This window comes from Psammomys obesus, unplaced genomic scaffold, assembly GCF_907164565.1.
Source record: "Psammomys obesus unplaced genomic scaffold, mPsaObe1.curated_primary_1811, whole genome shotgun sequence".
In the NCBI taxonomy this organism is placed as follows: Eukaryota; Metazoa; Chordata; class Mammalia; order Rodentia; family Muridae; genus Psammomys; species Psammomys obesus.
The window spans coordinates 16,477,756-16,549,389 of record NW_026596256.1 but is presented as its reverse complement, the minus strand read 5'-3'; the positions used below and the strand labels follow the sequence as shown (position 1 = coordinate 16,549,389).

Genomic DNA, 71,634 nt, shown 5'->3' with positions numbered 1-71,634 from the left:
TGGATCATCGCTTTGCTGGCTAAGGAGATCAACATCATCCCCCTGCCCACAACCCCCAAGGCTGGGAGGCCCTTGGGCTGGATAAGCATGAGCATAGATGGCCAGGCTTCTTCCCTGTGGCCTTCCAGTTGAGGCCTTTATAATGGTCTGTAATCAGGCCTGAAAATATCCCACATAGGGTTCCCTCCCAGAGCACCTCGGCCGTGGAAGCCTTTGTGGGATACACACTTTCCTTCCTTGGCCAGCTCCCCTCCCCTGTTACAGGCCAAAGTACAAGTGATGGTCACAGATGTTCAGAGCTGCAGAATTCACTTCTCCTAGTCAGGGTTGCCATAGCAATGCCAGCATCCATAATTCTGCATCATATTAAACAAGAATGAATGGTATTCTAACATAGCAACTGTCAGCTCCAGAAGCGTGGTGTATAGGAGTGAGCTAGTTAACAACAATCTGTCTGCAGATGTGGAATCTGCAGATGTGTAGAACCCCAGTTCCCTTATTCCCTGGCCACGTATTCAGTCCATGAGCCGAAACTTTCTGTGCCTGTTTCTCATCAGTAGAATAGGCATATCAATGTCTCCACACGCAGGTGCTCTGGAGAATTAGATGAGGTAATTCATGTGAAGTGCCTGACTCAGTGTTTCACATGTGACCTGTGCCCAGTGCACGACAGGTGGAGGGTAACCAGGTGCCTGGGGGAAGGAGGCTGGCTATGAGCACCTTGGCTCCTTTGTAGCTTCAGAGATCATTCCCCAATCTAGGAGGGTATTGGAGTGACTTCAGTTCCTTGTTTCAATCTTCTTCAAAGTAAACTGTCATGCCATAGGGCTCTGGGGTTGAGGCACTAGTTCAGATCAGAGAGGGGTTGTCTGTTTGCCAGGTCTGAGAGTGGCTGATGCCAAGTGTCTTATTGGAAGAAAACCAACTGTTCGGATATTTCCCATTTGCTCCTACTCAGGATAGAAAAAGCTCAAGTGACTCAGAACTTCCTCAGGACTCCTTCTCCTGTGATCTTCCTGCCTCAGCCTCCTGAGTGCTGGGACTAGAGGCACGGGCCACCGTGCTCAGCTTTATAAATCATCTTCTAAGAAGAAAAGCATTTCCTGCCTTTTAAAGTAGTAACTGCTACTTTAAAACTCACTCATGATATTTTTATTACACTTAGTTACTTATGTGCGTATGCATATGCGTGATTATCACAGTGTGCTTGTTGAAGTCAGAGGACTTTTATGTATCTTATTATTTAACTTTAAAAATTTATTTTATATGTGTGGATGTTCTGTCTGCATATATGTTTGTGTTCTATATACATGGTGCCTACAGAGGCCAGAAGAAGGCGTTGGACTCCTTAGGACTAGAATTACAGATGTTTGTGAGCTTCCGTAAGGTGCTAGGGATTGAACCCAGGTCCTCTGGAAGAGGCGTCAAGTGCTCTTAACCACCGAGCTATCTCTTAAGCTCTGTTTTTTATTATTAAAATATAATTACATAATTTTCTCCCTTCCCTTTCCTCCTTCCAACCTCTCCCATTTATGGCCACCTTGCTTCCTCTTGAAATCATGATTTTTTTTAATTGTTGTTATATATAGATGTCTAAATATCTAACTACAACCTGCTAAGTCAGTGAATTTGTGTTAGTTCAGGGAAAACCATTTCGTACCAGATAATCTCTTAGATGGCTCATCCCTGGAAAATGAAACTATTTTCTCCCGCTCTCAGCATCCCTGGGTTGCCTGTGGTTCTTTGTCTGTGGACCCTGTCAGTTACAGCACTTCCGGGACAGCATGTCTGTTGCTGTTGTACTTCTTCAGGTCTTGTTTAGGCAGCAATACTGTAGCGGTATCATGGGTGTAGCTCTCTAGGAGACAAAAATCTCTCAGCAGATTCCCTGGTCTTCTGGCTTTTACAGTTTTTCTGTCCATTCTTCCAAGATGTTCCCCAAGCCTTAGGTGTAGGAATTGTGTTGGAAATGTATCCACTGGGGCTAGAGTACCCAACAATCAATTTTTTCTGCATTCTGACTAGTATTGGTTTTCTAAAATTGTCTCCTTCTGTTGCAAAGAAAAATATCTTTGATGAAGACTGAGGGCTTCACTTACTGTGGGTAAAAGGATAGAGATTTAAGATACAGTTAGGAATTACGCTCGTTTAATAAAATGGCAATAGTAAATTCCTCTCTAACATCCATGACCTAACAAACCCTGAAGTGTCTGACTAGGTTTCAAGGAGTAGGAATGCTTTGTGTCCGGCTGAGTGGGCCTTGTGGCCCATGAGAGAGCTGTTGGTTACAAACTTCTCAAGACATGAGTGCCACTCTTGCCCTCTGAGGGTTACTGCGGCATGCTGGCACCATTGTGGCTCACAGGAGTCACAGCCGGGTGGCACTCTTTGTTGCCTCCCTCTCTTGGAAGCTTGCATGGAGCCTTCCTGCACTAGGAGAGCTGGTCCTCAGGGAGGAGGCTTTCGAGCCAGAGCCAGCTCTGAGCCTCCAGGTCTTGTGTCTGAAGTACATGGTTCTTCAGCAATACAGACTTACTTTCCCTTCTAGGAGGCCACCAGGGCAACAGCAATAGCCTGCATTGTTTGGGGACTCCCTTAGCCTCACCTGACAACTGAAATGGGGGTGTGTCATGCTTGGTGTTGGGTTTTTGTTAGGTGATCTATAGATCTTGGGGAAAGTATTATCAGTTCAAGTGGGTCAACTTCATTTGAACTATATAGGTATACACAGAGACCTATATGCATTGTATACACAATAAATTTAGATAAATAAACACTATGATTCTGTATGGCTTTTTCAGACCTTCTTAGTGTTATTACCCGCTTCCTTCTGTATTGACCTCTTTTTTCCCCAATCAGTCTCCTAGTCTTATCTATTTCCTCCTTCAACTCACTTATACACTTCTGTTTTCTGTCGAAGACCAGCTTCAACATTCATCTTGGAGAAACTGAATCAGGGCATAGATACTGCTGCTGCTGGCTGGCTGGTGACCTGGCAGAGTTTTTCTGTGAGGGTATTTTCCAGGGCCTGAACCGGCTGTGGTCTCCAATGATAGTGGTGGACTAAGGAGCCAGAATTAAATTGCTGGCAGTGGGCCAGTGCTGATGGCTTCCTGGCGGGGGGGCGGGGGGGAGCTTGCAGCTACCATGTAAGCGGGGGCTAGGGCTGTTGGCTCCTAGTGGGGGCTTCCACTGATTGTGGCAAGCATCTAAGAAGAAAAGGAAAGAGGGAGAGAAAAAGATCACATATGCACGCACGCATACACTTAGGCTTGATAAAGTAAGACAGACTTCAGCAGGTAGGTTCCAACAAGCTTCTTTTCTTTATTTAACTTCTCTTCATTTAGCTTCTCTTACAGGCTTCTTCTACTTTACACACACACACACACACACACACACACACACACACACACACACACACATTCACATATTGTGTGGATGGAACAAACTCCAGAGAGCGATCGATCTCCAACCCAACCTTATATACATACACATACATACATGTTGGTGGATGGAACAAACCCCAGAGAGAGATTTTCAACCCAACCTTATATATATATACATATACATACATCTGGGTGGATGGTACAAACTCCGAAGAGTTAGGTCCAAACCACACTTTTACTCTTTTTCCCCACAGCTTACAAATACCAGCAATACCTTCCAAACAGTAAAAAAAAAAAAAAAAAAAATCACACTGCTGTTACATTCTATTTTCCTTAAAGTGAGTGATCACAATGAGTTATACGTAAGAAAAACATGTTCCCCAATACCTTCACATGATCAAACATTTAACATATTATGGGTAAAAAACAAGTTATTCCCCAAAACCCATATACACTTGTAACTAAACAGCTTGCTATAAATTAACAAGGTGAGCAAGCAAGGTAATTTCTCAGCCAGCGTTTCTTTACCGGCAGGCTGCAGTTTGCAGTAACAAACAAAGAATTCATTATCTTAAAAGATAATCTTATGAAAATCTTAAAAGAATCACAAATCTAAACTTATGTATAAAAAACAATCAGCCATCTTTACTTTAAATCTTTAAGGTAAACATCTGCTCATTAATAATTTTTATTAAATCATAACAGGAAGCTGAGGGCAAAAATAGGTACAAAAAATTAATCACCTTGAAGCCTAGCTTCAGTGAGAGAATCACATCAGCTAGTGCTAATTGGGGTATTATTCTTGCTCACCAACCTCAACAAGTCCCTGGATTTATTATTAAGTGTATTTCCTGAACTTCAGAAAGTTCTCTAAGATTTTCTACATCAGAACCAGTAGGAAAAAATATCCTTACCTAACCTTGCTAAACAATCTGTTTTTCCCTAAGATTTTCTATGTCAGAGTCACTAGAAAAAAAACATCTTTACCTAATTTTGCTAAACGATCTGTTTTTCCAAATTCTTGCTGAGGGTGATGGTCATTGCTAACAATCTACACCTGTAGGTTCTTTTCAAGCGTGGTGGTTAAATCATTAATCTGCTCCAGCAGCAGTGCCTGAAAGAGATCAAACGTAGTTAATTCTAAGTGCCCGGTATGCCTCCTAGTCTCGGGCTGGAAGCCCCTTGGAGTTTTCACAGAATTCATATCTTAGGAGGAAGGACTCTGAGGTCCGAAAGGATAACAAGCAGAGCTATGCTTGTTATAGCAGCATGAAGTCCTCAGGACACAAGCTGAGACACACCTTCCTGGCTCTGATAACTGGTGAGCCACATCCCCAGGAGTTCTAGAGCTGTTTTGCTGTTGCTCCTTCATGGCTCCCAACAATCTCCTCTCTGGTGTTACCCCCAACAAGGGAGTGAACTTTTTTCCTTCTACTATGTGGGTGAGAGGGGTCAAACTCAGTTGGTCAGATTTGGTGGCAGGAACCTTTACCCACTGAGCTGCCCGGTCAGCTCAACATCTTTTAATTCTGCAGTAGCACACAGAGAGCTGTCGTTCCTGTAATAACAAGGCCTTCTGGAATAATTCTGAAGGAGCAGCCCAAGGCATCTACAATTGAACGGGAGCATACGCTAAAATAATGATGCGAGTCTAACACTGTAAACATGATTTACCATCACTGGTACGGGCCAGGCTTCTCCGAAAGAAATAAATAGCACTATACTGTTCTGACAAATGTGACCTCGCTAGGCGTTAATTTTCAGCTCCAGTATGACTGCATGAGGCTATAACAGCATATGCTCGCTACCGTCGACCTAAATGCTGTTGTGTGGTGCACAATTGTATCTTTTATAGAAATACACTCCCGTGCTGCCCATTTGTTTAAATCATTACATGCGGAACTGTATCTTCCCAGGGACGATAGGATCAATACCAACCATCAATCATACACTTGGGCCGTCTTTCATCACCTGTCACATTCTGTGATGCTACCTGCCATTCTCAAGTGATATGTCTGATTGTGAAGACCACGCAGAAATCCACAACGAAGTGCAATTTTGAGTTTCATATGCGATGTAGCTCGCACAAACACTGAGTGTGGCAGTGGAGGATTGGAGGACTCACACCCAAGCATGGCAAGCAGGAGGAAGCAGTTAACAGCAAGGGAAGAGAAAGCCAGGAAGTGAGATTCGGCAGGCACGTAGGTGACTCGGTCAACAGCTCCCAGTTTTTCTCACTTGCCTCTAAATTAAAGCCTGGGACAACTGAAACCTCTTTTTCTGTTCTTCTTGCAGCTTTCTGGAAGCAGAAGGCTGGGGTTCAAGTCCAGTTTTCCCCTTTACTAGCTACGTGACCGTGAGAAGTTTACATCACACCAGCCTGCAAATATGTGAAGTGTAACTGCTTAGCACGTCATGAGAATCGAGTTATTGTATTTCCTGTTCTCACAACAGTTCTGCTGTGTATTGAGTACAGAGTCATTGTGAACGGGAGCCAAGGAAACATGATTGGCACTTGTGGATTGTATATTTTGGATGAGATGTGATTCCTGAAGTTTAAAGACCAGGCAGGCCAAAGCCTAGAGGTCCACAAGCCCTGTGCCGCCCAGTGCTTCTTGGTCAGGGAGAAGGATGTCAGTGCCTGAATCGCTGAATCGAAGGTCATTGGCACTGCCACTCAGGCAAGGCTAGTCCAGGTCCAAGAATAGTTGAGGCATTCCTTTCTTCCTCTTCCCATCCCTTACATTTTCTTATGTTGGGTTTCTCAGCTCTGGATCTACTCACACAGGGTTGTGATTCTCACTCCTATTCCCTCTGTAACGCCGATCCATAGCTGGCATGTGTAATTGTGACAGCACTTAGTTGTGTCTTGCCTTTATCAGAAGGTCTTAGCACTGGTCCAGCCATGCTTCTAAGTTTCTACTGAGAGGTTTCAGCTTTTGGGCAGGAGGAGGACCCTGAATCGGATTGTCCTTTGGGGTAAAAGGTGTATTAGTAGAGTTATTTATGTGAGACAGGCAGCAGGAAGGCTGGGCTTCTGAGGAGAGCTGAGGCCCACGTGGCAGACTCGAGGCTCCTTCTTACAGATTTCTGAGTAAGCAGGGAGGTTCAGTGCCACGTGGTTGTCACAGTAGCCCAAAGTATGTGCCTGCAGTCAGGCTGTCTCTGAATCAGCCGTGAGTGTGGCAGAGCAAGACTCTAGAAAAATAAGTCACTTTGGAAATCCTATATTTCAGGACTTGTCAGAGATCAACCAAAATGGAGGAGCTTTACAAAATGTCATGGCCCTGGCTAACACCATTTGGTTTAGTACTCAATACTCACTCTCCCTTAATTAGTCAGCAGTTAGCGATCAGTACTGCTCTAGCGGAGGACCTAGGTTTGGTTCCCAGCACTCAAACCAAATGTTTCATAGCCACAGGTAACTCAGCTTCACGGCCCCTGACACTGTGCGCTGGCCTGTGGGCACTGCTCTCAAGACCCCACGTCCACACACACAGTCACACATCTATGCACATACTTCAGGAAATACAATCTTTAAAAAAAGGTGGGGTGAGCCTTCTCGAGAAGCACCGGTGTCTTCTGGTCTGCTGACTGTGTTTCCCTAACAGGGTTTCAACTTGCCCACTCCCTCCCACAGGCTCTTCAGGGATGCACCAGGCTTTTGCTCCATGAAGGACACCCTGGCTGAAAACTGAGGTGTCTTTCAGTTGCTTTTGGTCTCTTGAGCATGGTGATGACTAATTACATCCTTGGCTAGCAAAAGCACAAAATCCCAGTGTCAAACGGGGTGGTGATTTGGTGACAGGATTCCACCCCACTTCCTGCAGTGGTTTTGCTTGGTCTGCGATAGTCTGACAAGACTGTTCAGCTTGCACTGTTTAACTGAACATTTAATCCAAACACGATTTTAATGTAAAATATTTTAAGCATGTCAGGGCAGGGTTTCCTACAGGTAAGAGGTGTGGGGGACACAGCCCAGGTTAAAAAAAAAAAAAAAAACAAAAAACTAAGGTTGTGTGTGCGGCAGCCCTGGTGGGGGCCAAAATGGAAAGATGTTTACTTGAGTCATTGTTAAGCAATGGGAAGGATCGCTGTCCACTGTAAATGCTTTCTTTCCCATAGCTCCGCACTTGCTGCGAGGTCACTGTCCCCGACCCTCTGTCTCACTGTCCTAAGCCAAGGAGAACCTATCAGTCAACTTAAACACCCGGTCTGTAAAGAACAGAAAAACTTTATTTGGAGTTAGGACTGAAGGGCCGTAAGACAGAGTCGGGGTTTATGGCGGAAAAAGAGCATAATAAGACAGGGTAATGAAGTGGCTGAAAGGGAAACCTCTATTGGAGGCGGAAGAGGATGTCAAATCTACCAGGCCGGCATGATTGGTGGCAGGTAAGAATGAGTGCGCATGTGCATAGCAGAGCATCGGGAAGGCCGGTCTGATAAAGGGCTCATGTTTGTCTTAACACAGCAGGCACAACCCAGTTATCCGATGCCGGGAGGCGAGGTGGGAAAGGCTCCCACGCCAAGCAGAGCCTGAGGTGTACATAAATCCTGCTTCTCAAGCCCAGTCTCCTGCCTCCGCGTCGTTTTATTCTGTCCTTTATCTGCTTTTGTTTATGAGGTAAGTTACCTCTGTAGCTCAGGCTGACCCTGAATGCCACGTCCTCCGGCCTGAGCTTCCCATGTGCTGGGATCACAGGTGTGCACCCCCACGCTGACCTCCAGTTTCTCTTCAGACACATTCCTTCGACTTTCCGGTTGACCTTCAGCCACATTCTGTCCTCAGGGCTGTGACTCCGGTGCATCTGAAATACTTACTGAAAGGGCAAAGACCTGGACAATCTTCAGAACAGAGCTGAAGAGGCGGCGTTGCGTGGCAGAAAGAAAAGCGGGGCCGTGTTCAGTGAGGAAACGGGTTGTGTTCAGACGGGAAACTAGCCCGGTGTGGTCCAAGTCTCTTCAGAGTGTCTTCCCTTCAGACTTTATGGAGAGGAGTGGATGAGTTTTCAGCAAAGTGACCTGACAGCTGGTCCTGCATGGTCACAAAGGAAGTCTATGTCTGATCTGAGCAAGATTTTTGTTAGGGAGAGAAAGCAGGGAACAGCTGAACTAACAATTCGTGGAACAGAAAACGGGAAGGAAGGGTCTGTGCCTGGTGCTTCCGCAGATAAACAAGGAGTCTCTCTGAATCTCCTGAAATCATATCAGGGAGGCTAGTTACCCAAGTCCTGATAACACCACAGGCTGCAGAATCTCGGAAAATGCAGGTGATTAAGTGTCCCTGTTTGTCAGAAAGACCCAATATAATTAGAGTCTAATTTATAGACCCAACTCCAGTGTGAAGAAAGGATGCCACAAATCCCGGGACACACCTGAATAAGGACACCGATGCCCCATTACCGCACTTCATGCCTGCACAGCGGGTAGGACATTACGTCCTGGCCTGCGCTGGGCACCCTGTCACTGAACAGGAGCAGTCCGTGCTAGAGTAGCCTGGAGGGCAGTGCTTCGCCCAAGGCAAGAGCTGCCCCTCAGTTTCACACTGAGTGAGGGTGTGGACCTCATGCTGAAGGGAGCTGCATATTTCCCTGAGAAAATGGAAAAGCAGACTTTTAAGTGAAACCTGAAGCATTAATTTTTAATTAGAAAATAAAGTTAACACAATTTCATCACGTAAAATCCCCTCTAAAAGTAGAGGCTGGGGCTGGGAAATGGCTCAGTGGGGGAAGGGCTTGCCTGGCTTTTTATATGGGCTCTGGGGCCTGCTTGTGAATCCTGCCTTCTGCAGAAGGGATCTCAGGGCAAGCTGGTTCAGTGAGAAACCCTTCTTCAATATATGGTGGTGGAGAGAGGTCTAGGAGGCCACTCAGCATCAGCCTCTGGTCTTTACATGCCCTGGCATGTATATGAACCCACACACACACATATGAACATGCATACACACACATATACCACATACGCATACATTTCAAAACAAAGCAGAAATACAGACAAAAGAACAACAGCAACAACAAACGCTTGAAATTCAAGCGAGTTTTAGAAAATCGTGCACAAAATTTGTGGGAGGGGCTCTCAGTTTAGACCGAGTTCCTGTTCTAGACCCATTGGCCCGATGCAATTGGTTATCCAGCCCTCTAAGAAACCAGGCTCAAGAGAAGAAGAGAGCAAGAATGTCAGAGGCTGTTAGTGTTCACCCTGAAAGGTGCGCTCTATGCTTTAACTTTTGTAAGGAAAGTAAGTTTGAAACAACCAATCCAATTTTGTTCTTTGTTTCTGCTTTCTTCAGCCCTTCATGTCAGCAAAACCAACCTTCTCCAACCATCTCAACACTCACTCCATTCTATAGAAAGCAGTATTGTCTGATGCTAGATTTACAATTAAAAATGGATGAGACTGCCAGGAAATGTGTTGTGTTCTGTTGCTGTGTGAAAAGACACCATGACCAAGGCAGCCTACAAAAGAAAACATCTAACTGGTGGCACTGCAATAGTAGCTGAGAGCTTATATCCTCAACCACAGACAGGAGGCAGACAGAAAGCGAGACTGGTCCTCGCCTGGGTATTTGAAACACACCTCCCCCAACAAGGCCACGCCTCCTAATTCTTTTTAACAGCCCCTCAACTTGGAACAAAACATTCAAATACATGAGCCTAAACTTGTTTCTGAAAAAAAGATAATAAAAAAAAATTATTCAAATATATGAGTCTGTGGGAGCCATTCTTATGCAAAGCCCCACAGACAGCCATCAAGAAAACGGCAGAGCTCCGACTTGCAAACTGCAATGTAGATATTTTCTAGGTACAGTCCACAAACAGAACTTCATTCCTGCAGCGTGAGGAGGGCCCGGCAGCAGATATGCTATGTTACAAGGGGAGATCCGTGACAGAGGGGCTAAATGAATCATGGGGGTCACCCAGCTGGTAAGTTTCAGGGCCCCAGTTGGAGCCAGCGATCTGGGACTCCAGCGACTCTTGCTGCTTACTGCGCAACCCGGGCCCAATCTCCTCTCTATGGATAGGAAAATGGGATCATCATCATTTCTTTTTCAGCTCTGGCATTCTGGGCAGCTTCTCTAATGCAATTTGCAATTCCAAGGAAGAATCTAGCAAGCTTGGGAGCCCTACCCCACATCACTCAGTTTAGAAAATGAGCTATACTCACTCTCCTGACGGCTGGCTGATTTACTTTTTAAGCTGCCTCTCCTTCTGGTGCAGAATCTAAAATGATAATTGAGACCTTAAGGGAGAAGAGATGAAAAAGAGACCAAAAGAAGGGAATTTTTTTTTTTTTTTATACTGGGTTGTTGGCCAAGGACTAAGACAAATCAATTATAAATAACAACTGCTTTTAACTCATGGAGTTACTTCTTCTCTTATTTATAACAATGATAAAAGTCAAGTTGTAAGTGACCAGAGGTAGGATAAACTTTAATTTCTACAGAAGTCTCTTTAGCAATCACAGGTTATACATTCTGTCAGTTCTCAGGACCCAACATCCCACAGAAAGGTGCCATGGCTGAGCACTTTAGACAGAGGGTATTGAAAGGCCTTAGTGAAAAGGTCCCTCTGACACGCCCTGCCCTCCTCTTATACCCCTGTCACCCTGTCCTGATATCCCCTGTCCTGCCATCGCCCTTTCCTGACATGGTCCTTTTCTGACACCCTGTCCTGTTATTCCCCTTTCATGTCATCCCCCTTTCCTGCTCCTCCCTGTCCTGACACCTCATGTCATCCCCTGTCCTGTCATCCCCCTGTCCTGACAACCCCTGTCCTGACTCCTATCCTTGTTTCTCTTACAAAAACTAGAATTTTTTTTCTTCCCTCAAAAGGGATCAAAAAACCAGACGCTCCTCTCCACCCCTGTCCCAGACAGGCATGGATACTAGGAACCACTCCCTGCCTCTGTTCCCTCCTTGAGAACCCTCATTCTAGAGATGTCTGCCCTGTGCGCAAATGCAGTCAAGTTTTTTTTTTTCAACATGTTCCCACTGTGCCTTTTCACCCAATTGCAGTCCTACACAGAAGTCTTTTTTTCATTGAGACAAGACAAAAACATAGCCCTTTTCTGACTTTAAAGGTCATTATTCTGAGGGATATTACGCTAGATGAAGTTTTACTGAATACATTTGTTATGCTTTTGTCTTGCTAACCTCTATTTTTTTGAAGAAGTGTTGTCCATGACTCCTGTGTGGGGTAGAGAGGGTACCTCCTTCAACTCTAAGCTAGTTGCCTAATTTATCTGGAGTCTCAAAAAAAAAAAAAAAAAATCAACAGTAAAATCACACTGGCTTTCGGTTTCTTTGCTTTTGCTTTTGATTTTTTTTTCCAGATAGGCACTTGTTATGTAGCCCAGGTTAGCTTTGAACCCATGACCCTGCTGCTCAGGATCAGAAACTAGCTTGTGACACTTTATGATCTATGAAATAAAAGGGTTTACTAAGCTATTGCAGATGACAGCCAACAAAGAAAGGACCAGGTTCTGGGAGAAAGTCCCACAAGTACTGGCAGCGGGCTGGGGGGCAGCTGGAAAATATTCATCAGGGTCTATGGGCAGGGGTTAGGAAGAGGTTGACACACACTGTCTTCCTCCATTGCTTTCCATGTTACTTTTTGAGACAGGATCTCTCACTGAACCAGAGCTCATGGATTTGGTCAGAGAAAATCAGTGATGTGGGTGTTAGGCCATTCAAGTAGGTGAGCCTTCTCTCCCTTTTTAGGTGAGAAACAGGTATCTAGGAGTCAATTCTCTCTTATTTGTCAGCACTTAACAAGAAGTACCTGAAAAAGCCCTTTTTGATGGGGCAGAGAGTATTATGGAGATAACTTTTTAATGAAACCACAGACTTGCTTGAGTAGAAGGGAGGGTGACAATCTTCTTGTCCCTGGAGAGAAATTATTTTACTAAAGAGTAGATTTTCCTAATCAACAAGCTCTCGACATACATATGAATCCTCTTTGGTTGCTAAACTGTCTAGAGCAACAGGGAAATACACCTGGGTCTTCCCTTCATGATTTCAAAGAGTGGAAAACCTATGTTCTCAAAGAGGGTGGCAGTGACCTGAGCCAGCGTTCGTCCTTAAGTTGTCTACAAAGCCCGGGAAGGTCTTTAACATCTCAGCAGCATCATCACCACCATCATCATCGTCGACCAAAGAGACAGCTTAGCCTGGAAATCACTTGCCTGACAACCTGAGTTCAGTTTCTGGGAGTCCTGTCAAAGGTAGACGTGGAGAACCAACTCTGTCCTCTGACTTGTACAGGGTGCTGTGACACACACACACACACCCTAAGAATAACCACTAAAAACTCAGCTGAGCGTGGTAGCACACACCTTTAATCCCAGAACTCAGGAGGCTCTGTGAGTTCAAGGCCAGCCTGGTCTACCTAGACAGTGCCAGGTCTGCCAGGACTTCAAAGCTCCAGGGAAATGCTGTCACTTGAAGCAAGGAGAATGAGGAGCTTCAGTATCGGTGTGCAATGTCTAAGAGAATCTAGAAATACTTCCATCAGCGGACCACATCAAATTCCCCCTAAGACCTGCTACTTCTTATAATCCTTTCTCAACAGTCTGTTTTAGTGACTGTTCTATTGCTGTGCAGAGGCACCATGAGCAAGGCAACTTACAACAGCAAAAAAGGGGGCTTGTTTGTAGTTTCAGAGGATGAGTCCACTGCCACCACTGGAGCCTTGTGGCAGGCAAGCAGGCAGGCATGGCCTTGAAGGAGTAGCTGATAGCTTACATCTTATCTGAAAGATGTTAATCGAGAGGGGTGAGGTTGGGAGGGGGAAGAGGAAAAAGCCTGGGTCTGGCATGGGCTTTTGGAACCTCAAAGCCTACTCCCACGACATGACCATACTTCCTAGTCCTTCCCAAACAGTTCCACCAACTAGGGACCAAGCATTCAAACATATGGGCTGGAGTGAGATAGTGGGGGGGGGGCTCCACTTTTCTGAGGAGTGGAACAGGGAGAATGGCAGAATGGGGAAAAGGGAGGGAGGGAGGAAGGGGGCATGGGATCAGGAGGAGATGAAGGAGGGGGGGTGTGATCCGGATGTAAAGTAAATAAAAAAATAAAAATACCACAATCTGAAACTAACCAGACCCAAAGTCTAGCCATCTCTTGAACTATATAGTTAGAGGAGCCATTCTGAAGCTATGGAGCTTCAGGTTGGAGTTTACCTTTTCCATTTTAATGCTCTTCCTATATCACTTTATGCATTTTAACATCCCTTCTTCTACCAAAAATTCTGACTGATTAAAAAGACGTTATTATTGCTAACTCTCAGAACCAAATATATTTACATTTTTGAAAAGTATACACAAGCGAAACAACAAAGTATATAAAACTTTTGCGTGTGTGGAACCTGCTGTGTAAACATGAGAACCTAAATCTCAGGAACTCATCTAAAGCCAGATAGGACCACACTCGCCTGTAGTCTCCGTGATGCTACAGAAACAGGAGGAGGAGGGTTCCCAGAAACGCATGGGTGTGCACACTGATAAACAACAGAAAAGCTGTCTTAAAGAGGAAGGCAAACACCAAGACTGAAGGCTGCCCTCGAACATCAACAGGCCATGGTATCGGCTCCCCCACATCATATACACGAACACACACACCATTCAAACACACATCAGACGCACTTACTAATAGACAAGTAAACTTTTGTTTAATAATTTATATTTAATATTTAAAAATTACTCCTATCCTATACAGACAAGCAACACTAAATGGAGTCGGAAGGTTGTACCTTTATATGCATATATTATGTATATTGTATCTAACATGTTATATATAATATATGTTATACATACAATTATATATATATATATAATTAAAGGAAAAAAGAGCGTGGATTTGAGAGGGAATTAGTGCAGATAGAAGAGGGGTTGGAGGGAAGAAAGGGAGGAGGGGGAATGTATGTAATTATACGTCATTAGAAAATATTTTCCCAAATTAAAAATTATTCACAAGTAATTACTCCCTTTGCTTAATTTAATATACCATCTTAATATGTCAAGTAACCGCAACAAGTGCGTCTGCGTGAGTGCATGTGTGTAGGCGTGCCTGCATGCGTCAGGGTGTGTGTGTGTGTGCAGGAGCCAGAGAAACTTACGGTGTTGTACTCTTCCCCTTAGTGTTTGAGATGGGGTCTCTCACTGGAACTACGGTTTCCTGATTTGATGAGGCTGGCGGGCCAGAGGGTTCCTGCGTCCATCTCTCCAGGCCTGGCTTTTCACTGGGAGCTGAGGCTCGAATCCTGCTCCTCCTGCTTGCAGGGCGATCAGTTTACTAGCTGAGCTACATCTCTGGCCCTGACATAGATTTTTGAACCGTGAAGTATCCATTTCCAAATGTTTATCCCATTTCACGCTCAAAAAGTTCACGTGTTTTAGCAACTGTGTCTGAATTGCCTGTACAAATTTTATGAGGCGTTGGGTAAAACTAGCCAAACATCATCTCAAGTATTTGCATTTTCATAGCATGTGGATGGTAGGCAGTCATTGCCTAAGCCAAAGCTCAAGTGTTAAATGCTTGGCGATTAGAGAACACTCAGCTGGCCACATGGTTGCTCACACCTGTAACCCAAGCAGGAAGCCCACAGTTTCCAGGCCAGGTTGGACTACATATTGAGACCTTATTTTTAAAAAAGGAAAAATTAAGTAAATGCCAAAATTGAGGTTAACATCTTTTCCTATTGTAGCAGTATACACAGAGAGAAACACAGTTACAAATGGAAATTTCCTTTATAGATATTCATTTCTTTTACAGCAAGCTTCATTGTAGTCTTGGAAGTAGAACTTGGGAGGTGGAGTCAGGAGGATTAAGAACTCAAGGTCTTCCTTGGTTCAAGAGAAGCACGGGCTACATGAGACCCTGTCTTTCTCTGAAAACCAAAACTGAAAATGCCACAAGTTCATACTTTGGAAATTGATTTAATTGCTAGGGTAAGTCTTAGATCATCCCCGAATTTGGAAGTACACATATGTGGTCTCAGGCAAGGAGGAGGACAGTCTAGACACCATAGCATGACCTCATCATGAAAGAAGAGAACAATGGAATGTGTTTACTGACTGTGGACTTTAGGAAACAGTCCTTTAACAAGCAGGACAAAGGAGCTCTACCAAAGGGCTCCCCATAATAAATGAGCACTTCACATAGCTTTCTTTTACCATTTGAATTTTGGAACAGAAGGGAGAGTTGGATAAGTGTGCTTAGGAAGGAAGATGGTTTGTGTTTGGGAAAGCCTCTTCCGAGCTTTTTAAAGTTGCAGTCATTTTAGAGAGAATCTTGCAGGAGAATAAGTATCCACAGACAAACTACTAGCTTAGCATACCAACTGGAATAATCTTCCCATGGTAATTGTTGAATACATCTAATGTTTAACTTAGGTTGCAAAAGACCTATGTTTCCAGACCCCGAGCTCTGCCAGACTCTTGGGGCACTGTTGTCCTTCTCAGTCGTTTACCTTCCTGCCTAAGGATCTTCCCTGAAGGATGGAAACTGTTACTCAGCACTCCACCCCTTCCTTCTGTTCTTACATTCTTCCCACCCTCCCTTCTGCAATGATCCCTGAGCCTTGGAAGGTGACCAGAAATGTCACAGAAACAGGCCACCAATGGCACAGTAACAATCACCTGTTCTCACGAGCATCACCAGTGGTTATGAGTCTAGGCTGATAACAGTGACCTATGGGGTTAAACACACATATTTAGAAGGCCAAGTACATCACAGCCGTCGAGAAAAACCACAGAAGTTGCTTCTCCATGGGGACCTCTGACCTCCCAGCCGCAGGTTTTGTTCTTCCTTACAGTACGAGGCTTGAAGTCCCTCTCGTGGAGTAGGTCTTATAGCCAGTGGGAAAGCTGTTGGTTTCACCCATAGTAGCCAAGCCACTACTGCATATGCAGGCACATCCTGCCTGGCATGTCAGTATTTTGGCACACAGGGTACCTAGCCAAGCAGCAAGGTTGGTGACAGTTCTCCACCAGCAGCCTGAATGTCCCCTTCTAGCACTATGAAAGCCAGCCAGCAGGTGGGAGTTTCCAGTTCAATCCCACCTTAATTTCTCCGTGTCCTCTAGATGAAGCATGGACATTCGTTGTTTTCAGCTACAGGGCCTTTCCTCTATTTCTAGCATACAACTAAGAGCAGTATAGTAGATTTCATGATTTGTGGGGCCTCAGGGCTTCCCTGGCCTACAACTCACAGGAAGGTAGTCCCCATCCAGCACTGCATTTTCATTTCATAAACTTACGTACTTTTCTCCTGATATAGGGTACCTTTTGGATATAAGCTCTCTTGGTTGCTGGTCTCTTACTGGGGGTACTCAGTGTCTTTAAAAGGACAAGGATCTTAGGACAGCCTGAATGCCATGGGTGCTGGGGCTTGAAGGTACCATAGCTCCCTGCTAGAAGTATACATGCCATAGAGTTTGATTCTGTGCTACACCAGAAAGCCGTGTGGCCAGGAGGCCTTCGATCCAGTAATAATAATAATAATAATAATAATAATAATAATAACAACAACAACAACAACAACAAAGCTGTTTCCACAGTCACGGAGATGGAACCAGTTATGGATTCCACCTCCTGCAATGCTTTATACACCTCCCACAGTTGTTGCTCTAGCGCTGCGTCCATCGCTTTCACTCCTTTCCGTGACTGAGATCAAAACCCTACAGGAATCATGTGCTCAGTCTGCTTTTGCCATTGGAGACTTCTAACAGGAAGGGACACTGGGGTAGTGGGACACACAGCTGTTCCGCCTGTCCTCCAGCTGTTAGCCTGGTCAAAAGCCTCCTGAGCCTTTTTGTCCCACATAACACTCTTTACAAAGTTATAGGGAGGACAGACAGCTTAGGCAAGACAGAGCATGAAAGTATGCCAATATCTTAAGAGTCCCCAAATGCTTTTGGCTTCTTTACAGCGCAGGCTGCTGAGGGATTTTGTCAATAACATGGTCAGGTGTCTCATGCTTATTACCAGGCCATAACACCGTAAGCCTTTTACAGCCCTCTCGGTCCTTGCACCTTGTGCAGACTGAGCTCCAGTCCTCGTTCCTTTAGCTGCACCTGTGTGTCTCTTCCGTGGATTGCTAAATCTGCAAAACACTCAGAGTCGGCATTATGTCTTTTCCAGAGGACGGGTGGGGCTAGGCACCATCCCAAACCATCATCCCATAACAAACAGTGGAGATACGAAGATGGCCTTGGTGAGACACCATCAAAGTCCCTTGTCACCTGTTCGCAACAAGTGTCAGGTGATCCCAGAAGTCCACAAGTAAAAAGATACAAAGTGGAAGGTGAGAAGCTCTAACACGGGACGCAAAGGTCCCACCTTTCTGAGACAGTTGCTTCCTCCACAGATCAAGGTCGGCTGCAAAGCATGAACGAGAGGTGTTAGCTTACTTGGCTCTCTGTAGTCCTCGCTCATTCTGTACGAGCCATTGCATTTCCTTATCTTGGAGCTCTTCCATGGGGTTTCCCTCCATTTCTCTACCCTTGATGAACTCAGGACCGTGGGAGAGCAAGGCCCTGGCCTCCCCGGCTGTGCCTGTTGGGTCCCTGGGTCAGAGAAACCCTGGGGTGGAGCTGTGGACATAGCTTCAGCCGTTGCCTCCCATGCACCATACTGGACTATTCGGGGTGTTCTGGCTGAGCACACCATCTCCACCCCTTAGCATGCATAGCCTTTTGCCAGAGGAAACTGCAACCTCCTACGTCTGAGGGGACAACTGCCCACCCCCGGGACAGGCTTGATCGCCCTTCCCTGTACTGTTCTGTCACAGATGCCTTCTGGGAACTGCTCCACAGGCTTCAAAGCCTCCAGAAGCTCCTTAGCACACACTTTGGCTTTCTAACAATTTTTAGCAACTCCAGCTCAAAACAACCTTGCCACACTTGTCACTGAGTAAGGCAGATAGACTTCTTTCCCTGCTTTATCATTTTCCCATCTCCTCTAGCTTGCTTTCTCACTTTATGGACACTCTTTACATGCAGGTCGAAGTCACTAAATATGCCAAAGCCTTTCCTGCTTTATAAAGACCTTGCCCTACCAAAGGGCTCTAATGGTCCATACTGGCCTCGAGGTCTCTACTGGATGTGTTTTTTTTTTTAACCCCTCTGTAATTCTATCTGGCCCACTGAAATGGGCTTCAAACACAGCCTCCCTTATTCCTAGCTCCCTTAATAAGGCCTTTTCCTCCTCTCCTGTTACCTCTCCCTGGATTTGCGGAACTTCAGATGGAGATAACCAAGTGTTGCTAGCGGCTCTGATGAGGCAGCCTGTCACGGACTGCCTTCCCTCACACTGCACAAGGTATGCAGCCACAGCCTTAGGAGTGTGGCGTGAGGAGGGAAGTTAGAGCACTCAGTTTTTCTGCCTCCACAGCAGCCAGACTGGCCCCATCCACTCCCATGTCCCACAGCCTCACAAGCCATGCTGTGACAGGCTCTTTTGTTGCTTGTTTAAGTCTTCCCCAATTCCAGCAGTTTGAGAGCGGAGCATTTCCTGATCATCTAAGTTTCTTGTACGGTCCATTGTTAAGGCCTCCATCTTTACATCGGAAAACAGACTTTCCCTCTTTTCCGTTACAGGTCCTAACCTCAGGGCATCTTCTGTTGCTTTTCCCGTGTTCTCCTTCCTCTCTCAAACTTCCCCTGGATTCTAGCCTAGTTCCTTGCATCCCAGGAAGGGCTTTTGAGCACAGGTCCAACTTGTCCTCTCTTTTTCCTTCTGGTTCCAAGCCCTAGGAAGTGGCAAGCCAGGGCCTCCACCTCACCCTCTCCCTCGCCAGATCCTAGGCTACTGTGGAGGATGCTGCCTCATCTCCCTTTCTTGCTATTGCTCCTTTACACAACCAAGTTCCTGTTTGACCACCATCTCAGCCTTGGACACATTTCTAACCACACACAAACAGTGGCCAGGCAACCTCTGCCACGGCTTGCCAACACCACCAACCCTTGTACACTGATCTCAAAGACTGAAAAATTTCCCCTATACCGTTAACTGTTTTCACAGCATCTTGGTGTTCACGTGGTGGAGCCCACACACCAAGCAGCCATGTCCCCCCCTACTGCACGGAAGAAGACCACCACCCTGGGATTCTCCCATAGATACTCCTAATCCTCAGACTCGGCCTTAGCTGCATGTCACTATCCGTGTCAAGAACCGTGTAACTGCTATCATAGCACAATGGTGTGCTAAGACACACAACGCAGGAAAAGGTGACTCCATCGCAATTTCCTGGGCGGATGCTCCCCCCTTGGGCTTCTCAGCCTCAGCTGCATGTCTAGAACCATTCACTTACTCCTCCCCAACTTTGGTTCTGTTGTGTCCTTGTTTGGGTGCCAATTATGTTGTGAGAAAAGTTTTCCTAGGGAAGGAGACCCTACAGATAGGAAGCCCACAACAGACCAAAGTATGGATAGCACAGAAGTCCAACCTAGTGAGCCCTGAGTTTAACTGGGATTACTTGCAGGGGTATGGTGGTTTACTTAGAGCAGCAGAAATGACTCAATGACAGCTGCATCACCAAGGCCCATCCCAACCTGGGTGACAGCTCACAAAAGCTAGAAACTTGAGCTTACTGCCCAGCTTGCAGGCATCTCCAACAGGATGGAGAGTGTCCTTTCCAGCTGGTCTAAACCCTTTCTAGGCAGCTCAGCTGGTTTATGCTTCTTCTAGTCAGTTGGTCTGGTCTTAGTCCAGCACGTCTGAGAGGGACACTCAACATTTATTGCTTACTATGGCAGAGAGGGGCCTAGTGAGTCTGGTCAGTTTCAGGTACTTCCGGAAGCTATCTTGAATTGTTTACCTTCCTGCTCAAAGAGCTTTTCTGCAGGACGGAATGTTTCAACGTTGGAGGAAACTGTTTCACAACCTGACTCAGGCCAGGGGCCTCACTCTCAAAAACCAGCCTCAATCTGCTCCAAGGTCCTGGAAGATGAAGCATGATATTGTTCTCAAAAGCTCTGTCTTCAGGAAACTCAATGGTACCAAGATTTATTAGATGAAGGGGAGGAAAGGCAGGGGTAGAGTTGGAAAGCTGCTCTTCCCAGCGTTGCAGCTAACCTGACTTCCTGGGCTAGTAACAAAAATGCTGCTTTTCTGAAGTTAAACATCACAGGAGTGTTTGGACTTTGTGTCAATCACTACAATAATTAAGTAATATGGATGGGCATTCAGTATTGGGCTGTTTCCTGAAGGTGACTGGTGGTTCTGCATTCAGTAAATCTAGAGAATATGATCTTTTCCTTAAAAATGTTGATTTTCTTTTAAAAATTCAAATTAAAAAAAATTTACATGTAAAAATGTACCATCTGCATGTGTATCTATATACCAAGTGCATTTAGCTTGTGCAGAGACCAGAGAGGACGCTGGATACCTTGGGACTGGAGTTACAGGTCGTTGCGAGATGCCCTGTGGGTGTTGGGACTCGAACCTAGGTCCTCTGAAGAAGCAGCCAATGCTAGCTGCTGAACCATCTCTCCAGGCCCAAGAAAAGGTATGTAGCAGTTAAGGGCTTAGTCGTTTACATGCATCTTGTCTTTCAGGAGTAGTAGCCTGACAGAGGGCAACTTGGAAATTGGTGCCCACGATTACAAACTTTAGAAAAGTTGCTCCATTTTGCTAAAAAATAAAAATAAGTAAATAAAAAGTTGGCCCGGCACTTCTCACATATAGCACCAGCTTGTGTTTCAGAAAGGCGGAATTGGGCACAATTTCTTTTATAACTCACCACAATTTAGAACAGTTGCTTTCAGTCCACCAAGCCCAGGAGGAGCCACAGGTGTTAAATTTTGGTTAAATCCAGTGGTGATCGCACCAAATTGCCACTAGATGTCACTATGAATCAAAACTATTTTAGACAGAACTACCCCAAACCGACCCAAAGGTGCACTATTAAACTCAAGCGACTCCCCCTCACATACAGTCAGGTTAGAGGATTCTCTTCATGTGCTTGAAGGCATCACCTCCACAGCTCCCCGGTTTTCCAGGTTGGTATATATGCCACAGAAGTCAAGGGCAGCCCCAAGAGCATGCGCAGATCTACTTCTTGGACAACCAGCTGCTAGATTCTACGACTGCCCCCAGACTGTTTAACAAAACTCCGGAGACTGGGAAAGCTCCGAGGCAGAAAGCTCCCAGGGAAAGGAGTCGCTGCTTTAGAGTGGTCCCGCGGCCGCTGCAGACAAGGGAGGACCGCAGACGATGGAAGCGGAGCTTTGGGAAGGGATGGGGCGGAAGGATATTTTGATCCTGGGGGGGGGCCTCCGGTTGTTAGCAGGGTGCTGTACATGGATGTGGAGATGAGGTTTTTCACGTGAACTGAAGAGCATGACGTCACCGGCAGTGTTGATTGTTTAACCTCCTGAACTTTCCTCCCTCCATCTTGGATCTTTCTAATCAAATTTAGGACACCTCAGAATTTTCCTTTTATCACAATAGCAATTAGAAATGTCAAAATAATGATAATAATAAAGAAACTGGCTTTTTAATCTGAGCAGTGCTCAGAACAGGGGCGTCTTCTCTTGGGCCTCCCTGAGGCTCTTGTAGTGAGCTGCGGTGGCTGGGCAAGACACCCGTGGATTCCATTTTTCTTTTGCCTTGCTGTACTACAGGAATTTTATTTTTCTGTAGTTTGTGGTTAAAAGCTCAGGAGGTTGAGGATCCGGGAAGGCAGCCAAAAAACATGTCACCTTCTGAGAAACAAAAGCCATCAGGATAAAAAGCATGGCATGAACTGATTTCTGAGGAAATAACAGACGTGGTTATTGGGAAGGGGGAAGAAGCTAGTTCAGATCAGAGCAGCGCCTCTCAAAAGGAATAGGACCCTTCTAGAAAGAAACAGTCTTAACGGAACATAGCTTCTTCAAATAGTGGGTAAGAAAGTGTGGAAATGTGCTTGCTTATTGTAGGAGTTCTCGTGTCCGTGTGTGTGTGTGTGTGTGTGTGTGCGCGCGCGCGCGCGCCGTGTGTACATGTCTGTGGGCCTGAGTGAGCTTGTGAATGTTTCTGTGTGTAGGCCAGGGGTGAAGTCCTCTATCTTTCACGCATTCCGTGGAGAGCTAGGCTGAGAGACCACTCTTTTTTTTTTTTTTTTTTCTGAGTTATTTATCTGTTTGTCGTTTGTTTGTTTGAGACAGGGTCCGTCACATCACTTAACCCAGAGCTCACCAATTCAGAAAGGCTAGCTGCTCAGTGAGCTCCTGGGACCCTCCTGCTTCTGCCTCCTGGCACTGTGATTCCAGGTGTGAACCACCACACTCAGCTTTTTAACTTCTGGAGATGACAGGTGTGGCTTCTGTGGTTCCAGGCGTGAGCTACCAGGCTCAGCTTCTTAAAATTCTTTTTGATTCTGGAGGTCTGCACTTAGATGCTCTTTCTTTCCCAGCATGCCCTTTGCCAGCTGAGCCATTCCTTAGCCCCTTGGAATTTTTGGTCCGTGAGCATACATCTCCTCTCTGACAGGAGCACCCAGCTCTCGGGTTTCCACTGGCAGAGGCTGTTGAGAATCTTCTGTTGGGGACTGGGGTGGTTAGGATGGATTATTTAGTCCTCCCAACCAACCTTCAGGGTTGTGAGTAAAACCTTTGGCTAAACCACCCTGGACCTCCTCCTGGGGTAGTGGGGTGAAAATGTCCCAATTTCTTTTCTGTTGCCCTGATAAAATAGCCCTAGAAAATCAGGGTAAGCAAGACCGTTCCAGGCGTAGTCCAGGTTCTCGTCTGTCACTGGTTCGTCACAGAGGCAGGCGCTTGAGAGGACCTGTCACATCTCACGCACAGTCGAATGAGAGCCTAGTGAGTTAGCACACACATGCTGCTGCTTAGGCCCTCTCTCCTTTTCACTTTCTAGAGGCCCACTCATGCAGGAGGGCCACCCCCACTTGCGGTGGTCATCACTCCCCAGGTGGCATTGGTGCCAGTGAGAGTGGTGTGTGAAAGTGTATACTCGAGAGGGTGTGTGTGTGAGAGAGAGTGTGTGTTTGTGAATGAGTGTGAGTATGTATATGAGTGTACGTGTGTGGGAAAGTGTGTGAGTATATGTGTCACGGTGTGTGTATGAGTGTGTATGGGTGTGTGTTTGTGAATGAGTGTGAGCATGTGTGTAATCTGTCTGTTGACACGGCTTGATTTCTAAAGGTCCTCAGCTAAATCCTTCATGTCGGCACCATCCCTTAACACGCCTTGTAGCCTGTTGCCAGAAGGCCTTTTCTGACCCGGCATGCTTTAGGTTTTCCGTTCAAAGTGCTCACGAGTTAGTAAACACCCTTGCACGAGGCACGCACTATCTAGTAGCTGTCTGCAGAAGGTTCTAGCTCCTGCAGAAGGTTCTAGCCACCTGCAGAAGGTTCTAGCCACCTGCAGGTTCTAGCTGCCTGCAGAAGGTTCTAGCTCCTGCAGAAGTTTCTAGATCCTGCAGAAGGTTCTAGCTCCTGCAGAAGGTTCTAGCTGTCTGCAGAAGGTTCTAGCTATCCCCATCTATCCTGTGCTCATTTCTTCTCCTTGGAAATAGAAATTTGGAATTATTTCGCCATTATTTTTTCCCTCAAATTTCTGCAGCCTTGTTTACAAAGGGGGAAAAGCTTTTATTTTGTGTTGTAAATTCCTCAGGGCTTACTTACATTAGCCTTGGCTGCGTTCTTGTTTAAAACCTCTTCAGGGGGTAAATAATTTATTTGAAAGCTAGTAGAGAAAAGCACTTTAAAAAATTAAACCAGGCCAGTAGATTTGAAGAAAGGGGGAGCTTTACCTATTTTCAGATCTAAAGAGTTTCTCTATTTTTTCTTTTTTTTCTTTTTTTGCTTTCTGGTTCTAACACATAAAAATGGCAACAATTTGAAAACAAGTGTGTATTTTTTCGTTCTTATTATTCCAAGTGTTTGTTCTTAAGGAAGACCGTGAGGCACGTGTTTAAGGGTGTGTTCGAGGAGCCTGAAGATGCAAGCATGGTGGTCAACGCTTCCGGCAAACCCTGAGCGCAGAGATGTTCCCACATCCAGATCTGAGGATGGACCAGCGCCCCTCGCCTACTAATGCTCCCCACAGCAGTGGAGGGCTCTGTGCGGTCCGAGGCTGACTTGCCCTGAGCTTCCACAGCATCGCATAGGAAGGTTTACCTAGGCAGGAGATCAGGCTGGATTTGTAACTTTCAAATACAGACAGTTATTAACTTAGGAAGGCTCAGAGAACCACTTTTTAAAACTTCTCAATGGCGGGGGAAAATGATCTCATTGAATACAGACTGAACTTAACATTTTGAATTTTGTCAGTTTTTTTTCCAAGTTGGCAAAATGGGCCTACCTTTCCACCCTGGACAATAGGGAAAAAAATCACAGCTTCCAGCCAGCCATGAGACCAACAGGAAACACCCCTCACCCGACTGTGTGCTTTGCTGCTGGACTGTGATGCTGCATAGGTCAGGTGTGCCCAGTGCATTCTGGGTTTTTGTTCTTGTTTGATTTGGTTTTGCATTTATAATGCCGAAGACTTGAGTGGCAGCGCAACAGCAAAGGGAGTTTGGCGGCCAAATAACAGAGACGTGGGCTCTTTACTCACAAAGGTCTCTCCACTCCCTCTACTTACTGAGCTGTCTCACAGGCCTCCAAATTAGTGATTTTGAGAGAGTTTCACTATGTGGCCCAAGCTACCCTGGAACTCATGACCTTCCCCTGTTAGGCCCCTGAACGCTAAAATTGCAGTCTGCACTATCGTATCACCATCATGCACATTTTTAAGTCGGCGAAGAGCAAGCGATGAACTAAGTGCGTTTTGTAGCAGAAATCTAAAAGACAGATGTCTGCCAGGCTGTAATTGGAACCACCCACGCCCGCACACACTGATTCGACATTACATAGAGAGCTATTTCCAGACCAGGGACTTGAGACTACAGAGCATTTTAAAAGCACCAGGGCAGAGCCCGAGGCGAGAAGACCCACCCAGGGCCTGGCTTTTTGCTTTTTGCCTCTGCAGCAAAGGTTTGGCGTGTACCTCATAGAAAAGATTGTCCGACAATCACACTGAGAATCCGGGCAAGCTATCTGTGTGCTGAGGCCTCCCCACCCCTGCCAGAAGCCTGAGGCAGCCTGTTGGTCATCTCCATCCTCCCCACACAGCCAAACCACCTGGGTGCTGGCAAAAGCACTAACTAACATCTGAGGACCAGTTAAGGCTTATAGAAATTTTCTTGCTGATGTTGTTTTTGTTTTTTTCAAGACAGGGTCTCTACGTCACAGATCTGCCTGTCTCTACCACCCAAGGGCTGGGATTAAAGGCGTGTGCCACTATGCCCGGTTTAGGCTTAGGACCTCTCTGAGTGGTTAAATTTGCTATCAATTTTGAGAATCACTGGTTTATCAGTTGTTTTTTTTTTTTTTTTTTCCTTATGGGACTGAGGATTAAACCCATGACCTTACTTTCATTAGGCAAGTGCTCCACCACTGACCCACTCCCTAGTTTAATGTATAATTCTTAGGAGAAGGATGGGGAAAGTGCTTTTGTACCTCTGTTGAACTGATTGAAAACCCCTATTTCAGGCATTTGTGTTTAGCTATAAAAGCTGCTGCAGAATTTCAGAACGTGTGTAAATCTGTGTCTCAGGGACTCGAGGTGAAATATTCCCAGACACAGAAGTGTACAACTGCAGTTGGGGTGACAGGATCTCTCCCTTCCTTCCAGAATAGCATTGATCTTTTGTTTTAGTCCATTTGGCATTTGATAAGGGAATAATTTAGCCTGATGGATCGTCAGTCGTATGTGTGTGTGTGTGTGTGTGTGTGTGTGTGTGTGTGCGCGCGCGCGCGTGCATGTGAGTGAGACAGAGGTATCTTAGGGAGTGTTTAATTTTGGCTCGGCTCATGGCTTGTGTATACAGTCGGTTCATCGTGGCCGGAAGCCACGGTGGCAGGAGTGTCAGGCAGTTGGCCACACTGCGTTGGAAGTGAGGAAGCAGAGGGAGATAAAGGCTTGTTGTGTTCGGCTCACACGCCCTGATTTAATCGCCCAGCCTGTGAAGTGGCGTACATTCAGGGTGCTTCCTCAGGTAAACCTTTCTGGAAAGTCGCCACAGACACATGCAAGAACGTACTTCCGTGCTGGCTCTGGACCTTCTCAACCTTCTTAATGCCACGACCCTTTCATACAGTTCCTCATGTTGTGGTGACCCCCCAACCATAAATTATTTCGTTGCTACTTCACAGCTGTACCGTTGCTGCTGTTGTGAGCCTCACGTAAACTTATCTGAAATGCTATCTGACATGTGAACAGGGGTCGATGGGTTTCTGAAGGGGTCGAGACCCGCAGATTGAGAACCACCCCTCTACCGTTAACACCGACGATTAAGCTTCACACGGGGTGATTTCTAAAGAACAAAAATACATTTCTTACAGATTCTGGGGGTTGGAAACCAAGGCCAAGGAGAAGCCTAGGCGTCATTACATGGTAGGATTTAAGCCTCTTTACGAGAACACTAACCCACACGGGAAGGCCCGCCCTCAGGCCTGATGTCTAAAGTCCCCAGCTCTCCTCTTCTTGCGTTGAGGACTGGTTTCCCACGAGGTTTGGAAAGACCCAAGCATTCAAACCTAAACATCCTTGTACTTGGGAGAACCTCGGGCATGAGCAAGCGGGTTCCTGAGGTGCCAGAGTGCAGACGAGCAAACAGATCGCCAATCAGTGCCTAGGCCAGCACAGCCCACGAGGAGGCTGGCGAGGGGTCAGGTGTGCTTTGGGCAGCGGCAGCACGGGTGCGCGCACGCAGGGCCCTGGCGAGGCAGCGGTTCCATTCTGGGGGCCCGCATGCCCTCTGCGAGAGGACGAAAGGGCGCTCCATGCCCACAGTCTAGAGCGTCTGGGAGGGCAGAGACGGTTCGCCTCGGAACCCAGGCCCGGGGTGGGGGTGCAGGGCGGTCCCTGTACAAGCGTGGGATGCTCTTCGAGGATGCATAAAGCCAGGCCAAGATTCTGAAACTGAGGCTGCTTTCCACCCTCATTCCTCCGAGCTGCAGTTCTCCGTCTGACCAGGCGGTGGCAGTGCCTCGGACTCCAGGCCAGCTCGCAGAGGGCTTGTTGGGGGAGTCAGAGCGGAAAGCTCCCCTGAACGCGGGAAGGTGGAGGTTCTGCTCCCGGCTCTAGGATGCTGCGGGTGCTCGGTCTCTGCAGACCTGGCCGAATGCCACGCCCTTGCAGCCATGGCTGAGCTCGGTGTTACTTATTTGCAGACATTTCAATATAACCAGTCGGTTCTTTTCTACAAGTATACAGGTAAACAGCTTCATTGTGCTTCCCAAGACTTAACTTATTTTTCACTCCTGCAGTTTGAAAGTCAGAGAGGTTACCGCACCCTCACGGCAGGGTTTCGATTTGAATTTTCCTTCCGTTGAGCCTGGGGTCTCCAATAAGGTGAAGCCTGAAGTTGGATAGATGAGAGGTGGTGTTTATATTTGATGATGACGTCGGAACTGCAGCAAACATACGTCTAGGGATGACATGAAACTGTAAAGAGCTTTGAGTCTGGTGAGGAACCATCCGGGCTCCCCCACTCTCCTGCCTTTAGTCTCTTCCTTCACTGTAGTACCTGCGAAGGGTACCCCCTAAGCCTGGCTCACAGGCATCAATCTCTGTGCAGAGGCAAAAAAGGAAGAGACCAAAGGAAGTAAAAACCGCGGGGACTGGACAGCTTCCTGCTCTTCGCTGTTGGTGGCTGGCGCCTTCCTGTGCATCGCAGCGCCCCCTCCTCCCTGTGAGACTGCCCCAGCAGGGAGCTCGCCGGCCAGTATTTTGGTTCACCTGGTCTTGGGAGCTTCTCACTCTCAGGCCGACAGAGGAGATAAAGGGCTTTGTGTGTTGGGTCATCCGCATGGTCAACCAGCCTGGATGGAAAACACTCCTCTTGACAGAGTCTGTGAGGGCATTTCAAGAGACTAGGATACACCTTCCCTGAATGTGGGTGACACCATTCCATGAGCCGGGCTGCAAGATCTAATTAAAGGGGGGGTGGGGAACCAAGTGTGACCAGCGCCCTCATATCTGGCTGCCAGCTTTCCCACCTCCATGAATTGGGCCCGCTTGTAAACGGTAGGGTAAACCCTCTTTCCTGAGGTTGCTTCCGGCCGGGTATTGTCATAGCCCTGAGACAAAGAAACTAGAACCAACACAGGCTTCTTCGGGGCTGGAAGAGCTGCCGTACGAAGGGACTATGCGGTGCTGGCTGAGGGAAAAAGTACGCTTTTGCCACAGGTACAGATCTGGTCAAGTGGACGCGTGTTGTGAAAGATTGGCTCACTCTGCGAACTCACGTCATTGGTCTAATAAAATTAACACGCGGAGTGACTCTATTACAAGAGGCTGGATTGTTTTTCAGGCCTTTCGTTGAGACCATGTGAGTCTTTTATTTTTCATCATCTCCCAGTTTGAGGTTCATGCTTTCTCTAGACCTTTTGAACAGGAACTTAAACAGGAGGAAACAGCAAGGGGAGTTAAGGCTGAAGCTAGAGAGTTGTGTGTTTTTTTTTTTTTTTTTTTACAACCACGAGGCTTGGGAAATAATAAGCGTGTAACAAGTTACAAGCTCCGTTGGGAAGGCAACTGTAATGTGCTACTGGAGTTGGGATTGCAGGTTGGAGTGGTGGGGAGTGGAGAGAAGACAGAACATCAAGTTAGTAGCCAGGGTCGAAAGCCTCACTTTCTGTTTTCAAGCTGCGTGATCATGGGGTAGTTAATTAACCTTTCTGAGCTTGGATCTCTGCCTTGGTAAAATAGTCCTTATAGACTTATCAAAATGATTCAATGAAAATATGAAGCTTATACATACCCATAAGTTCAAACCCTGTATTCTTCCTGTCCTCTTCCTCCATTCCTAGGAGATCTGACTCAGTGGGCCCAGGAACAGTCTTCACAGATCCAAGCCACAGTTTTCCCTCTGGTCCTCAGAGCATATCTTAAGAAATGCTCTGTGGGGGGTGAAGAGCCAATTTCTGTGTCTTGAACAGGCTGGGTATTTAGGAAGCCCTGATCCTGGCTACCTTTGAGCTTGAGTTCCTCAATATCTTTTTTTTTTAAGTTAATTTTAAGTTAGCACGAAAAATGTTACTGTCATGTCCTGTTATGGCTCTTTATACAGCTGCGCCGGCCTCCGTGTCAGCGAGGTGCTTCCAACCCTGCTGCCGCCAGCCACGGTGACCTTTTTTTAAAGCTGTCCTGTAACCTGTATGTCACCATGTGCAACTGATGTGTGATGTGAGAGTTAAGAGCGGCGATTGCCACTGGGGGGAGTGCAGAACCCAGGTTTTAGAGGGCCACAAGTGCTACCTGAAAGCGGCTCTCACTCACTTCAAGCTTGGGCACAGCATACGAACCGACTGCTGTTAAATAAACCTGACATCGTAGCAAGACAAGGAAGCACTCATCTATGTCACCGACAGAGCTTGCTCACAATGGTATACCCGAAAACATGCACAATTGTTATGCTAATTAAGAAACTGGAAGAGTTTAACAAGATGGAAATGTAAATTCTCCTTATATGATTATTTCACATTGTATATACATTTCAAATTACTCATTGTGCCTGGTAATTCTGTAGAGTTGAAGTTACTTTTTGTAAAATGCCCTTTTAAAAGCATGAAAGGGTGACTCACGCCATCTAGTGGTTTTCAGATACAAGACTGATAGCTCTTAGCTCTCACAACCTCCCTTGCCTGTGCCTGGCACCTGCTACTGATGGTGCTTTTCAAAACGGTCCCATGCTGTTAACCATGAACCCAGTCACCTGCCAGAATACAATAAGCATCGATTAGAAAAACCTGTAACAAATTTCAGTCTGCAGACTGGGGAGTTGGCTCCGCAAGTGAGAGAATGGCTTAAGCACAGGGACCTGAGTGTGAACCGCCAGAACACACATAAAAAGCTGGATGTGGTCACGTGCTTGGTGCTGTGAGGGGTGGAGACAGGAGGATCACTGGGGCCTGCTGGCTGACAGCCCCGCTTCAGGACCCATTCTTCCTTGCTCCTCAATGCAGAGTACAGGCACAGGTAACCAGGCCTGTAAGCCATGCCTGTCCTTTACGTGAGTGCCGGGAGTTCAAACTCGAGTTCTCACACTTGCAAAGCGAGTGTTCGTATCCACTAAGCTGTCTTTCAGCCTGATTTAAATCTTTCTGGGACAGGATGACACTACATAGCCCAAGATGGCCTTGAACTTGTGATTGCCCTGGCTCAGTAGACCAGATAGTTTAACTTTTTAGAATCATTTTAAATGAGTTGGTGCGTTATGAGATGTTTGTGTCTCCTGCCCCTTTCTGGGCTAGGATGTCGGCCAATTTAATACTGTTCATCATGGTTTGGGACTCTTACTTCCATAGATATGTAAATCTGTGGCAGACACAGACATCTGGTAGAAGAGAGGCTACAGTCCAAGGGAGAAAGTAGTGTCAAAAGACATGGAAGTGTCTAGGGAGAGCTTTTCAAGCACAGGGTTTCCAGTGTGGAGGATGACATTGTAGGGCAAAGCTTTCTATGACAGACACTTCCGTCGTCAGCCGGGCAGGCAGAAGCCTCATAAGTATATAGACAATGAAATGCTTATTTTAAATAACCCATGTCTCATCTGGCAAGTGATGGCAGTCATCCTCCTGTCAACTTCCATCAACCTGTGTAGACCTTGTCTTCTGGACCTGGGAACTGAGGACCTGAAAGAATGAGGTGGACTGCAGCCCAATGCTGTAGACAAGGTTAATTCAGCGGTGTGCTTTTATATATGACTATAACAAAGAAGGCCAGGATCCAAGGAAGGCTGTTTGACTTCAGAAAAACATGTAAATAAATGCCAGGAAGCATGTACTAAATAATGACGGAGCAGCCTTTCTCAGGACAGATCAACTTAAACATAATTTTCTGGCATGTAGTATAGATTAAATCTGGGAAAACACATAAGCAAGTCTCCTACGGTGACCTTGTCTCTCACCCCAATCTCCCACATTTCCTTACAGTCGCACCGGCCTGATTGGTGGTTACTGGTGCTTGAGGCCAGCATGGGGTGGTCTGATTGGCCTTTCAGTCACTTAAAGGCTGTTACACTGGACAATAAAATTAGATCTGCACCTTTGAGTCTGGTCTCCGGAATCTGATTCCCGGGATTCTGCGTGGGTTCCATCTCCACTCAACCTCTTCCCCTCGCTTCCTGATCCCCACATTTGTTTCCTTGCAGGGGGAGGTTTCAAGGGGAGAGGGCAGATATGAAGGGATAGGGAGATAGTGGGACTGGGGTGCATGACGAAAAATCCACAAAGAACCAATAAAAAGTTTTTTAAGAAGCAGCGGGCTTCTGGATGTGTAGGTATATCTTAAAGGTGGTTAGCGCGTACTCCTTAAATAAGGAGAGTTTGTTTTGTTATAAGTGACTGGAAAACTGTGAGAGGAATTAGTAAATGCCTCACTCGTTCTTGTGTAGAATGAAGGCTGGAGTGCCCTGAGCAGATACGGAGTTAGGTACCCTGGCTAGGAGGCTTGGGAGAGGGGATAAAAATGGCTCTCACCAGCTGGAGCAGGAGGGTAGCAATGCTGATGATCTGAACAGAAGTCACGGACGTTAGAATATGCGCACTGAGGACACTGAACTTGAGGCATGGTAAGGGGCAGCGTTCTGTCCCTGCCCAGCATTTCGATAGCTGCTGGGAAGACGCCATCTCTGCCCTGGAAGGTGAGCATGAAACGATCTGAATTAGTGCCTTACTTGTAATCCAGGTGTGTCCTTGGGAAGGGCCGTGTCTAGTACGGAAAGTGTTGGCTGTTTGCTTACCAGCTTGAGTTCAGAGAACATGCAAATTCAGTGGTGAGCTCAGGGCTGCCATCCTGTGCTACCACTGTTGTTCAAAGGGCTGGAATTCCAGCTCAGGTGACCTCAGCAGTGGCATACTTGTCTTCAAAGCCTCTGTCTCCATCTGCCTGAGGAGCGCAACATCCCTTCCGTCTTCTTGCTATGAGACTGACAGAAGCAGATGCCTGATAAATTCTAGGTAGACAAGAAGCCACACTAAAGGGTAGATGATGGCAATCTGGTACTAGAGACCCAGAGGGGATAGATTCTGATTGTAGGCGCTAAGGCAGTGCTCAGTGAGGCCACTGGGTGGCAGCAGTGGAACTCAGCCAACACTTTACAGACCCCAGAAAACCAGTGAGGACCGCAGTTGCCTGTGGGGCTCAATCCAGACCAGAGTTTTTCCTTCGTTTTTAAGCTTCTGGGGGGGGGGGCGAGAGGGAGAGAACATTGTTATTCCTAAACTCAAACCTTTGATCACCCTTACTGTTTATGTGGTTAAGAAACACTGAGCTGCTCCTCAGACTCTCTGTTAGAGGCTGGTATGGAACTCTACTCCCACTTTTTCTTCTCTAAAAATGTAAAATTGCATAAAGGTGCCACTAGAAGTCAAAGCAGTTTTCAGGTAGGTGTGGTTAATCGTGACTTTCGATGTGGCAGAATTTAGAATCACTTAGGAGACACACCATGTGTGAAGATGCTTTCACAGCAGTTTAAGAGGGAGGAAGACACGTGCTGAAAATGGACAGCACTGTCTCATGGGTCTGAGGTCTTAGACTGCATGAAAATGGGAAAAGGAGAGAGACCTGAGGCTTAGCCTCCATCTCTCTCGGGTCCCTTGCTGCCAATCACACTGCCGTGCCGTCCCACCACAACAGACAGTACCCTGTATCCTGAAACCGTGACCCCGAATAAGCCCGAATAAGCCCTTCTTTCCTTAGGTAGTTTGTCACAGCAAAGAAGAAAAATAACTAATAAACAGGCTTCTCCACGGTGGAGCAACTGCCCAGCATGTTGGAAGCCTTCAGCAATCCTCTGCAGCAGGGCGAAGAGGACAACAAACAAACAAAGATCAAAGGACTTCATTTTAGAGTGCTTTTCCAGGCAGTCTGGTCTGCTTCCTGAAAAGCTCTTTTCCAGGACAGTTCCTGAGGTCTGCTGCCCTCTGGCGTTTGCAAACAAACTCCAGCCCGCCTAAGATGTCATTCTTTTAATTCTCTCACACCAAAGAGCAGGGGTATGCTGGTCTCCCTGGAGAATTTCAGGTATCTCTGTAGAAGAGCTTCAAGTTTCATTCCTCACCCCACCGTAAAACTACAGGGTGTGACTTTCAGTTCTGGGTTAAATTACAGATGAAGAGAAGAGAAATCACCCTTTAACAGCTGCTCATGTTTTCTTTGTACTATTATTTACTTTTAAGTTACTTTGGAGGGAGAGGGATCAAACCCAGGGTCCTGAATTTGCTACTTAGGTGATGTGATTGGGCTTCACTCCCAACTCTGTGAGCCAACTTTTAATTATTTTATTTTTTAAAGTGTGTGTGTACAGGTAAGAGGCCAGAAGAGAGCATCAAATTCCCTGGCGTTATAGGTAAATGTGAGCCATCTTATGTGGGTGCTGGAAACCAAATTGGGGCCTCTGAGAGAGCAGTATGGACTCTTAACCAGAGAGCGTCTGTCTATACAAGTCACTTTTTATAGCATCCTCTTCTGAGACTGTTGTCATCTTGGTTCTGTGGGCACCAGATGGCTCTGAACTCAGCTCTCCCATGCTTGAATGGGGAGGCTCCATGGATGTAGTCCAGGTAAAGTAGCTCACGCAGCGATTCCCACTGGTTTGAGATAACTGTATGTTCCCCTTGTTTCTTCACTTGCAGAGTAAAGCCTCTTCATCTCCAGGGTGTTTGTATTTAAAACCAAATAGTTTCCTCTTCATTCCTGAGCAGATGAGGAAGGGGAGGGGACTGTTCTGTATCCTGGGCTCACTGGGCTGTACTGGCACCTGTTGGATTTATAGGAAGTTTCCTCCAATGAATTCCCATTGTGGAAGCATATTTCACGCCGTTCCCTAAGGACCCCTGTTTGCTGGTTGTGTCCCCATGAGATTGGTGGTTTCTAGCAGGTGGGGCTGGACGTTTGTCCAGAGTTCTTGGGGTAGAGAAGTTGGTGACTGCTGAAGAGCTTAGCCCAGCCTAGGGGACCGGGGATGCAATGCTGCCATGGGGTTTCCAGGCAAACCGTGGCCTCCCTGACACACTGCTGGTCTGAGGAATTCTGACAATGGCTTTCCAGCTCCTGATGCCGGTGGGAGGCCCTGGTTGAATTCTGGCTGCAGGTCAGCCGAGACCTCCAGCTGTGCCCTGGAGTCCGCAGACAGAGTGACGGACTCCATTTTTGCTCTGTGTTGGTGGACATCCCTCAGTTAGAGTCCCTTGAGCCAGTCCTCCACCTTCATCTGGCAGGAACCCATTCACTGTTGGTGCCTGTCTCAGGAGGGCCACATGCATTTGCAACAAATTCGATTTTCAGGTGAGAGGATGCTCCTTGCATTTATAGTAGCAGTTTCTTCTTGGGCAAGCTATAAAACTTTTCAAGCTATAAAATAAAAGGTGAAAAGCTAAAGGTTCTGTTATTTAGAGAATTAAGTACACAGGTGGCTTCAATGAATTCAGCGAGGTTTTTTTATTTTTATTATTTAAGTGTTGCTTTAGTTTCAAATCCTATTTGAGTGAGAGTGTTACTTCCTTTTCTGGTCTCTGGGACAGAAATACCTGACCCGAACAACTTGAGAGAGGAGGGTTTTGCTTTGGCTCATAGTTGGAGGGGCTACAGTCCACATGGCTGGGAAAGGCTGCGGCCGTGGCGTGTGAGGCCATTCATCACGGCTGCAGTCAGGATGGAGAGGGCTCACGCTGGCAGCCGGCTGAGCTATACTCTTCAAAGCCCGCACCCAGCGATCTGTTTCTACCATCCAGACACCCGCTTGTAAAATTTCACAGCCTTTCAAAAATGGTGTCAGTAGGTGGGGCCCAAGCGTTCAAACATCTGAGCTTTTCTGTGGGCTCATTTTACACTCAAATCATGATAGAAAATAAAACTTACCTGGAGCGTGCACTGGAAAACCAGTCAAAAGGGGAGCTGCCGTTGTAGGAGGTCATTGAGAAGGGAGGGGTTTGGGGGTGGGGAGGAGGTTGTTGCTGGGAGTCCTTTGGGACCCCCGAGCTGCTTCAGGAGCAGAAAAGAATGTGCAATGACTGCTTCGTGTTATGGTTTGGATCTGGTGTGTCATCAGGCCACACGTTCCGGCTTAGGTGCCTGCTGGTGGCATTCCAGGAGCGGTGGAAAGCTGAGGAGGACAGTTGGAGGACAGAGGTCTCTGACCTTGGCCTGAAGGTTACTTGGGAAACATCCTCCGGCGCTCTCTGCTTCTGCTCCACTGTGAGGAAACCCATTTTGCTCTACCTCTGCTCCCAGCCATGGTTCCCCCTCCCCATATAGGGGTGCAGAAGCGATGGAGCCAATTCCCTGAAAGGTCTCAGACTACTGGGAATCGATTCAGTTAACCCAGCCTCAGCAACGCTAGAGAAACACTTCGCCAGCTGAGCTTCAGCCCAGCCCAGGGGCTGTTTCTAAGACTTCCACAGCCTAACAGGAAGGAAACTACATTTCCCAGTGTGGTATGCTCTGCTAGCAAGAAATTATTTTTCAAGTCTGGTAACTGCTTAACCCCAAACCAGATATTTAAATTATTTTTGACTTAAGAGGCCTACTTATGAACCTGGTATGTTATGACATGTATAGTTGTTTTGAAGCAAGCAACACATACACAAATGCTTTACCTTTTCCTTTGGTAGTTGAAAATAATTATGGAGAACAAATACTTTGTTGATTATGCTTTGTTTAGAAAAAGAACCGAGAAACGTGGGGAAGCCCTCAGAGCTTTCTTTTCTGGCTCCTCTTGTTGAGTGCCAGGAGCTGGAGGCTCAGCTATCTAAGCAATGTGACATTTTCTATACTTGACATTCCCTGGGGAGGTGGAGCAGGACGGAAGCCCCAGCCACTGTGGGAAGGGATGTTCCCTGGCCTTCTGGTGACTTTACTATGGGGAGAGAGGTGCTTTGGAGGCATGTTCTCAGGTCTGTGGTAAGGATGTGCATCTGTCACCTACTCACCATGAGAACTCATACGGCTTCCAGGCTCAGGCGTCTTCTCTATAGTGATGGTTAGTGGAGGCTCCACACATACCATCTTAAGCACCTCAAAACTGCCTGCTATCTGGCAGGCACACCAAGCATTAGCTGCTAATTTTCCTACTAAAAGGGTTCTACAACTGCGTTACCTGATGCTCCATCAACACCCTGGTTTACAGTCTTCCTCCCGCTTTGGCACTGGGATCAAACCTGAGCTTTCACCCGTGGCACACAGAGCTACCCCCTCAGTTTCACACTCCAATTTGATTTTTTTAAAGTTATTATATTATCTTTTTATTTTATTTTATTAGCGAGGTACACTCTCATTAAATAGCCCATTCTATGTCCTCTAACTCACAATCCTTCTGCCTTAGTGACCCCAATATTCAGATTATAGGCATGCACCACCTACTTGGCCCCTATATTGCTATTTTAATATCAAACTTAAGGACACATAGATACAACCGAAGTGTTCTTTTTCACCAGGTACATGTCAACCAACTTGTTGGTAAACATTCAATCACAAAAACTCCAGTTCGCTTCCAGTCTTTATTTAAAGCACACCTCCTGGCAATGCCTAGGACAAATGCAACTAGTGTGTTCCTCTGTGCAGATACAAACCAGTGAAGGAGACCTTCCCCTTGCTTGGCTTGACTCAGAGAGGAGTCAAACAGCCGGTGTCATTCTCAGGAAGGAGTGACCAGCTGCTGCACAGCCCATGAGATTCTTCCCAGCCAAAGCATGGACTGTGACCGTGCTGCTCTGAGAAAAAAGCCCCCTGGAGAACAGTCCCTTCCTGGGAGGAGCCCCGGCCTGCAGTTCCCCAGCTATTTGTTGAATCTGGCCTCCAGTGATGTTTATCTGATGGGCAGAGAGTAGGAATCTGGACAGTGAGTTTGTCACGGAGGAGAGGCCACAGGTATTTCCCTCGGGATCCCTGGAGATGAGTGGGGAGCCCATTGGGTGGGAAGAAGCAACTTGGAAAAGGAGCCTCTGTAAAGAAAGGTCTGAGAGCCTTTTCCTATTAGGAAGAGACACAGCCACCCCAGAGCCAAAGGTTGTGCTATTCTGTTGTGGGCCTCTCTAAATTCACACAGCTTAAAGAACTACAAAGATTAATTCTAAGACCAGAAGGAAAGACACTTCTTCAACCAAAGGAAGGCAATTATACATGGGGTTCAGGAGAGCATTCTGCATAATTTAAGCAAGTAGAGAGTTTTTCTGTTTGTAATTTTAAAAAGGACTTCCCTCTGAGAGCCCAAAGGGTCACGAGAATTAGAATAATTTAGAGAGCCTGGTAGTACAGTTTTTCTCCCAAGTTGAAGAGTATGATAATGTATTTGTTTAATGCACAGCAGGTCAGGGCCTGTGGTTGTCAGGGAGAACATTTTTGTGTGTTTTACTCTGAGACTCAAATATTGAACAAAAATAATAAAGTAATTCTTAAACATCGTAACTCGCACAGCCACTTGAGTGTTGAGTCCTGCCTCGTCTCCCTGAGAAAAACAAGATGAAGGGGACGGGGAAACGAGTCACAATACTCTGGCTATTTTTTTTTTCACGTATATCTCTGTGGTATGTGTTTGTGTGATGTGTTCATATGTGTGTGCAGGCACGGTGCAGGGATGTACCCAGAGCTCATCAGTTTGGCTCGTCAGCCCAGCCAGCTTGCTCCAGTATTCCCACGTCTGCCTTATGAACACTGAGATTACAGGTTGGGGGGCTGGGGATGTGAACTCAGGTCCTCACATTGTGAAAGAAGCCACTGAGCCATCTCCACAGCCCCACTGTGGCCATCTTTGCAAGGCTGGTTTGTTCAAATTTTATCAGAATTGTTGTACTTTTTTTTTTTTTTTTTTTTTAACGTCAGCTGGACCCTAACTGGTGGCATCTAGGAAGACAGAACCAAAATTGGAAAAAAAAAAATGTGTTCAACAGACTGCCCTGGGGGTAAATTGTGATGACATTTTCTTGATGAATGATTGGCGTGGGATGGCCCAGCACACTGTGGGCAGTGCCAATAGTAGCGTGGTGGTCCTGGCTACTGTTGTATGAGAAAGCAGACTGAGTAAGCCAGGGAGAGCAAAGGGTAAGCAGCAGTCCTCCACCTCTCTGGATCAGTTCTTGCTGCCAGGTTCCTGCCCTCAGTGATAGACAGACAGACACACAGACAGACAGAGATAGATAGACAGATAGATAAATAGATACTCCAAGAACATCTGTCAAGTGCTTGCATCACTTTATTAAAACCACATAAGTTATGTTTCAAATTCATTTATAAGAAATATTATAATAAATAGTACATAAATAAATATAAATAAGCTCATATACTTTCATGAATAGAAAATATAGCAATAAATATTTTTAAATAAGTGGTGACTGAGTGTTTTCATAAACACTTTGGTACAAAAATACTAGCTTATCATATCTTGCCCTTCTGCTGACACTTTCAGGGAGGACATTTTCTTACAAACAACATGCATAATAAATATGAGACATGACTGAAGGGGCCGTGCTGAGGTAGCTGTGCCACCGTTGATGGGGGGTTGGGGATGTGATAGGAGCATCGGTTCCTGCAGGAACTTAAGGTCAACCAGGCTAAGGTTTCCTGACTCTTCGCCCACCTCGTATTAAAATTTCTCTGGTTCATAGTTTTGCAAAGAGGGCACTAAAGGGGAGGGACTGGGGCCTTTCAGTAGGAGTTCAGATAGCTCATCACTTTGTTGATGGTCGTGACACGGATGCTGAAAGCATGGAGTTGAATGCAGAGATGCATTTCCAATTTGATAGGGTCTCTTTCTGCCAGGAAAGGTTTCTGAGGCAGAGTCTGTCCATTATGATTCAGAGCCTAAAAAGAAACAGCAAGCAGGACATATGTACAATTTCAAAATTAAAACATTTGTCTGGAAAAAAAAAAAGGGTGAAGTCAATGCCTAGTCCAGAGCCTGCAACCTAGCCCCTCACATCTAGACCCCCTTCACATCTCCTCCTGGGTGGTATTCCTACAAGAATAGGGGGGAGAAAAACTCTTTTGCAAGCACACACCTATGTCTTTAGTGAGCTCTGAACTGCCCAGAAAAATCATCATTGGGGCTTGTCTCTCAGAAACTATGAGTCTATGAGATGGCATCTGCAGCAATAGCTAATTAATTTTAACAGGTTTTGTTAAGAAGCCCAGACCCTTTAGAAGAGGGAGCTGACAGGGTGGTCTATGGATTACAGCTCCCTATCAGTAACAGACCTATTTCTGATAGAAACACCATTTGTGTTAGATAAACAACCCAAGCATGCTTCTCACTCATTCCTTTTGATTTGATAACATAGAATAAGAACTTAATTTTACATGGTTTTTAATAGTCTAGCTTGCTCCTCACAAAATCCCAAGAGAGAGGTAGGGTATTTAAAGTCATCATATTTTACAAACAGGCAAACAGGAGTTAACTCTGTCAGCATAGCTGTCTGGTTCCTGGTAGACCTCTTTCTACTGCCCAAATCACCTGACTTCTGGGCTTGCACATGCAATATCAGTTACAAATATCTGTATGGTAGGTTGTTTGGCACATCTATAAACTTCACTGTCTTTCAAATAAGTAGCCTGGCTAGTTCTATGTTAATGTGACTCAAGCTACAGTCATTTTGGAAGAGGGAAACATCCGTTGAGGAAAACACCTCCACCGGCTTGGCCTGTGGGCAAGCTTGTGGTCATTCTCTTATTGATGATTGATGTGGGAGGGACCATCTCACCCAGGGCTGGTGGTCCTGGGTGCTACAGAAGGCAAGCCAAGCAAGTCACCAGGGTTCATCAGCATCAGCTCCCACCTTCACTTGCCTGGAGGAAGCTATGAGCTACAAGCTATAAGATGAAATAAACTCTCTCCTCCCCAACTTCCTTTTGGTCATGATGTTTCATCAAAGAAATAGAGGCCCTAACCAAGACAGTGTATATGAAATGAAAATGCTTCTCAGACAGTGACTTCTGAACATATTTCATCCCTTGTCCTAGTTATCAAGACACTCATCTCTCTTGCCTGTGTATCGCTGTTTTGTGTTTTGTGTTGCCATCATATAGCAAGGTCCCACAGATGCCTAACACCATGGATTTCTCTACATGACAGATCACTTTTCATTTTGCTCACATTTTGGTTCAAAATAGATTTTAACTAGACACCAGCCCCACTTGTTTTCCCTAGTAATACCTGAATATGTGTGCAGCCCTAGAGTACTCATCCTGCATTTTTAAAAAGGGATGTGTGAATGTTTGTGTGTGTTATACACACATACACATGCATATACCTGTGCCTACAACATGCAGGAGCCAGATAAAGAAGTCTTGTGTTACTCTCCATCTTATTCCTTTGAGGCAGGGTCTCTCCCTGAACCTGGAGGTTTCATGGCTAAGCTGCAGCAAGAAAGCCTCAGTGATCCTCCTGTCTCCACTTTCTCAGGTTATAGGCCAATTCAAGACCACATCCTGTTTGTTGCATGGGTACTCCAGTCCAAACTCAAATCCTCATGGTTGCCATAGCAACTGCTTTTAATCACTGGACTGTCTCTCCAGTCCTAATCTTAGACCCTTAAGAGAAGAAAGTATTTAAGATAAAAAAAAAAAACAAAAAACCTTTTTTAGGAGGCCCTAGTTCAGCCTTTTACAGGCTGTCTGATCTTGGATAAGAATCATCACTCTCCTAAGCTTCAGTTTCTTCCTTTGTACAGACCTTATTTGCTTGCTGTGGGGATGGTATGAGAAAAAGGCTTTTGAAAAGAGCCTGGCGAATGGTGTATATCATGAGGTCAACAAATAGAAGGCTGCTTACATTTGCCACTTATGTAAAGGGCTTTCTCAAGGCTGTCCTAGCAGATGTAACCTTACAAGGCCTTTCATGGGCACTTGGGAAGTGGAGGCGGGGCCACTTCAGGTCTCTCCCAATCCAAGAAGGGCTGATTTTATTATATGTAATAGGAGGAAGCCTCACCTGCATCAGCTCATCAATGGCTGCCAACATGTCATTGTCCAGAGTGATCTGATTCTGACGCTGAAGCTCTGCGTCTATGGCCTGGAACTCTGTCTGGTAAATCTTCAAGTCCTCATAGATGCTACTAAGGCACAGGGTCTAGATGCCGGGACAGGATGGGAAAAAAACTACTGAGATGGGCTGAAAACTCCATGCCCCTGCTGCATTTGAGAAAAGTGGTGTGTCTTACCATCATGGAAGAAGTCTTTTGGGGAAGCAGGCAACTCCCTCTCTAGAAGACAAAATGACCAGACATCAATATTCTGAATCTGTCATGAGGAAGACATCTCTGTATTGCTTACTTACGATTATGGAAGAAGTCTCTCCAGCCAGGCAACTCTCATTCTAGAGGAAAAACATATGAGTATATTAGTTCCTTTTTTTTCAAGATAGGGTTTCTTTGTGAGCCCTGGCTGTCCTGAAACTCTCTCTGTAGATGGGGCTGGCCTCAAGCTCAAAGAGGTTTGCCTGCTTCTGCTGGGATAAAGGCTTGCACCACCACCACCCAGCCATTAATTCTTAACATAAATCTCTCTGATGGTTTATCTTCAACTAACTTTTCATTACAGTAAAAAGCCTGGCAAGCTTCACCATCATGGCTGCTTTTGTGTGTTTGTGTGTGTGCAGGTGAAAGCCAGAGGATGAGCTTTGGCATCTTTCTCAATCGCCTCTTCAGACCTTCTGTTTTCCGACACAGGGTCTCTCCCTGTGTCGTCGATTTGGCTGGACCAGCTGGGCAACAAGGCCTAGGTATCCTCCTGTCTCTGCCCAGCCTAGTGCTGAGGCCACATGTCCAACCATCACAGCCAGCTTTTACATAGGTGCTGGGGACTTAAGTCTCACGCTTGTGTACAAAGAACTTCCCTGAGCTTCACCAGCCCTCCCCTCCCTTTTTAAAGATGAGATCTTATTCTGTAGCCCTGGAAGCCTGGAGCTCACTATGTAGACCAGCCTGGCCTCTACGTCAACAGAGTGCTGGAATTAAAGGTGTAAACCACCACACCCAGCTCATAGTTATCAAGTGTATCCTTCAGCTTCCTGGAGTATTCATATTGTTGTGACTTTTTTCTTCCCAAAGATGTAAATGTTTGGAGACAGCTGAGGTTTGCTGCACAGCTCTTGTGCTGCATGTGTTCGGGGGAAAGGTCCTCTATACCTTGACCAGTTCCAGTGGCAAACAGGCCTTCAGTGTGCTGGTTTTGTCTTTTGTGATGTCTTCGCGATCGAAGTCTTCAGCACCACAGTAGTTAGTTAGCTTTTGTCTGGCCTGTGAAAACCATAAAAAGAAGCTGAAGTGATAGTCTCAGCAAGACAGCTGGCTCCCTCGGAGACTGGCGCCCCCGGGTACCAGCAGTGCCTGAGTTGGCTACTCTGAGCCTTCATCTCTTTGACCTGTAGGAAATTCAGAAGAGTCAGGCCTCCTACGTTCTCTCCCTGCCTTCCCTCCCACTCTGCTTAGGCTGTTTGCCAGCAGAACATTTTTCCACCATGGGAACACTGTGGTCCTTGCCACAGGCCGTGTTAATCAGAATCTGCAAGGCACTGTGATGCTTGCTTCTGGTGAATCCTGATGTGTTGTGTTGGTTTTTTTTTCCTTTTGCCAAGCAGCTGTGCTACATGAATATCTTTTTCAAGTGTCAACTTCTAAAGGGGAACTGTTGAAGTCACAGCTTGGTGGCTGTAGCAAATTTGCAAGCCCTAAATACTAGTTGAGCTTAATTTACATACACGGGGACTGTCTCTTACCCCGTGGTGTGTTGGAAAGCACCACTGAGCAGAATTACACAACAGATTAAGAAGTCAACAGCTCTCTGATGGAAGGTGGAGATAACTTTTACATTCTGCTGTAGTACTAGGGGTGTGACACGGAAGGGACAGTGATATGTCCTCCTGGATTCCAAGTCCAACTAGGGAAAAGTAACCCAAACTCAGACAAGATGGGAGTGGAGGAAGGAGGGGCAGCTAGTTAACTTTCAAATCCTGCATCGCCTCCATGTCAAACCTCACCTCAGGAAGGCAGCCTCTCCTGTCTGCAGGTACTCCTTAGGGAGCCTTCCTTAAATTTTTTCCTTAATTTTAAGGTTTCATGTATGTGAGTGTTCTGCCTCCATGAATACATGTGTACCATGTGTATAGTGCCCACAGAGGCCACAAAAATGACAGATTCCCTAAGACTAGAGGTACAGATGGTTGTGAGCCACCACGGGAGTGTCAGGAATCCAACCCTGGGCCTCTAGAAGAGCAGCCAGCACTCTTAACCACTGAGCCTTGAGGAACGGTCGGCAGCACATCATGTGCGATTAGAAGAAAAGGAAGGAATTCTCCAAGAAGGCTTTGTGGAGTGGAGCTCATCTTGGGATAGTCATGGGCAGCAAGCTAGAAGTTCCTCAAGAAAGATTTCAAAACACAGTAGAGAGAAGGAGTCTCCCCACTCTTCCCCCTCTCTCCCTCACTCCTCTGTTCCTGTCCCCTGCTGGGGATGGACCAGAGCTCCTCATTCATAAATAAGCCAGAACTCTACCCCTGAGTTACAGTGGCAGCTCCAGGCTATGGGGAACACACCAGTGTTTACCATAACTTTGTAGCAAAAGTGGGAGGAAATCACTGTAATTTTACCACAGAAAAGGATAGGTTGCATTCAAATATGAAACCTGAGAGAATTGAATTGAACTATAAAACCGGATCACACCTGCCCCAGAAAAAGGAAGGTTGGACATGACCTCTGATATCCCAGTCCTCCCTGAGATGTGCCTATCCAACAAGGAACTGCATCACTGTGTTGGCCGTTAGGGAGCAGAGAGAGATTCACCTTTATGGCTTGTGAAGCACAGAGATTGTACGGTGACTGTCTCTCTCTCTCTCCCTGTTCCACCTGCAGTGAGGCAGAGCAGGGAGCACCGGACACATGTCCTATGTGCAGCCAGGCCGGGAGGGACACTGTAAGTATCCACTTGCCTGTGTGTAGACACAGTCCAGACTGATGCCGTTACCATTTATTACCAGCCTCCCCCCTCCCCTAGACGGTTTCCTTTAGATTAAATATAACCTAAGGTTTGAACCGTTTCCCCTACCGCTCCTGCCAGCTACCCAGGAACTATATACGGCTTCCTAGCAGATACCACCGGGTGGGTTAGAAGTCATTTCAGAAGGACACTCACCGTCTTCAGCGCGTTGTCCGTAGTCCTGAGCAGGGTTTGGGAGCTGTTAAGACACCGGGCGGGTCCGGAGACTGGCTTGGCTCTGGCCAAACTGAGGTGGATTAGGACAAGGGTGACCAAAAAGAAGAGGCCTGGAAGGGACAGGAGGGGTAGGTCGAGCCTGTCAGCCTGGCTTGGCCTTCTCTTTCTTCAGCCGTTCTTGGCATCTTTGCCATCCATTTCTTCCGAGGCCGTGTTTCAACTCCTTCCTCGGGGCTGACAGATGGAAGAAGATCTCCCAGGTCTTTTGGGGAGGGGGGACACTGGCTGGGCCTTAGTTTTCCTCTGTGAAATGGGCGCAGTGGTAGCACCCGGGCTGCTGCAGAGACGGCCGTCCCTCCCATCCTCCTTCCCTTGGCGGGCAGTTGCTGTCCGCCCTTTCCCCTCCCTTAGTGGGTCCAGGGCTTCTGCCCTTCCACGGGCCTCCTGCCCTGACCCTGTCACCCTCGTCCCGGGCTACATACGGCGTGACTGACGCATGCTGGGCCGGCACTGAACAGGACAGCTGAATGCTGGAGGTGAGGCAATTCGTACACTGACCCCAGGGGACACATTTTTATAATTGCCTGGAGACCCGGCAGGACTTTCCCAGGACTGTCTCTTGCTTTCTCTCTCTGTCTCTACATGAGCTTCTCAAGGACGCGTGCGTCGGTCGGTCGCCCCCGGGGCGGGTGGAGCTTTCGGGTTAACTCTCGGAGTGCTCTTCTGAGGAGGTTCCGGGACCGGCCCGCCGCCCACCGCAATCAAAGCGAAAGGGAAAGCGGCCGCGAGCGGCTGCTCCTGGCCCGGGACAGGTCTGTCTCCCCCACTGCCCCCTAGCCACAGGGGGCTGCGCCCTCTCCGCCGCGGACGCCTGACTAAATGTGCTTTGCGAAGGTGTCTGCCTTAAGCTTTTAAAAGGGACAAAACCGGTGTGGCTAAATCACTCTTAGAACTCGGTTCTGGCAGTTCTGATTCAGTGCGATGGCTGCACAGCATTCTGGGGAAAAGGCCAAGAGAGCGTAAGGCCGTGCATGTGGCTCTGCAGAAGGCTAGGAGGCAGCGAAGGCTCCTGCAAGCCTACAGGGTCTGCAAAGCGGCTTTACAGGGCTGCTAGTGGGATGGATTGTGAACTAGTTCTGGAAACGGGAATCAACTCTGTAGGGAGGTAGAGAGGAGACGGACCAGTGAGTGCTGCAAGTTGTGATACTGGTGTAGATGTAGCAGGACCACTGCTGAGGTTTTGGACAGCATCCTTAGCCTTTCTAGAGTTGAGCGAAGAAAGAGCCTTGGATTTGCATGATGGGAAGATCCCTTCAGCAGCAATGTAGAAGCCTCATGCCAGTGGTCCACTCAGATTCAAGGGAGTAGATGGCAAGACATGGCTACACCATGGCTCCATTCAAGATGGAGAGCAAAGGTGAGCGGAAGGGATTCCCAGTGGAGCAACAGGCTACAGCTTGGTAGCTCTCCAGGCTGAATGGGAATTGTTCCAGTTCATGTAGTAGAGGAGTAAGAACTTAGAGCTTGCAATCACAAGTTGTGATTTAGAGGTTTGGGGTAGCAGGTTCCCTGGAACTTCACTCATTTCTACCCCAAGACAGTCTCACTGGGCATGCACAGAGAGGAGGGCTCGCTTGGCCATCAGCTTGCAGCCAGCCATGTGTCTGGCTGTCTCCAGACTCATACAGGGAGGAGGTCAGAACCAGCTGGCATGCTGTGAGCACCCAGCAGGGCTGGCCTCTGCTGAAAAGGGCATCACAAGGCCAGCAAGAAGAAAGCTCTGATCTGTAAGGTTCAGTGGCTGTAACTGGGGACAAGGGACAATTGATTTTCAGAATCGATGGTGCCACAATAGTTTATGTGAAGTGAATGACAGGTGTCCGGCGGTGCTTGTGTCTAGAAGGTTAAGATGGAGCTCATTACTCCTTTCCTAGAAGGCGCGCTTCTTACAAAAACACAATTCCTGCTCTCCAGATGAGCCCAGAGCCTCTGTTCAGGGTAGCTGTTGAGATATAGTTCCTGCCCATGCTTTTCTAGTACAACCTTTTCATATTTAAATTGATACATGCATATAATCTGTGTTGGTCATATTCTTCCCCAAGCCTCCACTTAACTTGTAGACCCACAACCTACCCTCCACTTCCTTCTGACTATCATGTTCTAAGTTATTATTATTATTTTTTTTTTAAAAAGAACACACGGAGTTCAATTTGTGCTGTTTGTGCACTCAGGAGTGTGGAGCCATCCATGGGAGCATAGTCAACTAACCAGAGGCCACATCCTTAAAAAAAAAGAGAAAAAGCATGAATGTGCCCCTTGAAAAAGCCATTAACGCCAACAGCTCCTCAGCAAGGGGTTGGGGCTCATGATCCCATTGGCTCCGTGCTGGGATTTTGACCGGAGTGATCATGGGAAGGTGCTGTGTAGGAACCACAGCTGCTGTGAGTTCCTGAACACAGTGTTCCGGAAGATACCGTTCCTTCTCAGTCTTCCCAGACCTCCGACCTCTACAGTCTCCCCTCTCCTCCTCGATGCTCCCTGAGCCTTGTCGTGAAGGCCTTGTGTGATACAGTTGTCTCACTCACAGGTGAGCACGCCGCGGTATGTATTCTCTGCCCACTTTGTCAAACGTTTCCTGGTGTTTTTGCTTTCTTCTGTAATATTACTTTTCTAAGATTTTGAAAATACCTACTAGTACTAATATATGCTATTTAGCATTGTATTGGAGATGGAGGTCAATGCTAGAAGTAAAGAAAAACAAATAAAAGATTTTAATGCTGGAAACAAAAAAACAAGACCCATCATTTAACAATATTTGGTGTTACAGGCTTGTAATTTCAGTTAGTTGTGAGGCTGAGGCATAAAGTTCAAGGCCTGCCCGGCTACAGAGTGACAGGCCACCCTCAGCAAGTAAATGATATTCCGTCTCAAAACCAGAAACTTTTTAAAGAAGATTTATTTATTATGTATACAGTGTTCTACCTGCATGTACATCTGCACACCAGAAGGGGGCACCAGATCTCATTATAGATGGTTGTGAGCTACCGTGTGGTTGCTGGGAATTGAACTCAGGACCTTTGGAAGAGCAGCCAGTGCACTTAATCTCTGAGCCATCTCTCCAGTCCAACTACTTCTTCTTCTTCTTCTTCTTCTTCTTCTTCTTCTTCTTCTTCTTCTCCTCCTCCTCCTCCTCCTCCTCCTCCTCCTCCTCCTCCTCCTCCTTCTTCTAGAAGGTTGGTGAGATATCTCAGGGTCAGAGCATTTGCTTAGTACAGGCAATTTTGTGTGTGCCATTCATATTGAGTAAGTCACTATTTTTCAGCTGTTCCGAGTATTATTGATAGCAGCCATAGTTTCAGTTTTGAGTGAGTGAATTTATAAAGCAAGTAAAAGTCAACAAAAAAAGTAAATAGCAAGTGGCAGTAGAAACAGGGAGAGGACAAAAATATATCATCAACTCAGGGATTCCTAAGGTCGGGCAGAAATGCCTGGAGTAGCCTGATTGAGAGAACAGATCAGATCAGGGCCTTGCAAACATCCACTAGAAACTGACTGGGGAAGAGTTCCAGGTTGAGCTTTCTTCCCCAGAATGTGTAGCCTGATGTAATCAGCTGTGGAAAGTTCCTAGCTATTAATTAGCTCTTCAAATAATGCCTGTTGTTTTCAACTTGGTCTCATTTTAGGTTTCAATCTAGAACCTCCTAGAATTCTAACCACACACAAAGCCAACCTTTTAAAAATGTTCTATCTGTTTAACAATGCTTTTTGGATTTCCCTGCTACTTTCCAGGAACTGGGCTCTGGGTGTTCCCATCTATCTATTTTCTACCAATGCAGTTCTAGGTCACTAGCACTTTCTTCACTTATGCTTCAACAATTGCCAGATTCACTTATTGAAGGTTAAATTCAGTTACTGTTTGTTTGTCTTTTTGGTATTAGAAATTCTACTCGGCTTTTAAAATTATAGAGACTTAAGTTCCTGGATGTGCTTCTCCGTCTTGTCATCTGTTTTCCTTATCACGTTGACAGTTGTTATATTCTGAGTCTGATCATACCAACATCTGGATCACATGTGTATGATCCTAACATACATTTCCCTCTTGACCCTGTCTCTCCACTGCTGGCAATTTTCTATTGACTGGTAGATATTCCATACAAAAAACAGTTTGTGGTCAGGGGTGTTAGCAGTCAGACCAAAAACCAGAAGCCCCTGAATCCACCAGGGATCAAGCTGGCTGGAGGCTCCATTTCTAAAAGCTAGTCTTATTTGTACGTATTTCTAGAGTGCGGCTCCGGAGAGTTCCTGCCGGAAGTAGGTGCTTCCTGAGGCCTCTCCGATCTGGTGGGCGCTGAAGCCCAGTGTTTATTTGCTCATCTCCACAGGACCATGATTACCTTTGCATAATTTCTCAGCTACTCTTTGCTCTTGGCTAACACCTCCCCTGCTCTGCTTACAGAGGAGCAAAGAGCAGCTCTTTCTCCACAGGCATCTCCATTTTACACTCTCCCTTCAGGATTTTGTCTGAAGTCCTGGTTAACTCGGTGACTCTGAATTTCAACTTTTTTTTCTCTTCATTGAGTCTCCCCAAGCCTGATTCTCTTTCTTGCGAACAACCATTTTCTGCCCAGCCTCTCAGTTTCCCCCCCCCCCCCCCGCATCCCCACTGTGCTTAGGAATTTGCAAATGCCTCAGCAGAGAGGGCCAGAAAGTTGGGCTTTCCCACTGAGTTTTCTGTTTTTCACAGATCTTGTCTTTTCAAGGTTCTAGCTATATAGAAAACTCATCAAGGCATTTGGAGTAGAAGAAAAAAGAAAAAAGATTCTTCTAGCCATATTTTTTATGGACTAGTCCCTCTACCAGCTTCTCTGCTGAGGAGATGCGTGAGGATGGACCCCAGGGCTGTGCAAGCCTTCTACCACTGAGACACTCTCCCGTCCCATGCAAGTGAAGGGACTTTGAATGTGGACTATGCCCAAGGCTCCGAAGTTGAAGATTCAACTGCCCCGTTCTTTTTTAAAAGTAGTATACTATTTAATATTCTCAGTGCTAGATTTGACTGCCCCCGTTCTTTTTTAAAAGTAGTACATACACTATTTAATATTATCAGTGCTGGATGGACTCTGATAGTCGGAGACAGTAATAATGTGAGCCGATATTGTTATTATTATCTCTGAGATGATTGGTTTTGATTGTCAGCCTGATTGAATTAAGGAACGGCTAGGGGATCAGTGCAGCCCACCTCTGAATATGTCTGTAATGATGTTTCAGAGGCAACTGGGCCATGGGAGCTCTGGCTTAATCAATGGATTGATCCCTTGTTGAGTGCGTAATGTGAGAGCATTATTGGGAGGTGGCAGAAGGGAGAGGGCTGACCAATCAGAGGAAGGAGGCCATTGGCAGAGGGCGTTGGGGTGGTGGAGAGCGTCCTTGGGGTTATAGCTCATCTGGTTCTCTCTCTCTCTCTCTCTCTCTCTCTCTCTCTTAATTTCTGGCCTTTTATTACTTGAAGATATTTCTCGGCACATACCCCTGCCACCATGCTATTCTACCTGAAACAGAGCTGCTGACCACGGAGTGAAGGCTCTGCAACTTTGAGCCAAAGTAATACTTCTTTCCTTAGATCCTTTCTGTCGGATATTTTGGTCACAGTTTTACAAGAGTAACCAGGACAATCCTCATGTTTACAAGTGAGGAAACACAAGTACAGGGAGTCTGAGGTGGTGTGAGCAGCCGTGCTGAGATTTGAATCTATGCGGTGAAATCTTCCTTTTCACACCCCGAAGTTCTCCACACAACGAGGCACATGGACAGCCACTCACTGGAAAGCGTTTCAACTTGCAAGTGAATCAAAGCCTAACGTTACATTTTACCATTTGTCCTTGTGGCTTTCCTTGTGTTACTACGGAAAATATTTGTGAAAATGGAACTTAGTGGGACTGGAGAGATGGCTCAGTGTCCTGGACCCAGCACTTATCTTGGACTGGGAAGGGACAGCTCACAACTGCCTGAAATACCACCCTCAGGAGCTCAACACCATCTTCTGGCAGGTGAAGACCCCTGTACCCGTATGCACATATCCCCACACAGACAAACATATGTAGACACAGAATTTAAAAAAAAAATAGTGGAGGAGAAACTTTTTATGGGACCCTACGCCTTAGACAAAACTCCAGATAGCTAAGAACTGCTGACCCTGGGGGAATTAACCTTCCCCAGGGATGAGCCTTTTCATTGGTTACCCAGTACCAACTGGCCATACAAGCAACACTAAATGCACATGGCAGGTTGTGTTTATATAGTTACCCACATATATGTACCAGCAGCCATGAACTTGAGAGGGAGTGAGGTGGGGCAGGACATGGGAACGTTTGGAGGGGGAAGGGAAAGAGGAAAACAACGTAATCATGTTTTAAATTACAAAATAAAAAATTCTAAAAAGAAAATGGGAGTTGTGGTTGTGTAATCTAGGGCAGAGACTCCCTGGCACCTTCTGGACCAGGCTGTGCTACTTGCTGCTGTAGTTGTAAGAAGCTGAAGCTCCGTTTGGGCAGTTCTAGGTTACTGAGAGTCTCCAATCTATCTCACTGTGTAGTCAACCATCTCTCCTGCTGGGAAGACAGGCAGAACCACACATCTCTGCTCACACAGCTCTGCTCACACAGCTCTGCTTACTCGATGACCAGATGCTTGGGAAATTTACATGGACTGATGACTTTGGTTTCAAAGAAAGTGGAAGGAAAGCTGACAGGAAAACACTGGGCCAATTTGCGCTTCAGTGGGAAGAGTCGGATTAGCTTTCTGCCCTGTTTCCTTTGGTGTCAGAACAAAGCTTTGTATTCCAGTTGTTTTCCAGAGAAGAAGCTGCAGGAGAGGTGAGACTTCTCTGACATCCCACAATCTCGTTTCCTCTGTTGTTTTTACGGAGTGAAATGCCCCAGTGTTTCTCTCCCGAGTGAGGACAGGAGTGCTCCAGAGGTCTGAGAACACATTCTGTGTGTGGCCCCTGCTAACAGCATCCTTTACCTAACAGGTGTGGAACAGCTCTGAGCAGCTTCTCTCTAGTAATGTTCCCACGTCCAAAAAATATATAGCTCTATAAAGAGATTAAGCTAATGCATTCTTGTAACACAATAGAAAATGATCTATTTTGTATTTAAATGGGGCTAAACTAATTTCCTGTTTCAGGGCAGCCATCTGACAAATGGATTCTACAAATCTACAAAAGTGGATTCTACCAATTCTACAAAAGGCCATTACCATCTGAACCAAAAATTGGGGGTACACCAAATAAGAAAAATACACTGAATTGTGTACAAAATCCTATGAAGACTGCCAAATTAATAAGAATGTTTTGTTGTTGTTGTTAACAAACTTTTTTTTCCTTAAGCTTCATAACTCAGATCTCTTTGGGGAGTTAAGGACAGATGGGTGCCTGCAGGGCTGTGTTGTGGGGATGAACTATGAGACTGTTTACACTGATTCCATGCCTTTCTGAAAAAGCATGCCTTCTAAATTGGATCTGTTTCCCCATAAAAACACCCAACTGTTTCCTTTGGAATAATAAAGAAAAATATATCATTGTTAAAATATTATACAGAATGCGGAGAATGCCTTTTAGAAAGACTGTTTACTCCAGTAGAAATCATTAGGATGATATTTTGTTTGTTTTAGTTTTTCCAGAAAGGGTTTGTCCACGTAGCTCTGGATGTCCTAGAACTCGCTCTGTAGACCAGGCTAGTCTTGAATTCAGACATTCTCAGGCCTCTGCCTTCCGAGTGCTGGGATTACACGCGTGTGCCACCGTATCCTGTGGCTGTTATTTTTTTAACACCAGGGTCTTTTGTGTAAATAAGATAGTTGAGCACCTTTATTCATTAAGCAATGTTGTTCTTCAGGGAAGTTTGGTACTTTTTCTACTTGTGTTGAAGGGATTTTTTTTTAACCTAAAAAAGTATTCTAGCTCGAGTGATTCAGGGAGGAGTGGCATTACTGCTTGCTGGTGACAGTTGCTAATGTTTATTGGATACGTGTTGTTGCCAGGGATTGTCACAGACAATTTCCCATCATCATTTTGTTCAATCCTCGTGAACCCTATATGCCAGATGGCACTGCTGTCACTGTTTTACAGATTAGGATACAACTTTTGAGAGCTATAAATTACCTCCTGAGGTAGTGTAAGAGGTGGGATTTGAACACAGCATACTGTTGCTGCTCTCTTAAAATACAGTATGGTGAGGGATGCTTGAAGATACAAGAAGAGTGCGCAAATACAGCCTTTTTTTTTGGAAAGTGTTCTTGGAGTTCCTGATTAAAAGCCTTTAAAAACAGTGTTTTGTTCGTTTGTTGTTGGTTTGTTTTAATAAACCACAGGACTCTAGTTTTAAGGCCCTAGTTAGCAGCACCATTTTAAGACTTGATAGTATAGACACATAAAAGAGGGAGAGTGAATGCTTTTTCTGGGTTCTAATACTCAACACAGAACACCCTGCATCTGGTAAGGTTTTAGGCCACTTTTTTTCATTGACTTTAGCTAATGATATTTGCTATGGATCATTGTTTGTGTGCGGCTGATGCAGCTGTTTATCTGTTATTGCCTTGCTGAGAACAGCGCAGGACCCAAGAATACAATTCATTTTGCTTTCCTCTGGATTCCCAACAGACATGACAGTATTTGGACAAAAGACAACATTGCACCAATTTAGCCTAACCGTCTTGTCCTTGTTTTTTTATTCTAGAGTTGGGAAGTATTTCATTCATGAAATAGAAGCATTCTGATGAACTGAGCACAGGAAGTTGGAATAGACAGAAGGGAGCTGAATTGCCTAACTTGGCAGTCCAACCTGTAATGCCAGCATTCAGGAGCCTGAGACAGGGGGATCCCAAGGTCAGCCAGCCTGGGTTATATACCATGAGGCTTGCCACAAACAAACAAACAAACAAACAAAAAACAAAAACAACACAGGGCTGACAGAAGTGGAAGCATCCCTACCCAGAAAAAGAAAAGGAAAGCCAGGGAGATTGATATCTGGGAGAGTCAGAGAAGCAAAGCAATGGAAAACCTAGCTGACAGGTTAGCAGGAACTAAGACAGAGGGGAGTTTGTTAGGGAGTGAGCGGAGGCTGACAGTGGCTCCTTGTGCAGCTTCCTCCACAGTCCCTCACTTAGACATGGTTGGAAGAGCAGCTGTGCAGCCTGCAGGAGGTAGAGGGCTTTTCCTTCTCAAGCCGTATCCCGAGAACGAACACAAAGTCGGAGTTACTGTCACTAAGAACCATTTAAATCAACAGTATTGGCGTCACGTTACACCTCAAAGGCAATGCTCAATTTGATGCTAAAGATGGGACATTGGGACTCCTGGTTTCATCAGAAGGAAGAGTCCAATTATTTAAAGCTGGATAGAGATGTAGGAGGATTTTGTGATTCACTTATAACATTGCTGAGCCAGCCTCTGGGACCATATATATCACAGACCAACAGCAAGAGGAGGAGCTGCCATGGAGCATGGAGGTTGTGATGGCTATGGGGCTACAGGTGAGAGTGATACCTTTGAGGATGGAACGAGGAGTGAGCCCGTGGATGGACACAGTGCTGTTGCCCATGATTCAAGTTTGGGTTTTTGTGGTGGTTACTTTGTATGTATGAGAGGCTTGTGTTTGTGTGTGTGTGTGTGTGTGCAACTGAGAATAACATTGCTGATTCTCAGCGCTGGGATCCAACTCCAAGTCATGCTGATTTCGGAGCTGATGACAGAGCAACAGAAGCAGATGTAGAACCTACAGTACATGAGGATGCTGCCTGCCTTGTGCAAAGAATAAAATAATGAGCTGTATCAGTGAGTCTTCCTGGAGGTGTCCCTGGAATGGGAGACAGAGAAGGAATAGATCATAGGGAAGGAGATATGTGTTTTAAGATGGGGATTGGAGAGCCATTAGAGTAGAGGCTACCAAGCTCCTGATAGCTCGGGTGGCGATGGCCATGGTGGTGGAGGAAGGGGAGTTTACCATGGCGAGGTGGCATGGTGGGGGTGAGTGTTCTCAATGTACTAAAAATGAAGCCACCAACATTCAAGTCCCTCGACTACCTCTGGTCTGCTCGACTTTTTTCAGATTTCATTTTGTATTTTAAGAGCTTTATAATGCTTGAAGGGAAATGCTTTCAAAGTATTGTTTAGGTCAGGCAGGTCCAGGGGTTCAGGCTTTTAATCACAGCTGCTCAGAAACACAATCTCAGCATGGAGCTGGTGGGGCTGGAGGGCGCAAAGTCTTAGCACCTGCTGGAGATGTGTTGGGCTCTGACAGCTGATGGTAGGGTTGTATTTTTTTTTTAAAGGGTGTGGCCCCTGGTAGGTCAACCACACCCCAAACAGGCCACAAAAAAAGATAGGAGAGGGGAGGGAGAAGAAGGTGCATCTGAGAGGAGGGGGTGACTATGACCAAAATATACTCAATGAAATTCTCAAAGAATTAATAAAAATATTTAAAACTCCAAAAGTACAACGATTACCTGGGTAGATAGGACATTTTTTTTTTTTAAATCATCGTAACACGACATTTGCCAGTCTCTAAAAACTAACTTTCATGAGAGATGATACAGGGTTTCCAAACCAGGGAATCCATCTGAGATTAAAGGCAGAGGCAGATGTGGGGCAGCCACCAGCAGCCCAGCAGAGGACAGGGGACAGGAGACTCATGGAACCACAACTGCCAAACTGGAAAGTTTGTCACACGAGTTACTGTGTGACATTTGTCAGTGACATAGACAAAATAATGCAGAAAACGAGTACCCTAGTAGAACAATAAGAAAAATCATTAACAGATAATTTGTAAAAAAAAAAAAAAAAGTTATTAGTAATGAATCTTTAGAGAGAATCAGTCAAATACAGGTAAATGAAATAATTTTTTAAGTTGAAAAAGGTGTAAAAAGTGAATTCATAATGAAACTTTCTGAAAATAAATTTGAAAAAGTTTATTAAGAATCTTAAACTTTTGTAGCTTTTGCTCCCAATAAAGCCAACAAGCTAACTCTAAGGAATTTCAGGAATGGGAAAGGCATATTTTGTAATAATGAAATAAATGCAAAAATATATGTAGGTCTGACATTAGAGAGATTTAAATGTAGTATATTATAGAATATCATGCAGACTCACAATTAAGTTATATTTGTCAAAATAAGCTAAGAACATTAAAAAAAAAGATAAAAGCCGGTCAGTCCTGCATTTAAAAAAAAGTGTCATAAGGCAATTTGGGAGAAGGCTTAAGGTGCTGCAAAATGACTAAACCTGAAGCAGCCTAGAACAGGGAAGTTGGACCGGGGACAGTACAGGAAGTGGGAAGAACCTGCCACAAACTTCCTGTGCAGGCAACAGGAGATAAACACACAGCTGGACCAGCCCGAGGGGCCTGGGTAAGGTTTGGCAGTATGCTTTCATGTCAGGGTAACGAAGGCATGTGGGGGTGCTTGTTTGAGACATCAGCCATTCAACAGAAAGCCACCAAACATGTATGTGTACTGTGTGCCCGGTACTGTCACATCAGCGTGTGGTGGTGTGTCATGGATTAAAACAAAGGTTTCTATGCTTGGGGTTGGCTGGGAGAAGGACACAGACTACTTATTACGCTCAATAAGCTTGTGCGATTGGTAACAATGGAAATGGGAGAACTTGGAAGTCCCAAACTGCACATACCTATTTTAAATCCATTCCTTGTTCCCCCCTTAGATATTTTTGAATTATTTTAATAAATTCTCATAACGTGTACGGAGGTGTAGACGGCCCTCTCCCTGCTTTGATTTCTGAACAAGTGCTGGATGGGCATAGCAAAAGGTAAGATTTTATAAGAGGGAGTTGCTTGACGAACAATTTATCAAAATAATTGCTTGGCACACGTGCGCAAAGCCACCTTCTTTAGAGGGCTAAGCGTATGCCTAAGTGGTAAGGCACCGACGTAGCACATACAAACCTTGGATTTACCCCCATATTGGGTACCCCTCAAATTAACAACATAACTAACTATGGGACTGTGCAAATATGGTGATTGCAACTTTATCAGATAATAGCACCCATCCAAAGTGAAGTGCCCTGGGGTCGGGAGGGAAGCCCAGGGGTGGGGTGATGGAGAGGGTGAACCTCAGATGACTCAGCACTGCTGACTGCCTCTTTTCTGTATTTGCTTCTACCTTGTTTACTTTTGAAATGGCCAATGACAGCTGGGCGCCCTAGTGCATGCTTGGAACCCCAGCTTGGATGCTGAAGAGGAGGACTTTGGGTTCTAGGAAAGCTTGTCTAAGAAAACAACAAACACAAATTTAGAAGGCAAACAAAAAGCCAAAGCACTCATTACGTAATTCAGTCACCAATGCTGGCTCAAGTACAGTCTTGATAGAAAGAGAGGTGTTTATAGAATGATGTTGTTTATATAATGTCTATTGTTCTTTGCCCTATGATTATTGTGGCGGTATTACTAAACCACTATCACAATCAAATAAAGACCAGGCACCTATTAGATCTTATAATTGTCTTATTTACCTTGGCTGGGCAGATATTTCACCTACACTGTCTCAATATCCTCACCATCCACCTCCCAGCTCCCACCCAATGCCATCATCCTCCTTAACCATCCTTATTTGGACTACCTTCCATCCGTAATCTTATAAATACTTGCTAGTATTCTTCATCTGGGCGTCATTATTAGAGTCATTATTAGAGTCTTTCCTCCCAATCCACATGGTTCCTTTTTCATGCTAACCCATTCTGGCATCCTCCTTCCTCCTCTCTTCTTGTCCACCTTTCTGTTTCCCATGAGTCTCCTCGTCCCAAAGCCCAGGAACCTTAGCCACACCTACCCCACTCTGTCCTGCGCAGGTTTTAGGCCTTTTAATCAACCAATTAGGAAAAATGTCTTAGGCAGGTTTACACAATAAAGGTAAGTGTATCCAGGCAGTAGCCAAATCTTGAGGGCCAGTAATTAGCATCAGACCAACCTCCAACAGGAGGGAGTTCCGTTGGTGTCGCAGCTAGCGGTTACTTACTACCCCAGTATAAAACAGGAAGGCACGAAATATACCCTACATAGCTAAGGCTAAAGAAAGAAACAGAAAAATTTAAAAATAAATATGTTTTGCTCATTGGCTCAGAAGTTTTCAAAAACGCTTTGACCATGTACAACTAAAAAGCAAAACAAAACGTCACCGAGGCAGGGCTGGAGAGATAGACGGCTCGGCAGTCAGGAGCACTGGCTGCTGTCTCGGAGAACCCGGTTCATTTCCCAGCATCCTCGTCCTCCCCCGTCAAGCAGAGAGCCCCAGAGTCTGGATGTTACTGATATGGGTGTGTGACTGCCACCTTTCAGGGATACTTCCTTTGCTTGCCAAGGAGTCGGTATGAACAGCTTGTGAACAGTGTCCCAGCATGCCTCTGTGAACCCCCAAAATGGGTCAGGAAAGCATTAAGCCGAGTGTATTGCCACTCGATGATAGGTAAGAACACTAGCATAAAAAGCTCTTATGTCGGTCTCAATTATTTAATCTCCGCCAGTTCAGATGAGCGTCCTCTGCCTTGGTGCTAATAAACACTGGCATGTGCAGTGAAGCGAGCTGTTTCCGAAGCATTCGGGAACGGGAAGAGGGGTGTCAAAGGAGCTCGGGAAGCACAGTGAAGAAATGGTGTCTGTGAAACAGCTGCTGTTTGAAAAATGTGCCGGGATACCTACCAACAAGGCTGTGCATTTACACAGCAGGTCTTGTGAAATGCTGGTCATTTTGAGCCATTTGCTCTGATGGCACAGACACCTCCAACCATACAGGCTGTGTCTGTAGATAATTTCTGAGACTAATTCTCTAAATTGCACTTTTAAGGTAATCACAAAGTATGAGATTTCCTTATTGGAAGGAACCTTAAAGGCCTGTAGTTCCGACCTTTTGTTCAGTGGAAGCAGTTCTGTTACCCAGAGTGAGGAGGTGACCTGCTAAAGTCAAACTGATGGATCATGTCAGGGTCCAGAAGAAACCCGAGGCCTCTCTACTCCTGCTAGAGTCCTTTCTCCTGCTCTGCCTGAAAACTTACCCGTACGGGCCATTCTCACATGGCTCTGAGAACACGTCATCCTCACAAGTATAGAAACCCAGACTTCCAGGGTCATACACACAAAGCCATGTTCTGTGTTTCTGAGGGCAGGTTGATGGGTGATTTTGAGTTTTATGTGTGCAAGTGTGTGTGGCCCTTTCTTTGTGTTTGTTGTTGTTGTTCTTCCTATAATGAGCCAACTATTGCTTTTGTGTATTCAAAGAAACTAAACCATTTTAAGAAGGATTTCAGGGTCCAGGTTAAAAACAGGTCTCATACGCATGCAGGAAGGGCAAACACTCTACCAAGTGAGCTTATAGCTTTATCTACAATTCTTTATACTTTAAAGCATCAGGACATGATGTATCATTTTTGTTTTTTAGATAGGGCTTTACTATGTAGCTATGGAGGCCAGTTCTGGCTGGCCCTGAACTTGTTATGTAGATCAGAGTGACCTCGAACTTTCATGATTCACCTGCCTCTGCCTCATGTGCTAGAATTAAAGGCATGTACCGCCATGCCCACATTTTCTTTACATTCTCAGTAAATGTATGCTGCTCTCTTTGCTCTTATCTCCTCCCACAGCTCATCCTACTTCTTGGAAATGATTCTGATGTGAAAACTGTAGTCTTTTGAATTTTCACATAGATGTTATGAAGGGAGCATCTCTCGGTTTCCGTTAGACTGATTACTTTCTTTCTTATAGGATATATTTGTTGGGTATAAAATTTGAGGTGGCCTTAATTTCCTTCTTTTACTGATGGCATCCTTCTGCTGCCTCGTGATTTCGGATGTGTTCATTAAGAGACTAACAGTTTAGCAGGTGCTTCTTTGTAGCTAGTTTGGATTTTTCCTACTCAGATGCTTTTAAAGATACATCTCTGCCTCTACTGTAATGATCTGATTTTTTTAAAGCTATTTTGCTTGGGTGTTTTAGTGATTTTTGAATCATGGATTGGTATCATTGACCAGTTTTGGAACACTCTCAGCTATTATCTCTTAGAGAGTCTTCTATTATATGTAGGTTCTTTTTGTCAAAAATTAAATGCATGATAGACCTTCAGGTCTGTCTTTTATGTTTTTATTCTTTTCTCTGTGTTTCTGCACTGCATTGTGGATATTTATTTACTTATTTTTTTGATCTATATTCTAGTTCACTTAATTTTCTTGTCACCTATTTCTGGAGAGGCTAAATTCCCAGCACCCACATGGCAGCTCACAACTGTCTGCAACTCTAGTTCCAATGGCTCCAACACCCTCTTTTGACCTTCCTGGGCACCAGAACAGTGCACAAAGGTACACTCATGCAAAACACCCAAACACATAAAAAATAAAAACAAAATAAATAAAGACTACAAAGGATTATAATATTAGATGACCTCTGCCTTCCAGAGAGCAAAGATAAAGAGGCCAGATATAAATTTAGTTAGACTTGAAGGCTGGGGCTTGGGCTCTGGCATTCCTGGGAGTCCAGTAGAGAGGTGAGGAAGTTTTGTCCTAGTGGTCCTGAGAATTCCCTGCCCAGAGGCTTGGGAAGCAACTCTAGTTCCACAGCAATCACTGCTGGAAATATTTCCTGGGCACTGAGGCTGGGAGGCTCTCCTGTCTTCTGTATCATTCCGGGTGCAGTTGGCAGAGGCACTTGCTTATTTTAAAGGACAAAGTGGTCATTTTATACTTTAAATGGCTGCAGAAATTTGTAGTCATAGAAGAGTTTTATGACACATCACTTGTGATCATGAAGCCCAAAGGAGGGTTTATTTGGTCCCGTGCAGCCCCATAAAAGCCAATGACTCAACAGAGTAGCAGGAGAGGGAAAATAGTCATCTAGTGGCCCAACAATGAAGACGAGGGAGACCCTGCTTACAAATCAGCCTCTTCATGCCAGAGAATTGAGGAGCTATAGATACATGGTAGGAATAACAAGGGAGTGAGGGAGGATAATAAGAGGGAGAAGTATTCATGTCTTTTCTGAGAAGTAGAGAAGACCTTTCAGAAACTAAGGTACCACCACTGTTAGGCCATCATGTTCCTTTGGTCATGGTGCCTGCTAGGTATCTTTAGCCCACAGGTCAAGGCTTCAAAAAAGACAGGAATAGTTTGAAGACAGAGATATTTCAGCCACTGTATCAGACACCTACAGGTCTAAGGCAGAAGTCAGTATTTTCAACTACAGTGGATCTCAAGTCCTAGAAAAGTAACCTGGGCTACCATTACCATCATAACCCACACAGTTGAGTGAAATCTATAGCAAAGCTAGTGGAAGTCTAGTAAGATGTTGCTCAGCTGTTTGATATCCAAAATTAGTAATTTTTAGGTCAACAAGACAAATGAAGAAAGAAGGTTTATTTCAGTTTTTCTTTGGCAACAGTCTCTAATACATGCATACATACATACACAACACACACACACACACACACACACACACACATATATATCACATACATATATAAAACAAAACCTTGAAATCTAAACAAATGGCAGCTCCAATTATAACATGTTCCCAGGAGAAAAAAAAGACAATATTTAATGTTATAATTACAGATATATCCAAAGATATCTTTAAAAATCTTTAAGAAAACATCAAATTCTGAAGAAAAAAATTGTATTTTGGGTAGAAAAGTTTAAAGGAGGGAACAAGAAGGTAGGAAGATCATGGCTTAGGAGGGGGCCAAATAAAACTAATGATGTAGGAGAACCATAAGGAAGTCTAACACTCAGTAAACTAATTATGAAAATATTTTTTAAATTAATAAAATAAAAAAATTGGGTCACATATAGTTAGTACATGTCTTTAACCCTAGCACCTGGGAGACAGTGGCAGGCTGATCTCTACAGGTTCAAAGGCCACCTGGTCTACACAGTGAGTTCTAGGCCAACCAGAGCCATATAATGAGACCTTGTCTCAAAAAGCAACTAACCAACCAAACCACAATGACCAACAACAAAAGAATTACAGTGGAGTTAGTTACCCCATGTGAGTTGATAAAGCTGCTTCTACAATCTATAGACTATGAAGTTAATGGGGAAGGAGAGGAAGAGCCAGTGTTCCTGAAAACAACCCCTTATCTGTACTCCTATAAGCAACCCTAACAACTCTTATTGGGCCTTTTTTTTTTTTAAAGACATGAAAGAAGGGGACTAGTTGGGAAAAGGAAGGGAATCGGTGAGGTGGAGGAACACAGGAAAAGGGAATGGGGTGAATATCATCAAAATACATTATATACATATAGAAAAGGTAACATACAGTGAAACTCATTATTATATATAACTAACATGTGCTAATGAAAAAGTAGAAAAATGAGCAGTTCAGGCTCCATTTCCCTGCCCATTACAGCGAGATCCTGAGAAGGGGAGGGGAAGGGCAGGAATGGCAGGGGGTGAAAGAGACCTCAGGCAGCAGTAGGCACAGTGAGAACAGACTTTTGGGAGACACCTTCAGTGAGACAACTTATTTAATTGGGGGGAAAGAAAGGCTATTTAGACCTTGTGGGTTTAAGGGGAAAGGGGCTTTCAAGGTAAGTATACACTATTGGCTGGGGCCAGGGTGCTGGGGATGCCTCATTTGCATGAGGAGGAAATCCAGGCACTGCTAGACAAGACCTTCTAAGGGAAGAGGAAGTTTAACCTGGCTAGCAGACCACATGACCTCTTCTGGGAGGGAAGGGTAGGGTACAGGGCTACCTGCTCCAGGACATGCAGGCCTGGGGCAGTGGTGGAATAGTCCTATTTTTGTCAATCTCAGGACAAGATTTCTGGGGTTGGGATATGCCTCCACCCTACTCCTCTCTGGGCTGGTCCCCCAGTCCCATGGCTCCCTGCCCCCCCCCAAAAAAAAACCCCTTACATATAAGTGCACATTATTTGTATAATTAAAAAAAAATAATGGAGGTTATTTGGGACCAGAAAAGAGGTGCTGTGTATCTAAATTAGAATAATACACAAATCATCTGTGATATGGAACTAGAATGCAATTCACTATTGTTTCAGAATGGCACATACTAAACACGAAGGAAGGAAGAGTTAGAAAGACAGGAGGAGGTATCTTATGTTCTCAGCCTGTTGTGGGTAGTGCCATTCCTGGGCTGGTAGTCCTGGGTTCTATAGGAAATCAGGCTGAACAAGTACTGCTCCATGGTCTTCTCTTCAGCTCTTGGATCCAGGTTCCTGCCCTGTTTGAGTTCCTGTCCTTATTTCCTTCAACGATGAACAGTGAGGTAGAGAGTAAGCCAAACAAACCCTTTCCTCTACAGATTGCTTTTGCTCAGGGCATTTCATCACAGCAATGGTAATGCTAATGTGGTAGTTAAGTCACCAGAGACAGGAATGCTTCCATAGGCCTAGAAGGATTAGGAGCTGTGGCCTTGCTGGAGGAAGTGTGTCACTGGGGGAGGGCTTGGAGGATTCAAAGGCCCATCCTTGCTCAGGTTCTCCCTCTGCCTATGGATCAGGATGGAGCTCTTAACTACTTCCAGCGCCTGCCATGCTGCCCCCGTCATGATCATAATGGACGGAGCCTCTGAAACTGCAAGCCAGCTTCCCAATAAAAGGCTTGCTTTTTTAAGAATTTCTTTGGTCATGCTCTCTCTTTATAGCAACTGAACAGTGATTAAGACGTCTAACTAGGGCAGCAATTGGTACCAGGATGGTGGGTAATACTGTGACAGACCTGACCATATTGGTTTGGGAATGATTTGTGGAAGGCCTTTGGAACTTAGGATGAGAAATGCCATTAAGTGTTCAAAGCTTGGTGGGCTGTTCTGTAGGAGCGTGGTATGACTGTTCTAGGTGGTGCAGATGGTGGAGGCTCAGTTTGTAAAGGTTCAGAGGAAAACAAATACCTGCGTGTACATTTTGTATCAAGAATATGTATTTGGTCAGTTGGAGCTGTAAATCACAGTCCACCTGTGAACAGAACCATTTACGGTGGAGCCTTTGCTTTGCTCGGATGCTCAGTGCGGGTCAGCTGGAGCTGAGGAGTTAGCAGGGACTAAGAGACCAGCCCATTGATTTAAATCTCCTGGGAAGTGTTTCCTCAGCATTAACACACACAAGCCCTCTTCCAGAAGTGGCATGCTGGCAGCCAAACTTAGTACTGGCAGAGTCACCAAGGTGGCACTGGTTTCAAAGGCCCAAAGGGGTCATAATGAGCAGCTTGGCACTGCGTAGCAAGGCTGGGGTCCTTGAAGAGAGCCCAGGAGAGGCTGCTGGTGAAAGTGCAGCCCAGTGGCAGCAGAAGACCCAGCATTTTGGAGGTGCCAGTACCCGTGGATGACCATCAAGAACAGCAGCGGTGGAGTGGAGCCAGCCAGAGCCCAGAAGACAAGCTGGGTGTGCTGCAGAGGGCAGAGCGGGAGAAGTGACCCGAGCCCTCTGGAGGAGCCCGGAAGATAGTAAGTGGATCCCAGACATTGGACATTATGTTATTTACACTGTCGGACTTTGGTTTTGCTTTGATCGATTGTGACTGTGCCCTGATTCTTCCCTCTTGAAGAAAGTATTTAGCTTAATTCTGATTTTTACAGGAGCCAACAGTTGAAAGACCCTAAAATTTTAAAAGAGATTTGAATTTTCAAAGAGACCTGATATTTTAAAGAAACTAAACTTTCATGGGTCTGAATTTATAAAGTCTGTGGGACCTTTAGAGTTTTAATTAGGACAATTCCCAGCATAAAGGAATAACAGATTGAGGAAATAAATATGACTATTTTTCTGATCCGGTTGTTATATATTACACATGTCATGCCTTACATCAAACATACAATTTAATTTAAAGAATGTGTTCATTTAAAGAATGGTGCACACTTGCGTGGTGACAAACCACTATTGAAATATCTGTTACATTCTAAGAGGCTGCAGCTGGGCCTCCCAGCCAGAGCTAACAACACACTTCAGATCTCTGTGTACTGTCTGTTTGTTCAGCTTGCTTTTAGGAAAACAATGTAACAATCAACCTTGCTTGCCTTGTATTTCCCAGTTGGTGCACCTTTGCATCCTAAGCTAATGTGTAGCTGTAATCTTAAATTACGTACTCATCCATGCCCCTGCCCCACGAGTAATGCATGGATGTTGCAGGCATGTTATAATAATCATTTGCTGAGGACAGCAAAAACAGATATTGAAGGCGATTTTATAAAATGAGTCTCCACCATAGATGCTGAACACAATATACGGATACTGCTTACAAGGATGCTCGTTCGTCATCTGAGTCAGTTGGAGTCAGTGACTTAAGCCCCTTATAAAACCCTGTGAAACATTTCTGTAAAGCATCCCCCATTCCTTTCCCACAGGATACTTTCTGTGATGTTCAATAAAAGAGAAGGCAAAGCCTTTGTGAGGGGGCGGACACCCACAGGTACAGTCACACAGTCGCAGGCACACACACTCTCAAACACACGAGCTGAGTCATCAAACAGCCCCTCGGCAGGCACAGACTCAGCCTCGAACAACAGATGGATGGAAGGATGGAAGAGTGAAGGAGAGAATTCAAATCTGGGCTTGATCTTGATTAAATGACGTGAATGGTGAGGGGTGCTTTGCTTTGATCTCTTTGTTTAATGTGATAGTGGTGCATTATTGGTGATTCTGAGTTAGATTTTGGTGCCCTACATGAGGAAACTTTTATGTGTTTAATGAACACACACACACACACACACCTGCCCTATAAAATACTCCCGTATCACTGAAAATAGTTTTGTACTAGAGGAAGTTTTCCTTTCAGCCACTCTGGCTTGAGGACGGCCACTGTTCTTTGGGGGACAGGCTTCAGGGTTGCATTGCAGTGTATAGCTCAGCGCACAGCACTGAGCTAGCATGTAGGAGGGTGGAAGGACCACCTTGTGTCACCCATCAGCAGGGGCTGCCGCATCTGGAGGCATTAGTGTTTGTCTGTCCGACATATCCTCTTCCAGGCTATCTTGGCAGAGGGTGGTACCTAGTTCTTCCAGAGGGATAAAAACCAAACCAAACCAAACCAAACCAAACCAAACCAAACCAAACCAAACCAAACCAAAACAAAGAGGAAGCTCGCTCAGAAGCTGGTTGGCTTTGGGTATGTCATGGAAGAACAGAGGAGGAAGGAGCAGTTGCAACCAGGACATCATGAAGTAACTGCATTCGCCTTTGACTCAACGGGTGAATACTCACCCTGTTTTTAAAGGAGGTAAGGTTGATAGAACCATCTAGGCTTAGTGTGGCCTCAGGCGTAGCTCTTTTCATCTCCTGTCCCTTACTGCCTGCAATTTCCAGGCTATCCCATTAGAAAATGACATTATTTAACCCCCAGATAGTTAAGATAGGCCTATATGTGACCGAAATGAGCTCAGTGTGACCTCAGTTTCCTCAGACAGCTAACCCCAGGTCAAGTCTCTGCCACTTCCCTTACTCCACCGCCCTGACCACTCAAGTCCTTGAGTTCTTCCTTCTCAAAGTCTCTTACATCTGCTTTTTCTCCTAACTCCCACATCACCGTTTCAGTTCAGGCAGTGTGGTCCCCAGGACTGTTTTCTATGACTCCAGCCTCTCTCTACTGTGATCTCTACCACCTGTTTGTCTGCCAAGGATGGCTACTTCTCCATTCAAAGCTCGTTAGTGGTTTGCTCCTTTTAAATCTTGTCTTGTGGCTCTTTGTGAGCTGATTCCAGCTGCCCTTTTAAGTTTTGTGTAGTGGGAATTGAATTGGGTTGTAGACTAAACAGCTGCAGGAAAATGACCACAAATCCGGTACCTTAAAAAGGATTGTTGGAATTATAGAGATGGATCGTTGTGCCTGGCTTCTTCCTCACTTCTTGATCTGAGACCTCTATTGTTCCCTAACCTCAAACATCAGGGAAGCTCTTTCAGTGAGATGTTTAGATCTGAAGAAAGTAGGCTACTGTAAGAGGGTCTCTGGATTCAGACTGAATAACACACCCATCTTTCCTGGGTCTCAAAGTTGCAGATGGAAGATTGTGGAATTTCTTGGCATCCACATTGGAATTGAGCCAATTCCAATAAAAATATCACTGTGTGTATGTGTGTGTGCCCAATTGGCCTTCTTTCTCTCGGACCCCTAACCAATATCTATACATACAAATTGATATTCCACAAAATTAAATGATTGTGAATAAACTGGTATAAAAGTAGCCAAGGGTGGTTGTTTCCTTGAGAGGCCAAGACAAGAGAATTGTTATCTCTTCAAGGTCATTCAGAACTACAAAGAAAGTACTAGCAAAGCCAGGGATACATAGCAAGACCCAAACTAAAAAGAGGAAGGAGGAAGGTCTTTGGCGACCATAGCCTATATTATAAACAGGTTACCTAATATTTTCTAAAACACTGTTCTCCTTTTCAGGAGAGAAAACGAAATGAAAGAAGTCAGATATTTTTTCATTCGTTCATGGGATTGCTCTGAAGATGAAGCAGTACTTTCCCACCCAAAAGTAATGTGCGAACACATTTACTCCTCAAAATTACTTTCAGTTAGCTACATTAATGAACGACAAGTAACATCAAGAGAGATGGGAAAGCCCCCATCTTTTAAATTAATCAACACCAACCCCTTTCTGTTGGCTTAGCGATAGAAAGATTTGCATAATGTTCTGGTTACCACGGCTGATAAACATCCTCCCCTTTAGTTAACTCTTAATGGAGAAGTCATGTAAGAGCCTGTAAATGACCGCATGAATTATGTATAAAGGACTTGACTCAAGCCATGCATATAAAATGGGCATTAAGACACAAGCTTGGCTTTATTATTCTTTTATAAACTGTCCCACACAGAACTCACTAGCACAGCCATAGCCATTTTCTGGCACAAAAATAGAGTTTGAGTGACTGGTTTGAACTAATTTACAAAATGGAGACAACTAACTAAGAAAATAAAGCTTATAGATGCAGTTGGCATCTGGCTAATAATTCCACCAGTGACTCTTAAAATTGTGTATGTCTTGCATAATGTTCTGTACATTCAGTGGCTTGTGAAAGAAGCTCCCTTCTTTGCCCATTTAGCCAAGGAAAACCAATTTTAGATTGGTGAGTAATTTGTTGAGGCACTCAGAGGAACCCAGAGGGATCCATAACCACATTAGTTAAGGAGCCCAGAGAAACAGCACCAGCAGGGCCTAGTTGGGAGTGTGGCAAACGTCATGTCTGAGAACCAGTGATGCTGACACGGCTCAGCAGAGTGCATGGCAGAAGAGAGATGTCCCAGGCCAGATGGCAGAATTTTCTTTCCTCTGTCCTTTGTTTGTTCAGGTGCTCAAAGAACTGGATGCCAGCCTACAGTGGTGAGAGCGGGCATCTTTTTACACAATTTGCTGATGTAAATACTAACCTCTTTTGGAAACAATTTCATATACACACCCACAAAGAGTATTTCATTAACTACCTGTACACCAGCGATGTCAACCTTTTATTACATTTTAGTGGTTCCATGGTGTGTGTGTATGTGTTGGTGGGCATGACCACAGGCATGCCTGTGCATGTGTCACAGCACACATATGGAGGTCAGAGGACAACTTGTGTGAGTCAGTTCTCTCCTTCTACCACTGGGTATCAGGAATTTGAATTCAGATCATTGGGCTGAGCTATCCTGCTGGCCCTGTTTTGTTAATATCGATTGTTAAACTGATGGGAATCAGTTTGGAATCGCCAAGGAGACAAACTCTAGGTGTGTCTGTGAGGAAAATCTCAGAAAGATTGAACGGGAGTGAGAAAACCCACCCCCCAAAGGAGGGTGACACATTCCCTGGGGGAAGCTGGCCTTGTTTAACACTCGCTGCCCTCTGCCCCCTCACTGTGGGTGAGCTGTAGCCAGCCTGTGTAAGCTCCTGATGCCCTGACTTCCCAGCATGGTGCACCCTCAAACTGTGAGCCAAAACAACTCTGCTTCTCCGTAAGTGGCTTTTGTCCTTTTTGTGTGTGTGTGTGTGTGTGTGTGTGTGTGTGTGTGTGTTTTAATCACAATAACAAAAGGGTGTTAGATTGTATCTCCTTAAGGTCCTTTATACTTCTTTTTATTGCTTAGAGTGACCCTAACACTCCAACTTGGCTTTTTATGGCTCTTGTCATGTCTATTCTTGAAAACCTGTTTTATTTATTTGTTTTTGTTCAGACTTTGTAGTCTGGCTGGCCTGAGACACACAGAAATCTGCTTGCCTCTGCTCTGATATGCTGGGATTAAAGACATGTGCCACCATGCCAGCTCTCATCTTTATTAAAGGTCACTGCCACCAGAGAATCTTTTCTTGACAGGTCAGCATGAATTAGGAGTTCTAGTGCATACTTAATTTTATTTTCATCTTTTCTCTACTCAGATTTCTTCCTTTTTCTTTCTTTCCTCCCTCCCTCCCCCTTCCTTCCTTCCTTCCTTCCTTCCTTCCTTCCTTCCTTCCTTCCTTCTCTGTTTTATCTAACACAATGTTTTCACACAGGCTGGAACCTTATTACCAGTGAATAAATGTCTTTGTTTTCATTTGGCTGAGTCTTCTTGGAAAAATATACTGGCATATTTCCACTTGAATTGCTTCATTCACTTTATAAAAACAAATAGTTTGCTGTTACTGTCTACTTATGGTTTAATAATAATTGATAGGGAAGCTGTCTCAAACTTTAGTAAATTAATGTGCTGTATTCCTTTTGTGTTCAGTTCAAATCCCTGGTTCAGGGCCCTGAACATCACATCTGACTTGCAATTGTTCATCCTGGAACTCACTCCTTTCTGGCCTCCAAGGACTTGTCCCAGGTCTCATGTCTTCTGTGACCCTTCAGCCCCCGGGACTGTCCTCCTCACCCTTTTGTTGCGTTAAGTGTATTGCTCACTCCTTAGGTTGTGGTTAGAGTGAGGCTGCTAACTCTTCAACATGGCAGAGATCTGTGTCTTATTTCTTCCAGGCTTATGGTGTGAGCTCCTTCACACAACATTTGTGCTTTGTATATACTGTAAACCTATGTGACTAACACCATTTTGTTGTTGTTTCTAGTTTGGTTTATTGTAAAAACGACTGTCTGCTCTGAGCAGGAATTGGGCCACAGGAAGACCTGAGCCTAATTCAGTTATGACCACTGGCAGTGGCAGAATTCAAGTGTCTTTCCAGGATGCCTGAAGCAGGAAGAGTGCTTCCCCTTTTCTTTTTGGTTGTGATTGTCTGGTGAAGTCATTCTTAGCCGGAAATGGGTTGTAGAAATGCAAGAACCAGAACCCTTTGCCTGTCAAAAAAATCTCCCCCTGCCCCAAAAGTGGGAGATCCTGACAACTGAGCCAATGCCCAATTTTAGCCCAAGACCAAACTGCCCGAGATCATTTTCCTTTGTACCCAGGAAACCCACTTAACCCCACTTACCATGTAAATGATGCTATGTTAAAGACATGCTCATGACATCATCTTCCCTTGAAAAGTGGTTGTAATTTTGGAATAAACCTGGCCCTTAGTGTAGAGGCATGGTAAAAATCTCACTATTCTGAATTCCCCAGCCTACAGAGAAAGATGCTATTTCAGGTGACTTTGGTCAAGACACTCGGCATAGACATGGTGACATTTGAGGACAAGCATGGGTCCTGGTACTGCTTTCTCAAGAAGAGTGCTTAAAAAGTACAAAGAAAATTTCTGTCTCCGAATCTCTCTCACACTTTCGAGAGTTGTGACCACAGAGACAAGTTCCATTTCATTCTGAAAGCCTTCCTGCTTTTAGTACTTTTTTCACAACACGGCTTTCCTGGGCAGGAGAAGACTCTGAGAGGCGTGCTCAGTCTTTTGACTCTGTGACATAATGTGGTCATCAGCAAAGTTCAGGATCTAGAATCCTGTTTCAAAAAAAAAAAAGTCACAAAATCTCCCAGACTGTTTTGACTATGTATACAAGTTTGTGTTGGGCTGCGTTCAGTGCTGCCCTGAGAAGCACGGGACCACAGGTGGACATGTCTGGGAGGCGTCCTGTCAGGTGGTGAGTTCTAGGTCAGACCTCCTCATGTCCATCCCTGGAGCCCACAACTCTTATAAAGCAGAACGCATACCTTGTTTCCATCTTATTGTTTATGTCTGTGCCTCCATTGGCGGCAGGCACCCCAGAGACCCTTAGCTAGGGTTGAACACAGCACCCAGCACGCGGCAGGCTTTTAATATTTCTGAGCAAATGAACAATACTTATAGATGTTTTCAAGTCCAGAAGTGAACTGAGTCTGGCATAAAAGTAATTGGGGGAGAGAGAGAGCTCTTTGCTGAAATAGAAAGGGACCCCAAACTTCCAAATCTTTCACCCCTAGCCACACAAAATATGTGTGGTAGCCCTAGAAATGCTTCAGTCGGAGAAAGTGGAAGTTTGTAGGCTCTTGGGTCTGCCTACTTTTTATTAGCCCTTATTTCCTCTCTGTGCTGACATCCTAGGCCTCTTCCATTTGTGACCGTGGTGAATTGAGCACAGCAGTTTCATCCCACCACTAATCAGCAAAATCCTCTTCTTGCTTAGGCATTTGGGGTGTGAATTCTAAAGATAAGTCTGGAAGCTGCTCCTTTATTAAACCAAGGGGATTGATGTGCGCTCCCATTTGCCTGTGCCAAGATAACAGCAACTTGAGTTTCTCAGGCTGTGTCTCCCTTTACAAGAAGAAAGCAGCCTTTGCTTCCCACGTGCTGAGGGAAGGGATTCTGTCAGGCAGTGCAACCGGGCACTGGGTCTCAGGTCCGGACTGTAAAGAGAAGGCAGTGAGCTCCCGGGAGTGCTTGCTGACAATTCTAGTCACACTGTCAAAACTGTATATTTCTCTCCAATTAGGTGTGGGTGCTTTTTAGGAGCGCTTCTCTTCAAGTCCAGAAACAACAGTGACAATAGCTAATCTTTCTGAGCAGTGGAAGCCACTTTGTGAGTGATTATGCCTGCGTGAATTCACCGAATCCTCACAGAAGCCCTACAGCGTAGGGACCCCTGGTGCTCTGAGGTATCGCTTCTGGGAACTATGTGAATCGAGGCACGGTTTAAGACCTGCACCTGAACAGTCCTCTCTACACTGAAGTGC

The 71,634-nt window shown here is 45.5% G+C and overlaps 1 protein-coding gene and 1 long non-coding RNA gene across 2 annotated transcripts; one reads left to right on the top strand and one right to left on the bottom strand.

The window, feature by feature from the left end:
• Window positions 1-38,795: 38,795 nt before the first annotated feature.
• Window positions 38,796-45,100, bottom strand: Il12a (interleukin 12A). Its single transcript, XM_055596846.1, has 7 exons — window positions 45,067-45,100; window positions 44,564-44,694; window positions 42,562-42,672; window positions 41,712-41,750; window positions 41,596-41,637; window positions 41,367-41,504; window positions 38,796-39,241 (listed from the first exon to the last, which is right to left on the bottom strand). The coding sequence occupies exons 1-7, from the start codon at window positions 45,080-45,082 to the stop codon at window positions 39,086-39,088; spliced, it is 633 nt and encodes a 210-aa protein (XP_055452821.1). The 5' UTR covers window positions 45,083-45,100; the 3' UTR covers window positions 38,796-39,085.
• Window positions 45,009-52,833, top strand: LOC129668759 (uncharacterized). The gene is made up of 3 exons (XR_008718965.1): window positions 45,009-45,120; window positions 46,778-47,185; window positions 51,770-52,833. It is a non-coding gene; the product is annotated as an uncharacterized LOC129668759 (long non-coding RNA).
• The last annotated feature ends 18,801 nt before the right edge of the window (window positions 52,834-71,634 follow it).

Coding starts and splice junctions, on each gene's coding strand:
- Il12a (XM_055596846.1), bottom strand. Junction 41,751..42,561: donor TGCCACTGGAACTGGTCAAG/GTATAGAGGACC, acceptor TTTTTCCTCTAG/AATGAGAGTTGCCTGGCTGG. Junction 41,505..41,595: donor AAAAGACTTCTTCCATGATG/GTAAGACACACC, acceptor CCCGGCATCTAG/ACCCTGTGCCTTAGTAGCAT.